This window comes from Plectropomus leopardus, chromosome 7 (assembly GCF_026936395.1).
Source record: "Plectropomus leopardus strain MGB_pleo_1.0 chromosome 7, ASM2693639v1, whole genome shotgun sequence".
Taxonomy (NCBI): Eukaryota; Metazoa; Chordata; class Actinopteri; order Perciformes; family Serranidae; genus Plectropomus; species Plectropomus leopardus.
This window is the reverse complement of record NC_142182.1, coordinates 3,897,736-3,965,000: the sequence shown is the minus strand read 5'-3', so window position 1 is coordinate 3,965,000 and position 67,265 is coordinate 3,897,736. Positions and strand designations below refer to the sequence as shown.

The following is a 67,265-nucleotide window of genomic DNA, read 5'->3' as shown; positions in this document are numbered from 1 at the left end:
TCCTAAAATCCTTGAAAAAGGGGGGAAGAATTATTAGAAAATGATCCAAAAAAATGAAAATATCCATTGATAGATTATATTAATTTTACATTGACAACTATGTTACAGAAAAAAACATATAGCTGTGTTTTTTTTATTATATGCACATTTTTAGGTAATTAAAGCATTTTTTTTAACTTATATAGCTTATTTTTAGGTAATTTTGTTACTTAAAAAAAAAAACCCAACTAATTATTTTGGCTGTGTCTTGTTAAGTTGTTTGTTGCAGTATCCCCATGTTTTTTTTTTTTAAAGAAATCAAACCAATTTGCTCGAACTTTTACACTATAATAAATTGAATCAAAAGCTTTCAATGGTGATTTTTGTATTTATACAACAGCTAGACAGATGAAGTTTATGCAGTGACACTGAACTTAATTCCTCCCACTCTGCAGTCTAGTCTGACCCACTTTATCATTTTGCACTTTAATTCTGCGCTCTGTTGCTGACAATCTCTTGTGATCTCTCGCTTCAGGAATGCATGGTGGACGAGGACTGCGGGGAGATGAAATACTGCCTCTATGAGATCGAAAACTCAAAGTGCCTCCCCTGCATTCCTACAGACATGGTGGGCATTCAGTCACTCCTGTTTCTGTGTTGTTGTTTTTTTGCACTGCAATGTTTTGGGTAACCGTAGACTTTATGATTTATAATTTACAAATGATAAATAGGATCCATATTGCTTTAGAAAAAGAAAGAGCTTTAATGTGGTATTTTCCTGAATCTCTCTGAAGCGTTTGATGCTGTCAGCCATGAAATATTACTTGCATATTTGCATTGATGCGGTTTTTTACAGTCATATCCTGAAGTGGCTTAGTAATTATGTTTAGAATAGACGGCAGCGTGTTCACATCAACGGAGTCTGAGTGAGCTGTCATACAGTGCGGGGTACCACAAGGGTCCGTTTTAGGACCTCTAGTGTTTCTCATCTAAATAAACAATCTTGCAGCACTGTCAAACACTAAAATGCTAATATTTTTTACAGATGATACTCATTTGATGATCTCATATTTGGGAGTAGTTTTAAAAGAAGTAAACAGTGACCTTCGTGAATCCTCAGAATGGTTTTAAACAAATATATTGACATTGAATATAAATACATAAAAAATAAATTTGTGTGATATTTGCTGGAAATATGAAATATGACTTGGAATTGATAAAATTATATGTTGATGGTAAAGAAAAGGTTTTGTGGATCTTAATCAATGAGAAACTCACTTGGAAAGATAATGTCCGTTTTGTTTGCAAGAAGGTTAGAAAAAAAGTGTGTTATTGTATCCATCTTGCTTTTTAAAAACATTATATTACAGTTTAGCACTCACCCCACATATCTTCATAAAATCTTTTTGCCCAAAAACGTTTTTATTAGAATAGCATCTTGCTCCAAACTATGCGCTGCATGTATTTTTACTTTCAAAGTGCTGTGTATAAAAACTGACTTACCAGAAAACTTAAATGAATTTTTTATTTACAATTCTCAGATTAGTTGTTATCCAATTAGAAAAATTGGACATTAAGAGGACAGTTCTCTTTGAAATATTGTGGACTCAAATTATGGAACATGAACTTGAACTTTTTAACAGATATTATGTCTTTGTTGATTCATGTTGATATTTTACTTTTCTTCATGTTGTATTTTCAAATCTATGTGAATTTTATTCTTTTCTTGAAGTGAAGTTCTTGGAAAAGCAACATCATCTGCAGATGCAAACTGTTTCATATCCCTGTAAAAAAGATTTAAAAAAGAGAAACGATCAAACAGTCAGAAAAAAGTAATATTTACAGACAATGAAAAACATAAAGCGAAAGAAATTATCATACACTTTATGACTTTGTTTACATATTAGGAGAGAAGTGATAAGAAATAAAATAACCAAAAAGGATCCATGAAAGAAAAGTGCAAATATAATAAGGATGGATGAAATGACAGCTCCCCAAAAATGAAGCCAAAACATCTCAGTCGCCCCCTGGTGGTTGGCTGCTTCAACATTTTGTGTCACATTCCTTGTAAATCATTTTTATTTAATCACAAACAGCATAACGGTATAAGATTTCATCTCTGTTCACCTGTATGAACATCACCCTCCTTCTGTTTAGTGACATACAGGAATTTGCTTTATTCTACAAAAAAAACAGCAGCTGATTTTGCACATAATCTGATCCACTGCTGCATCTGTATACAAGCACTGTTAACACGATGCAAAAAATAAAATAAAAACGATGCAAACTGAGGTGTGTATCCTGCACAGTAAAGCAGCAATAATAAATTAAATACCAAAAATTACCAAAGAGGACCCGTGAGAGAAATAATGATGGTACACATAGGATTCACAATGTATGCAGCTGCAGATGACGCCTTTTTGACTAGTTTGCTCCTCTGAATGTGTCTCCAGCCCTGCACTAAGGATGAGGAGTGCTGCTCAGACCAGATGTGTGTGTGGGGCCAGTGTACAGTCAACGCCACCAGAGGAACAGAGGGGACCATCTGTCAGGGTCAGAGCGACTGCAGGCCGCACCTCTGCTGCGCCTTTCTACAAGGTGAGACCCAGCGGCATCATTTGGCCGGGACGTCCCAGGCCAAATTACATTTTTACAGTTCCTCACTGTGATGTGAGGTGTGATTTTGGTGGGGTTTTTTTGGTCAGCCTGTGGGTCTGGAAAAAAAATCACCAAAACATATAAAAGATAATAATAATAATAATATTCATTAAAGAACCAAATTTGCCTCTTCAAAAATCACCAACGAATTTTAAATAAAAATCAACAAAAATGTTTAAAGAAAAAAAAATTCGCCAAAAAGTTTTACAGAAAAAAAATCCCACATATGTTTTTAAATCATCAAAAATATCTTAAGAAAAAAATGAAAATCACCCCAATCATTTTAAAATAACCAAAAAATTCTTAGATTTTAGGAAATTTCGAGACATTAGGCCGTTTCTCTGAAGGACTGACATGGAAGCAGTGAGAATGTGCACGCTCTCATATTGATTGTTATTGTTTCCATTTGTGACACTCAGACTAAATAGCATACATACAGTAGCTCTGATTTTAACTAAAATGATAATTTGTGGTGTTTCATATGAATAAATTCCTCATTTGCTGCTTTCTCAACAATTTAAGGAATCAGTCTAAACTCTTCAAATATGATCCAAGAAGACCAAAACGTAACTTAATGCAGATATCCGTCTCAAAACTACTGTTTGAGACGAGCCTGTGAAACTGATGCGGTTTTTATATGATCAGTTTTTTATGACGAGGCCACTGTGGCTGAACAGGCAAAGTGGAGACAGTTTTGGACTCTTCTGCTCCCTCCAGAGTTGTTGTTTCCGGTGTGTAGTCCCAGACCAGAGAAGGGGGAGTCCTGTCTGAGCCACCCCAACCTGCTGATGGACATGCTGGCCTGGGACCAGGAGGGTCCCCGGGACCACTGCCCCTGTGCCGACGACCTCCAGTGCCAGCCTCATGGGTGAGCGCAAACCACACAGTTACACCAAAAATCCCACAAAAAGTTTGTTAGACTGAAGTGAAATATCATTTTTGTAAATTTGTAACATACATTCTACAACTTATAATAGCAGACCTGTTATATATGAAATAAAAGTAAGCAATACTGCATTTTTTATTCCTTTATTTTTCCTCTCACACAGACGTGGATCTGTTTGCGGAGAGTGATCCAGGAGATGGAGGGAACGCGAGGATGATATTCATGACGCTGTCCAGGAGTTATACTCACACCCTGACTGAGCAGTCCCCCGAAAAACGGCCCGTCTGCTGAGCAACACTTTTTAAAGAATAGGATGTTGCTTCAGGACAGGACTTGCACTGTTTTATTTATGCCTTACTTCCAGTGTGTACTATCATCAAGCAAATAAAAGACTCATTTTTAGTTTTTACTGAGAATCAGGAAAAGATTTATTCACTGAGTCAGTATGGACACGGTGGGCTCAATTTCTTTTTTTATGTCTTTTTACTCTAATTTAGAGGTACAGTGTGTGGGATTTAGGGGGATATATTGCGGTAAGTATGTTTTCTTTCATGTATAATCACCTGAACAGTTGTTTTTTCCTTACCTTAGAACAGTGATACTCAACATACGGCCCGTGGGCCAGATGAGGGCCCTGATAGGGTGCTGGGTGGGCCCCCAACCATTTTCTAAGTCACAATAAAAAAGTGATTCACGCTGGGAATTGTTTTTGTGCTTTTAGTATACATAAGGTGCCAGAGTGCATAAAACAGCATCAAAATTTAGGTTGTTTATCAAAAATTGTGCCAGTGGAGGATCCCCCGCACCCCCGACAGAGGTCCGAGCTAAGCCTCTAATGTCCTAAAATCCTAGAAACCTCCTAAAATCCTCAAAACATCCTAAAATCCTAGAAACATCATAAAATTCAAGAAACCTCCTAAAATCCTGGAAATGTCCTAAAATCCTAGAAACTACTGAAATTTGAAAAATGTCCCATAATCCCGAGAAATCTTCTAAAATCTCAGAAATATCCTAGTCCTACAAATGTCCCAAAATTCTACAAACATTCTAAAATCCTAGAAATGTCCTAAAATCCTAGAAACATACTAAAATACAAGAAACATACTAAAATCTTAGAAATGTCCTAAAATCTGAGAAATATCTTAAAATCCTAGAAATGTCCTAAAATACTGGAAATATCCTAAAATCCTAGAGATTTCCTAAAATCTTTGAAATGTCCAAAAATCCTGCAAATGTCTTAAAATCCTAGAGATGTCCTAAAAATAAAGTACCAGAGTGCATAAAACAGCATAAATATTTAGCTTGTGTATCAAAAAACTGGCAGTGGAAGACCCCCCCCCAGAGGTCTGTGCTAAGCCCCAAATGTCCTAAAATCCAAGAAATGTCGAAAAATCCTAGAAACGTGTGGGGCCGGACCGACTGGCCCCTGGCCTCTTGACATTTTGCCAAAGAGCGAAGCAAGTTAAGTATCCCTGCTGGCATACTTCAAATACATCTACTGCCATCTTGTGGCAATTATGTTTACTACAAAATATGTAGAGAAACAAAGTGTTGAAAAGAGCATTATATTTCTGAATTTAGTTAACCGAACAGATGGAAATGTACATTGTGCTTTGTTGGCAGCGTGCACCTTATATGACGGGCAGGAGGAGTTTATCTCCCCTTGTGTTACTTCAAAAAACCTCACTGGAAACACTGCACAAACTGTCCTCAGTGACGTCCTCGACTGAACATCCAGGAATTCACACATATAACAGTATGGCCACAGATCGGCATACTGCTCATGCACCGTTCAGCCGTATAGAGCCGGTCCTGCTGATGAGATGGAGGAGAAATAACAGTAAAACACAGCAACAACCATAACAGAGCGAACTGTGTCTCTTCTGTGTCTCTGAGAGTGTGAGAATAAAAATTGATTTCACAGCAGATTGTGACACTCCTAAAATTATGAGCTCAGTCTGGTTTTCATCCAGACTGTGGAGCCGCTGACGCTCCAGTTCGTTTATGGGTGCAGTCACTTGATTTTTGTCAGTTTCTTATGTGAACTTTAATGATGTCATGTTGTGTATTTCCTGTTTTTTTTCATCATATGAGTTGTATTTTTGTATATTGACTATTGTCAATATATTGTCTTGGATGATATATTTTTATTATTATTATTATTGAGTTTTATTTATATAATTTTGAAAGGCGTTTGAAAGCAGCAGAAGAAAAGTGATGTCACCCCAGCTTTTAAAGGGTTAAGTAAGTAAGTACTAATACTTCACTGTAAAAATGTGAAGAAGGTGATGAGTTTTCTGGAAATTTTCCCTAGTTTTTTTTATATCTAATAATTCCCTGCAACACATTTTTCAGTCTTTTTTGTCACCTTCTGCTAATGTTTTGCTATTTTTTCCAGACGTCTTGCCAAGTTGCTCATGATAATTTTTCCCGTGTTCTTTAAAAGAAATCAAAGTATTATTTTCAGGTTTCAGAGGTTTAAATGCTTGTGAAAGGCAACTTAACGGAGCACAAGAAAACTCGTCTGTTTAGGTATTAAAGGTTTGAGGTTATGTCCTTGACTTGTTGCTACAAATGTGATTTAGCCTGCAAGAAACAATCATTTTCATTGGTTTGAGATTAATAATAATAATAATAATAATAATGACTTTATTAAGGACACAAAAAAGGTCCATAGCATACTACATAGAAACAGATAATAGTCAATACACAAAAATACAACAGATACAACAAACAGGATGAAAAACAAACAAACAGGAAATACACAAGACATTATTTTCTAACATTTTTTGCCAACTTTGACATTTTTTTGGTATTTTTTGGGACATTTTTTGCCAAGTTGCTCACAGTGATTTTTCCTGTGTTTCAAATAAAAAAAAAAAGTCAAGTGTTCACCACTACTTTTTTATTGCTTTTTTTTGCTTTTTTTTTGCGGGCCGTAAGTTGAGTATCAAATGATTGCAAAAAAACGTCTGCTGTGTGGTTACAATGCCTGTAAAGAATCTGGCTAAGCAGCTGGCTACCTGTGGCGTTTCACCTTGAATCTTTTTTTTGCAGACGCAGTAAAAACCCGGCGGAGTGAGACCTCCTCTCCCTCCTGTCTGTGCGTCCCTCTGACGTCACGGCGGCACGTTTATCCGCCCAGGCTGCCGCTTCCTGCTGAGTCTCCACTCTGTCGCCGCCGCTCCGCCACACTGCACACTCTCAACTTCTGCAAACCGGGGGAACATCGACATTTCGGGTACGTACACCCTTCAAATTACGTCCACGAGCCGCGTGTGTGTGTGGCCCGTGCTCAGCGGCGCGCGGCGCTGGTTGGCGGGTTTTCAGCGCGGTGTGACAGCGTGTGACACAGGAAGAGATGCAGAGAGGAGGGAGGGAAGCGGCTCCACACTCACCGGAGAGCTGCTCCAAGATCTGCGCAGATAGAGGGGCCAACTTCACCAGAGCGGCCCCCCCTCTGTCAAAAATCAGTTTCCCCCCCAGTTTGTTTAAAGCACTCAGACGAGGGACTGCTCCGACTTTTAAATCCGAGGCGACGGCGAGCTGAGCGGCCTCACTTTTTAATTTACTCCCGGGCTCTGCAGTAATCACATTAAACGCTGCCAAAGCCAAAGAGTCGGTGCGGTTTTACTGTAAGCGGTGCCTGCTGTGCAAATGGACGCAGAGTGGTGAGAGGTAATGATGTCAGACAGCTGTGTGTGTGTGTGTGTGTGTGTGTGTGTGTGTGTGTGTGTGTGTGAATCACGGGATCCAGCGTTTGCCTGTTGCAGTCCGGTGTCCGTGTGTGGCGTGACTCCTCTGAACATCTGCTTTGCTCCAGCATTGTGAAGGTGTAGCTCATTGCAGCAGTTTTGGGGGGTTCGTGGGGGGAAATGGTGCCCTCATCAGGTTTAACACTCTGACTTAACCCTTTTGAGACCCGGATCACTTTTTTCTTGTACTGCACTCAGACACCTTTCACAAGCATGTAACACCCTAAAACCTGAGGACACTGATTGGATTTGTTTTGAAAACGTGGAAAAAAAACAAAAGTGACCAGAAAAATAGGTGTGATTATTTCATGTTATCCAAAACAGCAAAAAAATGCAGCGTAAACTATGTTAATATATTGTTTTTGTTTCTTATTTTAATGTTCCTGTAACTTTGAACTCCTTTCTTGCAAATTTTTCTCAGCTTTTTTTTTTTTTTTTAGATAATTTTAACTTTTAATGTTTTGCTAATTTCTTGCATTTTTTGGGGCCACCTTTTGAAAGTGAATTCCCTGTCTTTTCTATCCCTGGTTTTTGGTTAGAAACGGACAATAAGCAACTTTCCAAGAAATGTGCCACAAACTGCACAAAAAACACTTTTTTGGCATGTTTTTTTTTCTAGACCATTTCCTTGTTTATTTACTTTCCTTTTTGTTGCTAATGTTCAGGTAATTTTCTTGTAGTGTACTTTTTGTTATTTTTATTTCTCTTTACAGCCTTTTTTGAGTAGCGTAAATTGATCAGACTTATTTTAAAAACTTGGGAAAACCGACATCGGGAAAATACTTCCACACACCAAAGTGGACTCAAAACCTGTGCAATCTCATTCTGACAATATGCATTCTTGTTATTATTTCCATGTGCAATTGGTTTAAATATTATAATTTTTTAACTGATGAATTTTGAGTCTTGTTTTTGTTTTGCTATTTATATTCTTGTTTTGCTTTTGCTTTATTTATCTTGAACTGACCTGATTCGAAGTCCGTTTGCTGCTGTAACATTGCAAATTTCCCCATTGCGGAACTAATAATAATAATAATAATGAATTTTATTTGCATAGCACCTTTCATACAAGAAATGCAGCGCAACACGCTTTACAACAAAGAAATTATGTGCACCGAGTGCTTCACATGAAAAGACAAAGAAGACAAAAAGACATTAAAAAAATTAAAAAAAAACAAATGAAAAAAATGAGATAAGATCATGCACATGCATGTTACATACATGTTACTAGGACTTCAGGATGACTTTTGGATTTTAGGACATTTTCACAGTTTCAGGCTGTTTTTAGGACTTGATGCTGTTTTATGCACTTTGGCACCTAATATATACTAATAAAACAAAAAAAGCCCAGTGTGAATCAGTTTTGATGTAGAGAAGTTTGGCGGGCCACTTGGCACCCTGTCGAGGGCCAGATTTGGCCTGCGGGCCGTAAGTTGAGTATCAAATGGACTGCAAGGATTAAAGTTGAATATCCATAAGCCAAATCAAAATCAATCAAAGTGCCTTTCCCTCATTTTGCAGCCCCCCCTTATAAATAACAAACAGTCCCTTACAAAGAATCATCCAGATGCAAATATGTATGAACCTTTAAAGCTCGGACAAATACGTGTGATTTATTTTAAAAACATGTGAACGCAACAAGCAGCAAGAAATGAGCAGAAAGGTTATAAGGAAATTACCTTAAAATAAGTGAAATAGAAAAGTAAAATTTAAAAAGTAAAACAAACAAGAAAATGACCCAAAAAAGTGCTAAAAGTTAAATATATATATTATATGTTAAATATATGTTTCGGGTGATTGGACCTGTCGTCGGATGCGAGTCAGTACAAGCCACTCGCAGAGATGGCGTTTTGTGAAGTTGTCGTTTCTGAGTGAGCGGGTTTTTTGGACGTAAACCTCGATGTTGGCGTTTCTGGAGCTCACATCCATCACCGCGGTCTGACCTTGTTGCCTTTGAGTCAACACATTTTGTTTGCAGAGCAGAAACGATGAAAACGAAGTTCTGTTTGTTTGTTGTTGAGAGATTTTCGGTGAATGTCTTTGTAACCGCCGTTAACTCTCTGAGGGACGCTCACCTGGCTCTGCTCTGGGGGCCACTTTGGCAAAATAAGGTCAGGGGCCAATCGCAGCAGCCCTGCATGTGTTTCTAGGATTTTAGGACGTTTGTAGGACTTCACACATTTCTTGGATTTTGAGACATTTCTCATATTTAGGATTTTAGGACATTTCTCAGGTTTGAGGACATTCCTCAGATTTTAGAATATTTTTAGGTTTTAAGGACATTGATAGTATTTTAGGACATTTGTAGGATTTTAGGATTTTAGGACATTTTATAGTATTTTAGGATGTTTCTCTTAATTTAGTACAATTCTCAGATTTTGGGGGACTTAATGACGTTACTAAAGTCATGGAGGTTATTTAAGGTTGTGCCATTTGACTTTAGGCGTTTTTCCCTGTAAGGAGCGTACGTCATTAACAAATGACTTCCATTTCGCTCGGCTGTTTGCAGTTTTTTCTGCGTCTCTCCGCTTGAGCCTGCTCCTCGTCATGTCTTCGTGGACCCTCTTCTCCAGCTGTTCTTGGGGAGCTTTTTTCCTTGTTCCTTGTGGGTTCCCTTTCAGGGCTTTTCAGGTGATGTTTGCGACCGGTTTTCTGAGGATGTGTTCAATCCGACTCCACTTTCTCCTCACAGTTTGTAAATCAGAGGGATCCTGGTTGGCTCTCGTCCACAGGTCCACATTGCTGTCTTTGTCTCAGTATTCCCCCGAGGCAGCTGTTCATGAACGTTTGCAGCCTGTTGGTTGTGTTTTGTTGTCGTTATGCTATTTAAGGATATGTTACAGAAACATTGATTGTGACAGTGCACCTAATGAAAAGACCATGTATTTTCTCCATTTGCTAAATACTGTAAAAAAAACTAGTAAAAATTACAATTTCTGAGACAAAATCCCAGAATGACACCCAGAAATAATGCACTGCTTGTTTTTATGCTTGGACAGCTGTGGGATCAAAAATGGCACTTTGATTTGGTTTCAGCAGCAAATTTTGTGCACTTAACAAAATGAATGTAATAATTTTGTTCAAACTGTGTATGTTAGACTTATTGTAGGAGCTGAGCTGGAAATTACAAGATTAATCAAAAATGCACAAATTTGCCATAAATGTATGCCATATGCATGAACACAGTTAAAATTATCAAAAAAATAAAGAACGAAAAGTTCATAATACACACTGAACAGTCCCTGAGGGTTAAACCTTGAAGTTTCCTCAGTGTGTAAACGGTTAACCTCGGCCTCAGGTGCCCCGTTTAAGCTTTTTAATGCATCCGATCAATTATTCAAAGTGAAGATGTGGCATCAGGGATCAACTTGCTGCCTGTCCGTCTGACTGTAAGCTACAGTAGCTCTCCGGCAGACACACGATCAAAGGCCGCAGCAGGTCTCTGCCGGGCTCAGGCCGAAGATTACAGAGCGCTCTGTTTGTCAGCAACCAGATAAGACGAGATTTTAGCTTTCGAAGACGTGCACGTGCGGGAGAGAGCCAGGCTCTCTGCCGCAGAGGGAGAGCAGCTTTTACCTGTTTGTCCCAGTTCTGCATTGTTCACACCGACATGAATGCAGTGACAGAAACAGGACACCAGCTTGGTGTCACACAGATTTCTCTCTTTTGAACTTCCTCAAGACAAAATCCAGAAGTTTCCCTCTCGTTGGTTCATGACCACATCTTGCTTGTTTTCTCACACATGAGCACACTCGATTTGTAGACGAGGCAGCCGGAGGAAACGCGAGCTCTGTCAGTAAATGTAGTGTTACCTCAGCGGCGTGCACTAATTTCTTGATGCCTGTAAAATCTGTCGTCGGCCCTCGGCTGTATTGAGGTTTTGTTTGTGCAGCCTTGTTGTCGCTCTGGACTGGTTTCTGGCATTTGAGAAGCTTCTGTTGTAGAAATCTGGTGCAGTTTCTTTTCAGAGTATGCTTGTTTGGAATGAGCTGATTTCTTGGCCTGTGGCATTGTTTGCAGCTTTTTTTGAACTGCTCAAACAAGCAACTTCACACCTGACTAAGGTGGACCCTGGCAGTCCTCGGCTGAACTGTACTATGTGTGTGCAGAACAGGGTGCAAAGAGCAAAGCGGTTGTATTTAGTCCTTTATTTAATCAAAGGTGTGTTTTGGGTGTGAGGTGAATTTAACCAGTCAGATGTCACTTCCTGTTCCCTGCACCTGCTGCACTGCTTTTTACAGTGTGAATTCAGCACATTGTTGAAGTGAGCGGTTTTCTGCTGGGAGTAAATGTGACTGCAGCAAATATTGTTGGACGTTATAGTAGCAAAAGTAAAAACTCAGCGGAGGAAAGTTAACTACAATGTTGGCTGCTGAAATAATTGTTGAAATGTGCACAGAGTCTCTCTGAGGGGAGTTTACGCAGCAGCAAGTCTTGCATGAAACATTAAACTTTGGTTGGTTTGGCCTTTAGTTTGCACAACTGCATTTTGTGAGCCTGAAAATGCAAACTTTTGAAACCGCGTTACAGAGTGTAATCTTGGGAAAATAGGTGCAATATGTTATTTTATTGCTGTGTGAGTGCGATAGGTGTCGTGTGTGCGGTGTGTACCGGGTGAAAGTGTGACTGTGCAGTTGCATATCTGGTGTTGTTTCTGCTCAGGCTGTTGTGTTTTTAATATCATGGTGTGAAAATGGTTTCTGTTGTAAGTGTGGAGACTTTATCTGTGCAGCACTGAGTCCGAGACAAATTTCCCCTGCAGGGACAATAAAGTGTATCGTATCGTAAAATGCAGCCTGTCTCTCGCCATGTAAACTGTCGATGAGCGAATCCTGTGAGAACGGTGACGTCACTTTGCGCGTGTTGTTCTTCTATGATGCGTCATTACAAAGTTACACCGCCGACTACTGGCCTGTCGTGCACCACAGCGTTTTCAGTTGTGTTTGCGGATCCGTGTACACGAGGATCATTTTCACAGTATTATCATATGAACACAGATATGTTCAAAAACACAAAGGAAAGACTCCGTTTTTAGTAGGGCCGTTCTCGTTTAAACGTGGCCTGAATGTAGAGTCGTGCAGCAGCTCTGCTCTGATCTCTGCTATGTTCATATTTTAGAAAATGCTGAGAGTGCATGTGCATTGTGAACCTGCTTAAGGAGATGAATCTTACTATCTGAAATAAAAGGGAACCCCAGAAATGAGTCCTGAAACCCAGATATCAGTTACTATTCCAGCGGCTCCGGTTACCTCGTCTCTTTTTTTTTTGCAGTGATCCAAAATCCAATGGAAACATCCCATATGTTTTTTGGTGAAGGAACCAGTGCGAAGTTAACTTTGGTGTCAGCCAACAGAATAATCTCTTCCCTGGGACGCTCCGTGTGCCCTTTAAATAGCAGGAAAGTCAAGTCAGATTTTATTATCCCACTGGGGGAAATCTGGTCGCAGACAGGCGTCCAAACATATTTATCATAAAAAAGAGAAAAATCACATAATGAAACTATTAAGACAAAAAACAAGGACAAACAGAACAAATTCAAGATCAGTTCAAATGAAGAAAAGACACAGCAGAGCGCTGAAGTGCTGAGGTGCTGAGATCATGTGGAAATTCAGGCTTCTGCATTTCAGGCTGTGCAAACAAAAGACACTTTGTGTCTTTATGTCCTCTGAGCAGGAACTCTGTATCTGCGTCCTGAAGGTTGACGCTCATACTCTTCCTGCAGAGGGTCATCAGGACGGTTCAGTGTCCTCAGGACCCGTCTGTAGTCCAGGTCAGAAAAAAAAACAAAAAAGAGGAAACACTACTAGTGTTGTGAGGAAGCATGTGAGACTATGAAAGAAACTACAGACGTTGGACGTCTCTGATTAAACCAAAGTTAAGATTCTGATTATTATGCTTTATGCCGTGTTTGGTGTAAACCAGCAGTTTGACATTAGCAGAACGAGCTTTCTCCGCCAGACAAAGCAGCTTTATTTGTATTGAACATTTCAGTTCAACAGGCAATAAAATATACAGATTTATAATAAGAGTGATGAGATAAGATTCAATTTTTTCAAATTAAAATCACTCAAAACAGCAAAAGTGCAGACAAGAGGTGCAAAGATAAAAAGATTTTTTTTGGTTTAAAAGTAAGTTTGCAGTCGATAGTGGGTCGAGTAGACAGTGTGTTTAAGAAAAACCAGTACAATTCAACATAAATCAACATGCAACACAACACATTCATATTTTTTCCTCTTTATTGTGTTACTGATAAATGCTTTGGTAATAAATAGAGAATCTGCTAAAATGCTTAAAGTGGAGTCTTTTTGAGTCATAGTTGTCCTTAATTGTAGTTCTCTTTCAATTTAATTTGTTGAAAATAGATTTTAATTTTGAGAACAATTACTTTACCCAAAATAAATATCAAAAACCTGATTTATTACCTTTTTAAATAATTTGGTTACAAAAGGCCAGGGGCCAGTCGCAACAGCTCCGTACATGTTTCTTGGATTTTAGGACATTTGTAGGACTTAAGGATGTTTCTATTTTCGGACATTTCTCTGATTTCAGAACTTTTCCAGGACTTTAGGAAGTTTCTAGGATTTTCGGACATATGGGGCTCAGCTTGGACCTCTGTCGGGGGCTGTGGGGGATCCTCCCCGGGACTTTTTTTGATAAACAAGCTCTTTTGATGCTGTTTATGCACTCTGGCACCCTATGAACACTAAAAGTGCATAAACAATTCCCAGTGATCACTAATTTCATTAGAAACTGGTTGTGGGGCCACCTGGCACCTTATCAGGGGCCAGATTTGTCCTGCGGGCCGTAAGTTGATTATCATGTTTGGGACAGTGGGATAGTGTTTTTCTGCACTCCTGCATGCAGTCCCATACTGTAGTCATATTGTCAAAAACCGTCCTTATTGGAGACTATTTAAAATGTTGACGTTGGATTTGTCTTGGGACTTTTTGTTTCTCGTACGTGAGAAGTTTGAGGCGCTCGTCGCTCGGCCGTGGTCGGGGGCGACATGCTGGAGCTGGCCACTTGGCACAGGATGTGTTGCAGCAGACTTCATGTGCAGCGTTGGCCGGAGCGTGGCTCACAGTGTCACTGCAGACTCCGTTAATGTCCTCTTTCACTCCGAATTCCTGTTTTTAGAGTTATGTAATATGTTTGTGCTGCTGTACGATGGCAGAATTCACTGGCAGTATTTTAACGTTGTATTTGTATTGAATTTGTATTCAGGCTGCTGGTAATGAGCCGTGTTTGCTTTCAACATCCTGTCTGCGCTTCTCACGCAGGCCGACACGTTGCTCAGAAATGGGAACTGAGAAATGTCTCCGCTCTTCTCGAGCTGCTTGTTCTCAGAATCACAAGAACGAAGGTTAAAATGTGAACTTAACTCAACCTCCAGTTTTTAATGAGACTCCCAGTGAACACTGCACATGCAGTACTGTGGTGCACTCCTGCGCCTGACTGTATGCAAAGCAGAACAACTGGTTTAACTGTAACTGCGCGAGCAGTGACGCTGTTAAAGCTCAAACAAGTGGAACGGATCCTGCAGGTTTCCATCAGCGCCGCCTCTCAGCCGCACTGAAGCGTTTCCAGCCGGCCGCTTTCTTACCGTTTAAGGTCAAGTCAGCGTTACTTTTTAGATCTTGTTTGTTTGATCTGTGTCTTTTTACTGGACACTGATTAAAAAAAAAATAAAGTTAGACTGTATAATTCAGTGTTTTTCCTGGATTGAATCACTGGGTGTGTTTTTTTGGAGAGGACACCTGTAGCAACCAATAATGTTAATTACCTGAAAATGCAATAAAACTTTGAGCTCACCTGCAGTAACTTAACCAATAATGCCATAAAATGTCCTGATTGATATTATAATAACATGTTTTACTGATCATGAAAAAATGTTTTTTAGGAAGTACTTTTTTCAAAACTTGGGATGTAATATAATATAGTGTTTTTTTTTAGTATTATTTTGTACTCATAATTGTAACGTGTACAGATATACAGTTTATTTTACAGGTAGTGTTTTCAGAAGGAAAACATGAAACTAATATCCGACTCTGATTTCATGTTTTGAATACGTAAATGCAAGTCTTTAAGTTGAATTTGAAATTTACGAAATATGGCAAGTGATATGTTGTTATTAGATGTAGTAAACCAAAACTGCTAGTTTTTGCAGCGGCCCGGGGTGACAAAAAAGTTGCAAACTGCTGCTTTAACGCTTTTTTTCCGGGTTACTTTGGTAAAAAAAAGTATTTTGGTAAAAATGTCATTATCAGCCAGGACATTTTATTACATTATAGAGTTTTATAACATATTTAATCAAGTTAAGTGCACATTTTATGACATTTTCAGAAGATTATTACATTATTGGATGCTCCAAGACCTCTGCGGGTGATTCAGTAGTCCAACCGTTTGGAGATGCACTTGGAATTATCCGTGCTCCGTCTATAATTTAGCTTAATCTATGAAAATGTCAAGGAAAGAAAAATAACTGCCAGTTTCATTTATGTGTTTGGCACAATTTTCCCCCAGCTGGACCATTTGTGCACTTATGGAAAAAAACATATATTATGTTGTAAGCTCTGCAGGCAACGCTGTATTGGATTATTGTCATGGTTTCAAAATCAGTCCCAAACATGGTTTTTCGTCTCTTCTGCCCTTTTTTTAAAATCCTATTTCCAGTGTAACTTAAATAGTCCCAGATGGCTAATTGTAAACTGGTGCTTTCAGATTGATTGAAATATTTGGGTTGTGCAGAGGACTTTCTGAAATCTGTTTCACAAGAACAGACTTTCTGTTGTGCAGAGAAATGAGTCGAGAGTTAGTTGTGCAGAACAAAATGATTTATGTTCCCAAAGAATAATTTCAGTCCCAAGTGTGACTGCAGCCGCAGCAGATACGGCCCTGCATTCAAGATTTATCTGCACCTGCTCACAGAGCGGAGATATTCCCGGTATATTTCAAACCTATGGAAAATGTAATTCTGCATGTTGTCGTTGAGGAGATAAAAGGACTGTGGATAGATTAGTTTGAGTTTTTGGCAGGTTTTATCACTTTAAATTACTGCAGTTTGTTCCAACAAACTACAATTATAGTGAAGATCTAAAATTATTTGGTTGACATTCAGGTTTTTTAAAAACACTATAGCAATGTTGAAAGGTTATCATTACACAAGTTAACCCTTTGAAACCCGGGTAGACATCCCTTTTATTATGCTGCTTTCAGACGCATGTTGCAAATATTTAAACCTTTGAACTCTGCAGATTTGTGCAATTCCTTCAGAAACATGAGAAGCAAAGAAATGAGGAGCTTGGTAAGAAAAGTTCCACGAATTGCAAGAAATAACTAGATTTAGAAAATCATTGTAAAAAATTGGGGGAAAATATCTCTGAAGAAGCTAATTTTCATAATTATATATTTAAAATTATGATAGAAATTTATTATACTTTTTAAAGCATTTTCCCCAGATCATTTCCATTTTTTTTTTTTTTTTTTTACTATTTTTAAACTATTTTTCACATTTTTATTTTTACTAAAAAAATATTTTAAAAATGTCTAGGGAAAAAGAAAAAAGTTAGGGAAAAACTAGATTTATAACATCATCTTTTTTTTAATCAAAAATTATGCTACAGAATTATTATAATTTTTAAGCACTTTTTCGGGTAATTTACATGTTCGTTTTTTGTTTTACTTTCTTTTTTTTGTTTTGTGAATATTGAAATATTTTTTAGGTTATTTGTTTGTGTTATCTTGTACCTCTCATTTTTTCTTTTTTTTCTTATTGCCTTCTTCTCATGTTTTCAAATTGGCTCAGGTTTGAAAGGGTTAAATCAGTATTAAATCACTGGCGGTGTCACTCTGAAGAGCCGACTGATGTAAAAAAAGCACACAGAAAATCCTCGTAGTTAATGATTCGACGCGTTATCTCCTGAATGGCCTGTTATCAGCTCTGCAGAATCATTCACTTAAAAATAAACATAATCTGACTGATAACGCCACAAACAGTAGTGCAAAGAGTTGGGGGGTTCAACATGTGGCTCATGAGTCAGAACCGGCCCGTCAAAGGGTCCAGTGCGGCCCGCTGGAGGACTTTTCCCTCTTTATTTTGACGCTCTGGTGAAGGTGACGAGGTGCAAGTTTAGCAGTGAGGAGTTTACTTCATGTGACATGCTGCTGTGCTTTTGTTTGTCACTTCATAAGTAAAAATATCACATTCGGCTTTTGAAAATGACATAGGGCATTTTCCATTGTTATGTGAAATTTTAAATTAAATGTTAAAGACTGAAATATCAAGACTTGATCAAAAAAAAAGGATTAAAACTCAGCTGATCTCCATCAGGAGAAGCTCCATTTCCATTTCAATATTTCTAAAAACTGTTCGGTGCGTGGAAGTTTGTGGCATCACTTTTCATGAAATCAGGTGAAAATACAGTAAAATCCAAAAACAGAAGAATTTAGTGATCACAGAGGGCCACATCACACTGCATAGGCTTTTCATAATCGAGCTTTAAAAAATACGATAAATTAATGTTTTATTTTATTTTCATTGAGTTCATTTTTTAACCGACATCAGTCCTATTCATAAATATCAATTAGTCATTAGTTTTCAGAGTATTAATCATTTAAATTGCCATGTTTTAGATGAAAAAAACACAAACAAACATTATTTTCAATATACTACATGCTAAGTAGATTTTTTCATGATCACAGTCTGGGATATGTCAATAATTAGCAGCAGCATTTATTGTGACAGTGCACCTGGTGGAAATAGCAGGTATTTTCTCTATATGCAATATAAGGTAAAAAATGACATCATCAGGTGGAAAACAGTAAAAATTACAACTTTCAACGTAAAAGCCCAGAATGACACCCAGAAATGATACAGTGCATGTTTTTATGTTTTAATGGCGGTGAGATCAAAAATGTCAGTTTGAATGGGCTTCAGTGGTGCAATTTTTTTGCATTTAACAGTCTGAATGTAGTTTAGTTTACACAGTGTATTTTAGATTTATTGTAGGAGCTGAACTGGAAAGTCTTAGAATAGACAAAAAAGTTTAAAAAATGAAGAATGAAAAGTGCATCAGGGGTTAAATACTGACATAAAATGTGTTTTATGGCCTTTTTAATAAAGTGACTTGACTTTGCTTTTTTGCCCCGACATAATCAACCTGATAAAAACTGCTGGAGTCTCCACAGACTCGGTCTCCCGGCCTGTTCTCTCACTGGATCTTTGTTTCAGTTTTTTTTCAGCCTCCACAGCAGAAACTCCTCATGAAACAAGCTCAGGCATGACGTCGGTCTCACCGTTAAAATCCTCCCTTTTGTCTTTTTTGTGTTTCTGTCCTGTCTGTGCAGGTGGAGTGGTGTTGAGGAGCTTATTGAACGGGACGACAGACATCATGGTGAACATCCCAGAATACTATGCGGGGAAATGTGTGCTGATAACCGGAGCAACAGGCTTCATGGGAAAGGTAACGTAGCAGCTGAACTGGCAAATAACCAGTAGGACGTGAACGAACCTAATAAAATGAGCCACAGAGCGCGAGGAGAGGAAACCAGTTGGGATGGTGGTTTCTTTTCACTCCAGAAACGACAGAGAGAGACGAGCGAATGAGTGACAAACTCTACGTTTTGTTGCTTTATTACAGCAACAAGCTGCAGGCAACTGAGCACCCTTTACTTACGTCCACTAAAAGTGTTTGTTTTTCCACTCAAAATCTCCGATTGTTATTCTAAGCGTCTGACAACATTATGGAAATGATCCTTGAAGATATAAACAGTTTTGTTAAAGAGAAAGATCTCTTTTTTGTTTAACCAGCAACGGCCCCAAAATTGCTACCATCAAACCCACCAGACTCCATTTAAATAAGCAGTAATTTTATTGTTTTAAAACCCACTTCATTCAGAGCCAACAGAAACAAAATAAAAACCACAAAAACCGTCTCGGTTCATATTTCCACTGTTCTGACAATCAACAAGTCTGGTTTTGGTTAAAATAAACCCTAAATTCGCCCGGTTAGATGTGAAAATATGCTGACTTGATACATATTCAATGAGTGTTTATTTAAATGGAGTCTGGTTTGTTTGGCGATGGTGTTTCCAGGTTTCTCTCTGTTTAAACAAAAATGATCTCACTCTTTACAGAAGTATTTCACTGCTGGAAAGATTATAACACAAGGCCGTCTGTGCAGCAGAAAGACGCAAAAAAAAAATTACTTAAACTTTTGAAATTGTACTTGATTTTATTTTTATAAAATAAATGATTGATAATTTATATTTATTTAATAGTTATTTTTACAAAATAAAAAGGTCACATTTGATATAAGATGACCTTTGGTGTTCTAAAAGGTACCTATTGAATAAAAATTATTATTATTAATTAATTGTTGCTAAATGACCAAAGAATATGGAGGAAAAAGGACTGTGATTAATGCTCAGGCAATTTTCTCGGGTGATTTTTTTTTTTTTTTTTTTACTTTCATTGTTTTTTGATGGGTTTTTTTTATTGCTAATTTTAAAGTAATTTCCTCTGCTTTTTTAAAACTTTTTTTTGTTTCTAATTTTCTTTCTCTTTTTTCATCATTTTCGTGGCTTTTTTTTTTTTTTTTACGCTTTTCTTTGTCTTTTTTTTTTTACTAATTTTGTGCTATTTCTTATTCTTATTATTTATTATTATTTCTGAAGTTTCTTTTTGCTTTCTTTCCATGTTTTTGGAAGAAATCAAGCCAATTTTCTCAGGTTTAAAAGGGTTCATGGACATAAATTGACGGTACTTGATTGTCTGCAGGGATTACATTGCCTTTCATACTGGACCAATTTCAAAAGTTGCCATTCCCATTTGTCACTTAAACACAAAATGGTAAAATAGGCTCAATGCCAGAAAATACCAAAGTTACCTTTAAGAGTTTCATCAGAGCAGTTTCAGTCCACTGCAGGAAGATTTCACACCATTGTTGCTTCACTTCCTTTCACACCACAAAGTGAAGCAGGATTAATGAAGATTGTCCACCGGTCACAACAATGTGACACTTGTGTTGTGCTGAATTGTGGCTGTGAAGACGGAGAACGTTCATAGTTAAACAGCAGATTCATAAATACGTTTCTGTTGAACAATAAATGTGGCAAAGCATTTATATGGACGTCCTTTTGCTGCCTAATTCTGCCAAAACGCTGCAGCCTTCGTTTGCTTTCATGCGTTTGAGTCTCTGTTCAGATGTTGTGGAGGAAGAAACGCTCTCAGTTTAACACGTTAGTTTATTTCTCTCAGCTTCTGCAACGGACAAAAAGAGTTTAGTTATAATTAATGTGCATCAAGTCAACGGTCCGAAGAGGAAAAGATGACTTTGTACCTCTCGCTTCCTCGCTGTTAAAGGTGCTGCTGGAGAAGCTGCTGAGGTCCTGCCCAGAGGTCAAAGGTGTCTATGTGATGGTCAGGTCAAAAGCCGGTCAGAGCCCACAGACCCGCATCGCTGACATGATCAACTCCAAGGTGAGAAGTGGGAGATGAGGTGGCACGATCTGATTGGTGCGTGGAGAGGGTAAAGGGGGAGGGAGAGGCCTGTCGCAGCGGCTCTGTGTGAACTCCAACGTCGGCCAATTTACAATTTAAAAACACAGCTTGCACCACACAGGTTTGTTGTAACACAGAGTTAAGATGCAACTTTAAATTTTCCTCCTCTACTGAGCAGATATATGTTTTTCAGTATTTTCTCCAGGAGAGCAGATGTGACTGACTACACCCTGAAACATGTACAGGGTTTGTACGGTCATGGAAAAACTAAAAAAGTCATGGAATTAAGTTTCACAAATTATGTTTTCACATTTTCTGGCCGTGATAAATGATGTAATTTTATTTTTTAATTAAATAATTAAGATTATTTTTTGGCATTTTAGCCTTTATTAGATCAGACAGATCAAAAGCGTGAAATTTGGAGAGAGAGAGAGGGGACGACATGCAGCAAACGGCCCCGAGCGGGAGTCGAACCCGAGGCTGCTGCAGCAAGGACCCTGCCTTCATTCATGGGGCACCTTTAGTTTTTTAAAGAAAAAAAAAAAGCCAAGATTTTTTTTAATTGGAAAAAAAAACAATTTCCAAATAAACTTTAAGACAAAAAATTGCAGAAATTCTTTCTTTAAAAATCACTGATTTTTTTCTTTGAAAAAAACAACCCCAAAATACAAGAAAACAAGCAAGCAAACCAAAAAAAAGAAAAGAGAGAGGCCAAAATTCTCTGAAGAAAACGCGCCCTCCGAACTCGTGGGACCCTGCGTTTACGATGACTCCGGCATACACGGCATGTAGTGTTGATTTACTCAACTATTTTTTCCTCTTTGACACACACACACACACACACACACACACACACACATACACACACATACACACACACACTCCAGCATTTCATTTATTTAACCTTTATTTAAGAAAACCCTCTTGAGATTAAAAATCAGTGTCCTGGTGAAGACAGGCAGCAACTGTTACAGACAGCATCGAACAAAAGTACAAAACACAACTCCAACACAACATAAAATATATAAAAACAATATATTAAACAATATAAAACATTAAAATAACACAAACTCACAGTGTTTACTGCTCTGTGTCACACACACATTGCTTTGGTTCTGCTGCTGCAGGAATCTGCTGCATGCTGGCAAAGCTCACACTGTCACTGCCTACAGTCTCTCCTGTAGATGAGAGGAGGGATACGCAGAGCGGAGCTGCGATCTGTCGCAGGAGTCGATGTAAAGTAGGGCATTCTGCCATCAGCCATGCACCACCAACACTACCAACAGGAAGCTGGGGAAAATATGCTGTACTTCGACTTAAATATATTCTACTGAGCACCGAATAACAGTCCAATGAATTATTCTTAATTATACAAATGTGCCTAAAGCAGTGACAGCCAGCTTACGGCTCGCAGCCCAAATCTGGACCCCCATAGGCTGCTGAGTGGCCCTCCAACCATTTTCTAATTCACAGTGAAAATAAACCGATTCACACTGGGAACTATTTTTGTACTCTTAGTGTATAAATAAGGTTCCACTGGAGGATCCTCTGCACCCCCTGACAGAGGTCCTAGCTAAGACCCTAATATCCTAAAATCCTTAAAATTTCCGTATGGCCTAAAAACATCTTAAAATCCTTGAAACGTCCTAAAATCCTAGAAATGTCCTAAAATGCAAAAAAATTGCCCAAAATCCTAGAAATGTCTTAAAATCGGAGTACTGTCCTAAATCCTAGAAATATCCTGAAGTCCTAAAAAATGCCCTAAAATTGGAGAAATGTCCTAAATCCTAGAAATTTATTAAAATCCAAAAATGTCCTAAAATTGAAAAAAAAAAATCTGAGAAATGTCCTTATTTCCTAAAAACGGCCAAAAATCCTTGAAACATCCTAAAATCCTAGAAATTTCCTAAAATTGGAGAAATGTCCTACATCCTAGAAATGTCCTAAAATCCTAAAAATCTGAGAAATGTCCTTATGTCCTAAAATGTCCAAAATCCTGGAAACATCCTAAAGTCCTACAAATATATATGGGGCTGCTGCGACTGGCCCCTGGCCCCCTGTCATTTTGCAAAAGTGGCCCCTAAGTAAAACCTTTTGAGTGTCCCTGACTTCAAGTTTACAAAACGCTGTATTTTGTGCATCATTGTGACTTCGTCTTTTCTCCACACAGTTGTTTGAAAGATTGCAGGACGAGCAGCCGGACTTTGCAGAGAAGATCATCGCGGTGAACAGCGACCTCACGCAGCCGGAGCTGGATCTCAGTAAAGAGGATCAGAGCGTCCTGGCTGAAAACATTAACATCGTTTTCCACTGCGCCGCCACCATCCGCTTCAATGAGCCTCTCAAGTGAGCCGTCTTTTCGTTTTTTATTTAGTTTCTTGGTCTTAATGTTTTGATGAGTTTTTTTGGGAATATGAACAGAACATCATTTTCCTGCCGGTCTCTCTCTGATGCACAGACCTGAGCAAGATGGCATGGAAAGATGATGACGAAGAACTGAACCAGAAATGGCCAGAAAAAGTGCAATAAATAAGTAATTAATTACAAGGAAATACGCAAGAAAAAAGTATAAAGCAAACTAAAAGAAAATGACCCCCAGAAAGTGTTAAAAAAGGAAAATGTGTATTTTTTCCTGTGAAATAATTTTAAATAAACGTAAGAGAATCCTAAAAACAGAGTACATTTTCCCCTCATTCTTTTGGTCATATATATCTACAAAAGAAAAAGACAAATTAAAAAAGAAAATGACCCAAAGAAAGTGTTAAAACAAGAAATGCATTTTTCCTTTTTCTGTTACATAATTTTAAAAATATGAAGACAATTATTACTATAGTTTTTGGGAGATTTTTTTTTGTCTTGTTTGTGATAATAAATATCATCTTTCCTGCCCAGCTAATTTTCCTTGTCACTTTTATGAATTTTTACAGTTTCCAAGTCACTCACTATGTTTTTTTTTCTGTGTTTTTGCAAGAAATCAAACCAGTTTTCTCCGGTTTTAGAGGTTTGAATTCTAGTAAAAAGGCTCCTGAATGCAGCACAAGAAAGCTGATGGCGATCCAGGTGTTAAAGGGTTAACCATGGTTATGACTTCCTTCTTGATCTTGTATGATTTGGTGTCACTTTATGGTCTGTTGTGTTTAAACAGTCAAATAATAGTTGGGCAGGAGGATGTGTAATATTATTGGTGTTTATAATACGCACTGTACACAGAGATACTTCACACCAACAAATCACTTCATCTGCGGGAAACGTGATTTATTTCGGGATGTTTGTTGGCACGTTTCTCGCCTCCTGCACTTCATTTCATCCACTGAATAATCTTTACCGTCTTCCTTTTCTTCCTCTCAGAGATGCAATGCAGCTGAATGTCCTGGCCACCCAGAAGATGCTGGCTCTGGCCCACAGGATGAAGCACCTGGAGGTCTTCATTCACGTCTCCACGGCCTACGCCAACTGTGACCGAGAGCTCATTGAAGAAATCGTGTACCCTCCCGCCATAGACTACCGCAGACTCATCGATTCTCTGGAGTAAGTTCTTTTCAGAAAGCGTCACGCTGCGCAGTCGTGGTGACGGTTAGTTTGTCGACGGCCTTTTCGTGTCATTAGTACGCAGCAGCGTGGGATTGAGGTTTTTAAAAGGATTCTTAGTTTCTTGCTGGATGCATAAAAAAACGCAGGAATTAAGATTAATGTCAGTGATACTCTGAGCGGGGCAGCTTAGCCGTGGCTGCAGAGTAAACAGCTGCTTACAGCACTAATGTTGTAGAGGCTGCCAGTCTCAGCTGCTCAGATAGATTAGTGAAGCATTAGAAGCCTGCAGAGAGAGTCCAGATTAGAGGCGTGATTCTCAGGGATTGCAGCGTCAAGCTTTTGAGGGAACTTGGATGGATGCGTGCAGAGAGACGGCGTGCTGCGTTTGACTGTGGACTTTGAACAAATTGACCTTTCGGTGGGAGAAAAGTTGCTTGATCAGATGTAAAATCAGAAAATCATGGACTGATTTGTGATTTTCTTTATGTTGTTTTTTGTGTAGAGAGTTTGTGTCGGTGTAAACATTTGCAAACCAGTTTGGTACGAAGCCAAACACCAGACAGGACCAGAACATTAGATTTCCACTAGTTCTGTTTTTCCCACTTTTGGCCACACTGATGTGTGTTTACATTCGGGGTCGACAGATTATCGGCTGATTATCTGATGCTGATATTCTACATTTTGCGGACTATTATTATTATTATTATTATTATTTTTTTGTATTTTCGTAGCACCTTTAAAAACTGTTGTTCATGGGGCGCTTGGTGGCTCAGTGGATCGAGCGCCGCCCCATATGCAGAGGTTGTATCACCGCAGCGGCCGCGGGTTCGATTCCGGCCTAGACCCTTTTGTGCATGTTGCCCCCTCTCTCTCCCTCTTTAACGCTTAAACTGTCTTGTTCATTAAAGGCAATAGAAGCCCAAAAAACAGTCTTTAAAAAAACAACAAAAAACAGTTATTTACAAAAGTGCTCTGAAAAAAGCAAAGGCAGAAACTCAGGGAAGAATAAAATAAACATCCACGAACATGCCAAACAGAGAAAGAACTAAAACAGTCGAACAAAACGTTTAAACTAAAGGCCAATTTTACTTTTAAAATCACTGATAAAATTACTTAATTAAAAAGTGTGCGTATTGCACTAACAGCAGGGGAGACAGTCTGTAATACGTGCAACTTTGACTTTGTAAAACTTCAGGGACCTATTTTAATTTCTTCTCTTTTTTGTTCACTGAACTTAATTAAAAAAAAGATGGAGCTTGCTTTATGTGATGTTAAAAGTTTCAAAAAGCTTTTAAACAAAGTCTTTTGTTGGAGTTGGTTTTAATCCAAATTCTATATTTCAACAGAGATATTTTCATTTTTATTGTAAATGGATATTTGTTCCAAATATCAGTTTTTGGTTTCATTAAGTACCAATAATCGGTATCAGTATCGGTCCTAAAAAAACAATATCGGTCAACCCCTCGTTTGCATCAATCTTCTCTGGAGCTCGTCCGAAAGCGCACCTGACCGCCTGCAAGCAGGTAGCAGCGACATCTCACAGCCGACCTGTAATTACTGAGTCAGTGAGATTTAATGCAAAACCTAGCGGATTAAAATGGTTGACCATAATCAGCAACCAAAGTGCTTTTTCCCCTGCAGAGGTCTAAATATTGTTTGTGCACAAGAAACCGATAAAGACATCAGACTGAATATTTTTTAAAAGAAAGCTAAAAACACGTCTGTTCACCCTCGCCTTTAAATACCTCCAACTATAAAACGTTTTTACGCTTCACGCTGCTGCAATTCTTTTACAGCGTTGTCTCTTACTTGATTGTGTGACTTATGGTGTCCTCTTATGATTTTAAGCACTTCATTTTTCATAAAAGTGTCCTTTTATGCTGAATTGCCTTTCTGGCCTGTTTTCATGTGAAGCACTCTGTGCTAATGATGCTCCTATTTAAAGCACTTTGTGCTGCATTTCTTGGATTGAAAGTGCTGTGTAAATAAATTATTATTATTATTATTATTATTATTATTAATCTCTGACGGATGTCTTCATGGAAAACACTGTTTTATAAGTGCACTCGTTGGATTTCTGTTATTTCTATCTTGCAGCCTGTAGCATGTTAGTGTGGCTGTAGAGCACATTTCACTGCTCTGTATCAGCTCTGTCTGTATTTAAGACTAACCTTGTTTCTTTTCTTTTTTTTGCTCCAGCTGGATGGATGACGAGCTGGTGTCTGCTCTGACTCCCAAGCTGCTCGGGGAGCGTCCCAACACTTACACCTTCACCAAAGCCCTGGCTGAGTATCTGGTGCAGCAGGAGGCCGGAGACCTCAACGTAGCCATCGTCAGACCTTCGATAGTTGGAGCCAGCTGGAAGGAGCCCTTCCCAGTGAGTGACTCACACTAGTAGTATCGAATTGCATTTTTCACATTTTTTTCCTTAGATCAGGGAGAGAATTTCTGTTGAATAGAAAACATTAACGGTACTCAGATTAATTTTGGATGCTGTTTAAAAATGCACCAAGAAAAAGAGCAAAGCGTACCAAGAATCACAGCTGCTCCGTGGGTTTGTTCTGTTTTTTGATATGTGAGCCTGCTGAATGCTGCAGAAGGATTTTTATGGATTCAAAAATGTTCAAAACAGAGCTATCAGTTGAAATCAGTCTCTGAAAGTACTCGGCTTCTTTTGCCGCCAACACAGAGACGCTGGGAGCAGTTCAGCAGTGAATATGCAGGAATGTGAGGAATGTGGAGTGAAGAAGCTCTGCACACCTTTGCTCCTGGCCGATCACTGCGGAAAGCAGGGGGGCTGCTGCATGTCTGGTTTAGGAAAATTTAAGAGAGACCATGGCGGACACAGACAGCTCCTGTCTGGACTCCTAAAAGGGGCGTTTCACTGTTTCAGACAGAATCGCTCTTGCAAAGTTGCACCTATATCTTATAGGTGCAACTTTGCAAGAGCGATTCTGTACTTTGTACTGGTAACAATCGTATGCTGAACCATGAAAAGGCTATTTTTTTAATAAAAAACACCAACATATTAACCCTTTGAAAGATGAGCCAGTTGGATCTATTTCCTTCTAAAACATGGGAAAAAGGTGATAAGCAACTTCAGAAAAAATGACCCCAAAAAACAGCAAGAAAATAGTTAAAAGTACAAGTAAATTACCTAAAAAAAACCCCCCAAAAAACAAGGACATGACCTAGAAATGGTGCTTAAAAAACAATGAACAAAAAATGCTGTGATAATTATACATATACTTTTTCCAAGACATCTTCCCTTGCTTTTTAAAAATAATTTTTAAAAAAGTATTTATTTTTTGCCATTTGCTGTAACATTTTTTATCAAGTTGCCTTTTTTTGAAATGTTTTCGAATAAAATCAAACCAATTTTCTCAGGGTTAAAGAATTAAATACTTGTAAAAGGAGTCCGAAAGCAGCACAGGAAAAGTGATGGTCACTCCAGGTATCAAAGGGTTAAATCTGTCATCATGTGAACTGTAGAGAAGCAAGCAGATCCAGCAGCATTTCAGTAACTCTAACAAGGTGCTTGAAGTGCTCGAATCTCGTACTCAGAAAAAGTACTTGTGTGTTATTGAGAGAAGAAACGAAGGATAAATTATTTTATGAAGTGTATTGCATAAATGTTTTAAACGAGAGTCAAAGACGGCAGTGCTTTCAATTTTTTTCTAATGTTGCATAAAGCAGTATGAGTTCAGCGCGTCAGAAGGTTTATAAACTGCAGAAGATAATTGACTTTGAAACACTCAGCAGTGTTTCAAAGTCGCGAGGTTGAGTTTTATCAATCACATGGCTGAATATTCATAACCAGCTCATTGATAATTCGTCAGTTTTAGGCCGTGGTAGCATATTTGCTCCACCAGCAAATTTGCAAAATTCTTTTGCAACAGATGGTTATGTGGAGAAAACAATTTCATCCTTGTAAATAGTGCTAAAAAAAATACTTTAGAGTGACTTAATTTGACTTCTCCCGTCTGTATGAGCCCCTGCTATAACCAGCACAGTGTTTGAACAACTCTGAACAGCTGGTCAATAATTAAAAAGTTGTTTATCAAGAAAAAGGACAACTGTATTTTCTGTCAAATAGTCAGCTCGTTCCAGCACTAATTTGTACTTCTTTCCTCTCTCTGCTCTTTCAGGGTTGGATTGATAACTTCAACGGGCCCAGTGGAATATTCATCGCAGTAAGTAACGAGAGAAAACACGTTTTAGTTTGTCTATATACAGTATTAAAAAAATGGAAAGTTCTGGTCCTTGATTATGATCTGCTGAGCTGCGTTCAGAGCTGCTGTAAAATACTCAATAATCACTCATCTGTGACTGCATGACCACAGTATAACTGCGCCAATTTACTGTTGATTCAAAAAGTCATTTTTTATCATGAATTTTGATTTACTGGGTGGGCTGATTGTGGATAAATGGTTGAAAAAGAAAGACGTCGGGGTGCCTGGTGGCTCAGTGGGTAGAGCGGGCGCCCCATGTACAGAGGCTGTGTCCTCGCTGCAGCGGCCACAGGTTCGATTCCAGCCTCGGCCCTTTGCTGCATGTCACCCCACCTCTCTCCCCCCTTCACACTTTTGCTGTCCTATCAATTAAAGGCAAAAACGCCCAAAATAAAAGAAAAAGAAAGATGTGATAGAGGAGATGAAAAAAAAAGGAGATGTGCTGAAATGACTGAGACAAACTGAAGAGCTGAAAAAGAGAAAGAAAGAAAAGAAGGCTCTACATCAATGATACACCTGTCAGCCTATCCTGATGTTTGCTGAAAGATCCCGAATTCATCCTTCAAAAAAGCCAAACAAACACTCTCAGGCACTGACCCAAACACAGCTGATGGTCTTGTAAGCAAAGTCCAGTTCAGTGTGAAGCTGCATCGGACGGAGAGGTAAAGAAGACGACCCGAATTTTTTATCATCCACTTGGACGAGAAGAGTCAGAAATTCGGTACGACGTCATTCAATGGATGAATTTAAAAAGAAAACACAAAGATGCAAGCAATTTTTTTTCGATGGAAAAATTCTTATCGTTGTTGCCGCCAAATCATTCGGCTAACCAACCATCCATGGTAAGTTGATGTTAATGTTAATTTAGCTAGCTTGACTGTTTTTATTTGTGGTCTGTTAGGCTTCTTATGCAGCCTTCGTGTCCTCTAAGGCTTTGCTCCACAGCTTTTTCAGCTTCCTCCTCTGTTGTACCAGGCGCTCTCTGTTGTTTGTGCTTTCTGCCTTTTTGTTGTTATTCCACAATTTGCCCCGTAGTTGTAAATAATTTACCCCATTGTCTGAAGCTCCTTCTTCACTGTGCCCCTCAACCTTTCGAGGATGCTGGTCTGCATTAATGGCCTCCCATTTTGATTTTTCTGAGGCTCCAGGCCAGGTCCCTTTGGGCTTGATTTGCAAAGGCTCTTTCTCCTTTGCTGATTTTCTTGGCTCGACTGGCTCTGAAAGCCCCTCAGAGTCTTCCTCTGTGCTTGAGTTCACTGTCCACCATTCGCTGGACTTCACTCGACTGACTTAAATAACTTCTTAAAAAGTACTGATCAATCCGAGGTCACCGCTTGACCACCATCAAGCACCTTTTCTTTCCTGGGTGTGTTTTCAGGCCCTTTGCAGATGTTATTTTCATCCAGCCACAGGAACACACCTGGAGCTCCTTGTCAGATTATTTTTCTGTATTGGCTTCTCATACGATGCTTGCCTTCTTCTTATCCATTCCTGGGTCAGTAGCCGTGTGGTCAGTGAGTCGTCGTCCGCCCCCACTCTCGCCGACTTTGGGGGGTAATTTGCCTTTGGTTCTGTTCGTAGCTACAGGTGAGAGTCTAAAAATACTGCTTCGTATTTGATCCTGCAGACATGGGTAGCTAACCCATGTCAACCCCAAGTGGGGTCTATTCCCTCCGGTCATCTGTCTCTCCTCGCCGTCACAAGGTCTTTCCCTTGCATGCAGCTACAAACATTTCAAAGCATAGGTTGAGATGGTTTTTATCCCTTAAGCCTTGGAAGGCCTTCTGCACTCGATTGATGTTTTCCAACCTCCAACTGATGTTAGGGTCACATCATCAGTTGTGTACCTCAGCGTCATTGGGTGTTTTGGCCTTTAAACACAACACACCCTCTGCTGAGGCAGGCCCACCACGGGCTGATCAGACCTGGATGTGTGTCCCTGTCTTCTTGGGGCCCAACTGGGGTCTTTCCTCCTCGTCAATAAGCACTGGCTGCAGCGTTCTGCAGTCTCTGATGTTTCCCTGACTGTCTGGCGTAGGACTAGGCCATGGATTCCCAGCTCTTTAAGCAGCCTGACGGTCGATGTTGCAATAAAGCCCCGGCAGCCCACCTCCACTGGGCGGACTGTTGCTCTCCACCCTTTTTGCAGCATACCTCACCCTCTTCGTCTTATTTGCCTCATCAACAGCATCCTCCCACGGTACTGTCAGCTCTACAAAGTAGACAGTTTGCAGAGTGCTGGATTGAAAGCCGCTGGCCAACATCAACCGGCATTTCCCAGGCCTTCCAGGTGTCCAGTCCTGGTGTTTGGATGAGGCTTTTTTTGTGGCTGCTCCCCTTCTCGGACAAATGGTATTTTTGGAACTGTGCCTGATGGTCTGCAGGGAAGGGCATTGGCTGCTGTTCTCTTGGTTTCAGCTGCTGCTGCCAGGCATTTCAGCACTTGGTTTTGCCTCCACATGTATCTGCCTGGATGTGTCTGAGGGTGGCTGGAGTTGAACACGGGGGACATGAAGGATCATCACCCAGCCACTGGTTGAGATTTTTGGGCGAAGGCAGGATGTCATACGTTGCCTTAACTAAGAAGCTGATTCTGCTTGACTCCATTTCCCATAAGTCTTTCCAGCTGATCTTCCTTTTTTCGATGCTCTCACAATTTATCCAATGTCCCTCCCGGGCCTGTGAGACCACCTTGGTGCATCTTACTGCCTCCTCCTGGCTCCGAACTTCCATGACCACCACCTTTTGGCGCTCTGGTGGTGTTGCCTTGGTCCACAAGGGTCTGCCGTGACATAGTCCCAGCCCTCCTCTACCTAGTTGGATATAGCCCACGATCTCAGCATGCTGGAGTGCTGATTTTGCCTATTGTATAGCTTCCTTTGGTGACCATTTCCATCCTGTTGTTAAGGGATCTCGGGACTCTGAGAGGGTTAACTCCAGTCTTGCGTTGGAGCATTTAAACTCCTCTTCAAGAGAGGCAGCTCAGGCATGCCGTGATCGACCATACAGGCTGATGTTACTCAGATATCTTGGGACTCGCAGCCACTTCCTCACATAGGAGCTGTTATTTCCTCTCCATCGTCTCTGCTGCTGTGATAGAAATATTATTACTGTCAGTGGCCACGTTAGTCGTGGTAACAGGCCAAACTGTAGGCACCAGAGCTTTAGGTTGCCAGGGAGCAAGGATTGGTCAATGTTTTCAAGGCTTCAGCTGTTTGATCTGTTCACCATCACTGAGGCTTGCATCATAGCATCTCCCCAGGTTTTTAATGGGTGTCTCAGCCTTCCTTTGGTGATGGAAATGCTTTTTGATTCGGATAGATTTAGAACACCATATTTCCTAAAACAGTACAACATTTCAGAAAACAAACTTCCCCACACAAATCATTTTCCAAAATACTACATCTCACAAGATACTGCAATCTTTCCCAAAACACTGTGCAATTTCCAAAACACTACAGCATTTCACAAAATACTATATTTTACAAAACAAAACATTTGGTGAGACTTAAACTGCGAAAGGTCGGTACCACTGGTCAACAACTCCTTCTCACTGACCGGATGCACTGTCAGTCTGTAACAAATGGAAGTGGCCCACTTCTTCTTCTGTTGGCTTTCCGGTGGACGGGATGCCTTGTTGCTGCCACTCACAGGTTTGGAGAATAAGATAAAATAACACTTTAAAAATGAGCAATTGTTGCAGATGTTGTTGTTGATACATATGTGATTATAAAGTAAAAGCAACATAAGAACTTTTTCTTTCTTTCTTTTAACGTCAGGTATACTTGAGCCCATGTGGTTGAAGTTCTTTGTCTCCATGTTGCCATGGATTTGTAAAGCAGCTGGCACTTTCCACTGCATCTGTGTGTTGCTTGGCAACCACTCTGCTAAATGTCACTGAAGAAATATATGGCCTGGCACAAGAATGGTTATTGTCCTCAATAAACTGTTGCTGTTTTTGTCGCTCTGTGTTTGTTGTATGAAACATTGCTTTGCACCCTGTTGTCATCCATGTATGACACAAAGCTGCATCAGGAAAGGTTATGTACAAATGCAGCTGCAGTCCTGAGATGCATTGACTACTGCAGCTTGAACTTCTTAAAATGACAAATTTATGACTTGCAGTTGCTCCATTGGCAGATCAATAATTAAACTCTGTAGTTAACAGATTTGACGGGTCAGACACACCCACGATTTAATGAGGAATCTTCTCCTTGTTTGTGGGAGTGTTTTTTTATTAGCCTGTTTTATGTTTCCATGTAGCATTACACAGCGTGCTGGCTCATATAGTTCATCTTGTACTCTAAGCCTCTGTTCAAAATCCACCAAGAGAAATGTACTCGCAGTGAAGCAGGAAGTGGTGTGGGTATGGTTGTAAACAAAAACTCTAGAGCTCGCGGCCTAATAATGGCAGTCCACAAACTGTAGATTATACAGAGTTTTGTCAAACACTTCACTGTCATAAACATCTATCACTGCCGTTACACTCACTGAAGCCAAACTGCCTTTAAAAAAAAAAAAATCTGCGGCTCACATAACTTCACAGTGCAGTTATAAAACAAAAGTTTTATAGTTTGTGCGAAGCAAAGGAGGCAGATCAATTTGCAACCAGAAGCAAACGTGTCTCATTTTACATAGAAACAACTCGAACAAATTCTTCTAAATGTATCATTACTCTGGCACTTGAAGTTAGGATCTGTGTGACCGGCTTTTTCTTTACTGACTATAATATACTAGTATTGCTCATTTTGTCATTTTTTAACCTGGACCCTGTTTTCCCATGTACAGTATTTGTGTCTCTTGGGAACAACAACAACAAGCTCTGCAGCCAGCGATGGCGATACAGGATGCAACGTAATCCCCACAGGCTATTAGGCACCATCAGCTTGTGTCAAGTGCTTGTTTTTGCCACTCAGATTCTTATTTTACGAACCCTAAAAGAGAAGAAATGTTTTTTTTCCGTACCTTTGATTTGTTGTTGTATGTTTCATGTCCCCATCTGAAGGACAAGTCTCATTCTGAAATTACTCAGACTTTTCACATTGTGAAAATGGGCTAAATATTCAGCAATGACTGAACATCTTTTAGGAGAGTAAGGTTTGCTTTCTGAACTCCAACACAACAAACTGTTCCTGGCACTCTTCTCTGCAACTCTCAAGTTAACTCAGTTTTCTTCCTGAAACTAGTCACCTTTTGTGAGATTGCAGAGCGTGACTTTTTGTGAGCAAGACTTGGACGTTAAAAAAGACTTGGTCTGGCAAAAAAACCAATCTGAGCCTGTTAATGGAAAAACAACTATCTTAGCAAGTAAGTGTCAAAATAACGATGTGAGCCTGTCGGGGTCAAAATAACGATGTGAGCCTGTCGGGGTCAAAATAACTATCGAAGCCTGCCGATGGCATAACTATATAAACCTCGTTGATGGCAAAATAACTGTAAGCCTGTCGCTGGCAAAAGGACAATGTGAGCCTGTCGGTGTCAAAAACAAGAATTTTGAGTGCTTCTCTAAATTGTTGTTCCCACGGGACACTTAGGGAGTACAGCGTTCAGGTTGCGTCTCTTTAATCTGAATGCTCGGGAACTTTCTGTAACGTTCTTTCACTTCCTTTAGGCTGGAAAAGGGATTCTGCGTACAATGAGAGCGTCTAACGATGCTGTGGCTGACCTGGTGCCTGTCGACGTGGTCATCAACGCCACGCTGGCTGCAGCCTGGTACACTGGATCACAGGCACTCAACAGGTCTGAGAAACACCTGAACACTCGTGTTCTCACGCACATCTTCAAGTCTAGTTGTATTGAAATGTTGATGCTACTTTAAAAGTAGAACTCAGTGGATTTACTTTGAAGTTTTCACTCTTTTTACAGGTCTAAAAGCATCCTGGTTTACAACTGCACGACCGGTGGGATCAACCCGTTTCACTGGGGGGAAGTTGGTATGATGCCTCTTTTGTCTCGCTTAAACACAGCCTCTGTAAAGGCCCCTTGCAACCAAAGCTTCAGCTTGTATGTTTAAACGTGGCGTCTAATGTCGTGCTCTGACTGTAATCTGATCCACTGCCTGCCACGCCCAAACTCAGAGATTTTGGTCACCTGTTCCTTGTGGATCCTGGTTTGTAGAAGGATCAGTATGGAGTTTTCCCAGAGTAAATCCCACCCTTAAACAAAGGTAACAGGTTGTTGCTCACATGGCAGGTGATTATGGACATTAGATAGACATAAAAAGGTAGTTATAGGTTATTTCTTGTGAGGTAATTATATAGTATTGTTTTTTATACACTTGAACAATCAAAGAAATATACTAACATTTGGGTTAGCTGCAATAAATCAAGGTAAAATTCATCCGATGAAGTTTTTGCCAGTAGGCTTTTAGTCAGGGAATAAATAACTGTACTGAACTGCTGATTGATGACTTGTGTTGAACAACCTTCTGTCTCTTAGAGTACCATGTAATATCCACATTCAAGAGGAACCCCCTTGAGCAGGCCTTCCGTCGGCCCAATGTTAATCTCACATCCAATCACCTAATCAATCAGTACTGGATCGCCGTGAGCCACAAGGCTCCGGCCTTCCTCTATGATCTGTACCTCAGGCTGATTGGACGAGAGCCCAGGTAACCTCATCATCGCCGACTCGGACGTGCCGCACCTCTGCTGTTTTAACGCCAAAACCCCTCTCACGTGCACAAACACCTCTGCTGCTTTAGTCCTGTCACTTTTCTTTCAGTTCAGTAGCCTAACGTCGTAGCTGCGATGCTAATGTGTCACATGATGCTTGTGTGCAGTCTTGTTGGGAGCTGAAGAGAGTATAACCCAGCTGGTCTCCTGCACTCGGAGGCGATTACCGATGGGTTCTGCACTCTTTACATTTTGCTACTTGCAATGTTTGTATTCTCAGTTGGGTTCCCAAAAAAGTCGGCACTGAGGTCGTCTCAGTCCAGCTGATAAATGGACTAAGGTGGACTTCAGTCTGAAGATGGTTTGGGAACCCAACCCAGGTGTTGGCCCTTTGAAAAACCTCTGCTAGCTGCTGAACTATATGTGATGTGAACCGGATCTGTTGCCTTTATAATCAATTTTCACTCATTATCTTTGTATTTTAGTAGTTAACATTAGTTTAAGGGACATTTAAAAATATATTTAGATATATATATCATGTATCGTAATATCACCTTAAAATGTTGCAATATTATTACAAAGCCATTTTGCCCAGCTCTAACTCGATGTCATCTCATACTTGAGTTTTAGCACGCTGTTTTTTGGATTTGGGAGAGCTGTTAATGTTTACTAATATTTTTGGACTGTCTGAGACTGTAGGAATATCTATTAGTTTAAAAAAAAAAGGCTAGCAGTGGTCAAACCATCCCACAGGGCCTGCATCTAGTATCAGCAGGAGGAAACGCACATTCTTCTTCATCTCGTCCTCTCTGTGTCCTCCTTGTCCTGTCGTGTATCTCTCTTCTACAGAGTACTGTATAAACATGACCTTCAAGACCAATCCCTTAGAGCAGGCCTTCAGAAGGCCCAATGTCAATCTGCGCTCCAACCCCTTTACTAATCAGTACTGGACCACGGTCAGCCACACGCTGCCGGCCCTGCTCTATGACGGCTATCTCTGGCTGACGGGCCGCAAGCCCCGGTAAGGTTGCAACTGCCCCCCCTTCGCACTCTACCCCTGCCAGTCAGCCCTCACCTTTCCCACAAACCCACCCTCCCTCCTGTGTGGTTTTGTTTTTTCACTGACGGTTCTGTGGGACGGTGGGCACAGGGAACGGTCCCGGGGGCAGAAGAAACAAAATGTTTGCCGTGTCTTTATTTGACCTCATGGCACCAGCTGCACTGAGTGTCATGACAACAAGATCTGGCGTCTATCTGAGCAGCTTTGCTCGTTTTTGTGGGATTTTTTTTATTTTTGAGTCCTTTTTGTGAACAAGCCATGCTGTGAACATGACATCCATTACTGCCACCCCCCACTTCTCACCCAATCAAGGAAATGCAGAGGCACCATGGGACTTCCTGGTCTTTTTAAAGTGCACACTAATCCATTAATATCCACATTTATGTGCTCTGTTTTCGCTACAAGCCAGATGTATTTCAGACATTAGACATGATGCAGCGCCACTCAACATCCTTTTCAGCTGAATTTCACGTGACGTTTGGCTGTCTGAAATTAATTTGGCTTCGTAGCTAAGTCACATTCTTCGGTTGTGATTTGATTTGATGGGGTGTGTCTCCAGCTGTAATGTAAGTAATGATTATCTCCGTGTGCTGATCGACCATATGCATGTTTGTCACATCCTCTGAACCACTCACACAGGAGGAATCTGAGTCATCTCAATCTGCCGTCATTAGTGGAAACGTATCGAGTGACAGAATTTATCCACATGGAACGGACCATCCAATCATTGGATTGACGTCTTTCTAAACAGAACAAATTGAAATAGCTGCAACCAAGTCGAGTACTGCTTCATGTTTACTCAGACGCTTTAAAATTCACTGAAAACAGTGCAGATTGAAGACTCAGAGACCCTCCTTAAATCCTCACTATAATCACATTCCCACCACCGATTCTCACCCCAATTACCACAACACTGGTTACTGGTTTTGAATGATTGTCACTTAAATTATAATCCCCTAAATCTGAACTAATGCAGAAATATACGTTTATTAACTGGATTCACTCGTGTGAACAGGAGGACAATATTGTACACGCAGAAAAGATTTATCAATGTATTTATCTTAAGTCAGTGCCACTTTGGCGACAAAGCAGATGTTAATTTTGTCTCACATTTTAATTATTTTTGGGAAGATATTGACCTAAATATAGATACATTTTAGTCCATTGGTCCATTTGACAGCGTATTGTCTGTCCTCCTGCACACAGGCCAAATCCAGTTAGTGCTCAGCTGATTTGAATCACTCGTTGTCCTCAGGGGAAGAATCACACACCTGACTAATTACAGTGCTGTGACGATTTTTGGAAAACCCTTTTGATCATTTGGGAAATTTGTTAAGTGAATTAATGTAGGATTTAAAAATTTCTTAACCAGCTCTGTGAATCATCCTTTTATTCAATAATACAAACTGATGTACCAAAGTATGAACAACCCCAAATGTTAAAGGGAAACCAATATTTTTCAACTTGTACCCTATTTTTACGTTTTTAAGTGACTGATAAGAACAAAGTCCTTTTTAAACAAACAACAAGATCCAGTACTTAGAGAGACCACTTCAACTGGCAGCTGCAAAACAGGCTTCAGTGCAGTCCCTGCAGGAAATTCAGCATCGGCACTTTGGGTTCACTCAAAGTGTTTTTGTCGCTGACAGGCTCAGATATTTGTATGATGAGATATATATGTTTGAAATTATTACGGAAAGAACCCTACAGAGAAAAAAAACATTTTTTTCCTTTACCTTTTGTTTGTTGTAGTACGTTTAGTGTCCAAGTCTCACTGAAAAAAGTCTTTCTGAGTTTTGCAGACTTTTTTACATTGACAAAACTGGCCACATATTCAGCCATGACAGTAAAAAAAAAAAAAAAAAATAGATGAGAGTTAGATTTGCTTTCTGTACTCCCAAGACAAAAAACTCCTCTTTCCAGCTTTCATGTTCCCACCATTGTTGCTGTTTTTTTCTGATACAAGTAATCTTTTGTGAAGTTTAAAAACGAGACTTTTTCATTAGCAGAACTGGGAACGTGCAAAAGGTTCAGATAAATATCTCATTTCTCTGCAGGGTCCTTTCTGTGATGTTGTAAGACTCCAAAAACAACCTGAGCCTCTCAGTGGTAAAAATAAAAAAATGAAAAAATTGAAGTTTACACTTGCTCGACTGGATTTCCAAAACTTTTGCTCTCATTATCAGTTTGGACACAAGAACGTGAAGAAAATAGGGTCCAGGTTAGAAAATATGTAAGTTACTGTTTTAAGCTGCTTTTTAAAAATGTCATGGCACTAAACAATTTCATATTGTTGCTGTCCAATGAAAAACGCTTATTTCCAAATTTGTTAATTTGAATTTGAAGAATAGTCTGTCATTTTTGGATCTGCTGTCTTGCATTTGGATAACTAAGAAAATTGGTAAAAGTGATTTAAGTTTTAGGCCCAAGTTTAGATCATTCAAGGTGAAGGGTGAACAATCACAGAGCAGTTCAAATTATTCCCCGCTTATATCACAATAATTACAATCCAAAATCTGTTTAACGGGATCTTTTGTAAATCCGTGAAGTCATGCCCAGAGCATATAATGTGAATCATGAAGTGATTATTTTGGAACCAGTGACATAAACTGTTTGTGCACATCGATACCTGAGTCAAAAGATCACTTTTGAGATTAAATTACACTATAAGGAACGTGCATTGTAAAAAAGCTTTTTTCTACAAAGGGACCTCTGAGTTACTGGTGTTTATCTTTGCACTGAAAGTTTTTATTAACCCTTTGAAACCTGAGCAAAACACATGGCCCAAAAGTGAGCAGAAATTTAGTAAAAGAAAAGTTCAAAGACAATTACCTGAATATGAGCAAATAAATTATATATATATAAGTAATAACATTCTTTTCCTTAATATCATTTCAATATAAAATCAATGTATCAATGTTATTAATATAATATAGTCTTATAACGTCCCCTCTATTTTAAAACTATTTATTTATCTATTTTTTGTCACGTTACTAATTTCTTGCAATTTGTGGAATATTTCTTTCCAAGTTGCTCGTTGCCGTGTTTTCAAAAGAAATCAAAGTCATTTGCTCAGATTTCAAAGAGTCAGGTAGCTTGTGATCGGTGTCTGAACGCAGCACAAGAAAATAACGTTGATCCAGGTTTAAAAGGTTAACTTTGCGTCTGCTGTCCCCTCCTCCAACACCATGAACCCTGTCCTGCTCTTCGTCCATTACTCCACCTCTCTGTCGTCGTCCGTGACTCTTTCGCACGCTCGATTCCTCCCATTTCCCCCGCCCTCCCTTCCCTCTCTGTCCGTTTCTCTTCCTTCCTCTTCCATCTCGCCTTCGCCGCTTATTCGTCACAGGATGATGAAGACAATCACACGCCTCCACAAAGCCATGATGGTCCTGGAGTATTTCACCAGTCACTCCTGGGTGTGGAACAACGACAACGTGGCCATGCTGATGGCCCAGATGAGCGCGGAGGATAAGAAGGTAAGAGAGCACAATAATGATGTAATATGGATAACAGTGGTCCCCCTCACATCCCTCACACTTTGTCCCTCTGTTGACCTCATAAACAACACAGACCGACACACTCGGAGGAGAAGGCAGACGGATTAGCCGCTCAGTGCGTTAATGTCTGATAGTAGGCCGGCCACAACAGAGCGAGTCATTCATTCAGTGGTGACGTCAGTTTGTAGTGAACAGAGACGTTTTTCAGGATAACTGTCTGGAGGAATCTGCAGTTTTTATTGACTCATCGCACATTAGAGTTATTGTTCCCACACCGTGACACACTGACCTTCGTTCTCTCGGTCGAGATCAGAAAGGAAAATAATCGAAGTGTATTATTAGACTAGAAAAGTGCTTAAAAGTTCTCATTTTAAATATTTCTTTTGTAATAAGTTTTACAGGATTCCCACAGTCATGAAATTCCTGGAGAGGTTGTGAAATTAGGAAAAACTGTTTTCCAGGCCTGGAAATGGATAGAAATGAACCCTTTGAAACCTGGATCGACATCAGCTTTCTTGTGCCGCATTCAGACTCCTTTCACAATCATTTAAACCTCAGAAAAGTGACCAAACAGGCAATCAGGACTTTGATGATGTCCCTTAAAGTGCAACTTATTTTAGCTTTACTGAAACTATACTTCTAATTACTATAATTATATATTAAAAATTATGTTGGAAAAAAAAGAATCTATATTTTATTGCATTTTTTCCCCACTTTTTTCCACCCCAAGTTATTTTCTTGTTTTCATTTTGTACTTCTTTTTTTTTGTTTGTTTTGTTGCTATATTTCAGGTAATTTTATTTGTAAGTTTTGACTAATTTTCTGCTAATTGTTTTTTTCTGTATAACGTGCAGGCAAAGGTAGTTAGCACTATCAGTTTCTTATCCACAAATGCCCAGGAAGTGCATGTTTAATTATTTATAGCTTTGAATGACAAATATAATCTATAGCTAAAAAGAGGTAGACCGTAACCATACTTTTTGGTGCAGAGCGGAAAAGGGTCCAAGTTTAGTTGCAGGGAAACAAAATGTGCTTATCTTTCCACATTTTGAAATGTGCCTTATTTCATATTGCCTGGTGTCGGAGCAGTGTCCAGACAGGCTGTTTTAAAAGACTTAAAAGTCATTAATGGGGTAAAAGTTATGGACACTTTTTGAGAATTTGTTGGTTAAAATGTGTGTAAACCCTGGTTTTTAAATCTGTGGCGTCTTTCTCCAAACAAAACAACCTACACGCTGCCTGGAGACTTCTTAATTCCCTGAGTGCTGACTGAAAGGCAGTCTCTGCCTCCAGGGCTGCAGCAGAAACTCCACCTCACTGTTCACTGATCCAACCACGAACCGTCTCCCTCTGCCTTCCTCGTCTCTCAGCCAGTGATCTGATCTTATTGTCCCCTCATGCTGAAAGGCACCACTGGGGGTTAAATCAGACTGAAGCCAGCTGGAGCTCAGTACTCGCTCCCTGCTGTGATAACATATACTCTCTTATGAGGTAGAAACACACACCTCACACTCTCAGTTTGCCCATTTCCTACCCCGAATTTTTCAACTCAAAAGTTAACATTTGACATGTCGCAGCAGGAAAATCACCTGTGTAAATGATAAAATCGGTGATGGCTGAATTCCTTTTAGCTGCCGACACATTGTTGGTGTTATTAACACCTGTGCGTTTCCTACTTTGACAAGTCAAAATGTCTGCTGTGCAAAAGGCCTGTGGCGCCTGCATAACAATCATAGTTACAATCTCTTGGATTTTAAATAACTGCAGAGCAGATGTACTGGGAGGCCAGTATTGTCTAACACAGTTACATCAGTGTACATGTTAGCAGACACACAACAGTGCACAGATGTCTCTTGGAAATCATCCCCCAATGTATGATACGTTTGCTGATATTTTTAACACGTTGTTAGTTTTTGTCTTTATTATTTATGCCCCAGCGCCGGCGATAGCCACGGCCAGCGTTATCATGTTTTTGGGTTGTCCGTTCATACATACATACGTACGTATCATTCTTCACGTGACATCGTCTGTCTCATTCTTGTGAACACGATATCGCAAGAAGTCTGTGAGGAAATGGCTTCAAATTTGGCACAAACATTCACTTGGACTCAGTAATGAGCTGATTAAAATTTGGTTTTCAAAGGTCTAGGTCACTGTGAATGTGCATCTGTCTCAATATGTGAAGATGGCTTCGAGAGAAGTCCCTCAAATTTGGCACAAACGTCCTCTTGGTCTCAAGATTGAACCGATTTGGATCCGGTGGTTAAAGGTAAAAGGTCAAACTCACGGTGACCTCATACAGCATGGTTTTGGCCATAAGAACCTTCAAGAGCCACCTTTAACGTAAACTTAGTGTAACTCGACTGGTGCACGGAGGTATACAACCCTGTGGCAGTATATCGAGTTATTTTTTACACATATATTGGTAGAAACCACAAAAACAAGAAAAAAAAACAAAAATCACTAAAATCAAAATCAAGAAAATGTAAGCATCGTTTACATCTCAGGTAATAAATGTCACTGCTGAAGACTGCACATCTTGTTAGTCATTGAAAGTTGGCGTTTAAAAGTTAAAAAAGAGTGTTTTTTGTGTTCTTGTTTCTGTAGGTGTTTAATTTTGACGTGCGACAGCTGCACTGGGCAGAGTACATGGAAAGTTACTGCATGGGCACCAAAAAATATGTCCTCAATGAAGAGCTGTCGGGCCTGCCTGCTGCACGCAAACACCTCAACAAGTAAGCGTGAAATCTTATCTGCAAGTCTGTCAACACTTAGACACACCGGGACTTACTGTGAGTGATGAGACCCGATACATAGCTGCCATTCTCCGTACAGGAGTCATCTGGGTCACCATACTTTAAATAACTCTACTTTACTTAAGTTCATCCTTCCATGAACCATATATTCCTACATTTGTTAGGTATATGAGGGTTTTTAGCCAAATTGTTCTTCAGATTATCATCATACAGTCAGAGTGGTAGTAATCCTCTCAGCTTTAACAAAGGAGAGGCTGTGAATAAAATACGGCACATCTAACATCTGCGTAAAGAAAACTGGACTGGGATTCGATGTGTGCGTTTAGAATAGGGATGTCAGTTTAGGTTAATTCTGTTTTTGATTGTGCGACACCATTGAACTGGCAACTCGCAGGTTAATTTTTAGTTTTGAAACAATATGTTGATTGAAAATGTTATTTATATACACATGTATACTTACACTGGCATAAGAGTACGGAGAGCAGCTCCTCAGACACTTTGTGCTTCAATCTTAAATGCATATTATAATTAAGGGCATTTTGTACTTTTGTAATTATTCATCCTCATCATCATCCTGAGAACTCAGGTCACTTTTTAAGAAAAAAAAAGACATGAAATAGAAACGGCCTTTGGTTTTAGTCTGGTGTTCATTTGACTCAGTGAGCTTTAGTGGGAAATTTAAAAGTGCTTTCTCTTCAGAGTTGGTGAAATTTGAATGTTTGTGATGTAAATGTCCTTTTATTTTATTTTCTATTTGCTAACAGACAGCTGTCTAGCTTTATCATGCAGAAACATCGTGTTCACTCCCCACGCTTTAGTCTCCACTGGCGAGTTCGTGTTTGCCTTGGCCGCTGCGCATTACCGCACTACAGGTCGGGTGGGAGCCGGCTAACAGCGCGGTGAACCTGGTAAAACCATCCTGGTGGCAGGGTGGCGTTGCTGCAGAAACATGATAGCTACCCTGATGAGTAAAGCCGGCACACGCTGCACAATTTTAGAAATGTTGTGAATTCCAACTCGTACTGTACGGGTGAGCACAGAAGTTTGTTCACCTCCGCATCGGTAGGTGGCGCCGCCCCCTCTCAGCTAGTTGCTATTGGACCGTCTTCCAGTTGACCAATTACATCACATACCAAACAATTTAGGCTGGTTGCATGTCGAAAGGTGAAAACATGGAGAACTTCTCGGTGCTGTACATTTCGTTCGTACTCTGTACTTTACTTGGTACCTTTACTTGGTTTTGTTTTGTTCTCTTCTTTGTTGTTGTTTTTTTTCGGCTTTCTTTTGCGGATTTAAGCTGTTTGACTGGATAAAAACCCGATGCAGAGACTAAGTGACATACGTAGAATGCCTTGGCCAGTTCAGGTCCAGCTGAGTGCTGCTCGTAGACCTCCATAGAAAAGCATCATTTTGATTTTCTTTGGGGTTTATTTAAATTTCTGCACTAATAACTTAAAAAATGGTCAATCGATGTGCACGGAGTAAATGCAACACAGATACGAGGTATCCTGAGAGGTTAGAGATGGATGAGCAGGATGATGGATGGAGTGTATTTCATCCTGCTCCCGAAACCTCCCATAAACGGAGCAAAGTGCCTCCTTTGGATTAAGCAGTGTGGCAGACCGCACAGTTAGCTCAACGTAAAGAAGATAAACAAGGATGTCTACATTTGTCCTGAGGTAAGGCAACATAGCGATAGCAAACTTTACTGTAAAGTCACAAGTATATATAACCTCACACAGTATGTCGTCAACATCTTGTGTAACGTCAACAAAGTTAGCTGTTACCTGCTAACGCAATGGCCAACTCCAGCGTTGTGATGTAAGATCATCGACAGTTGGACATCAGCATTAACTCGAGCTCCATGGCATGGCGAAGACCCTTTCATGGTTTCTGTGTGAATTAAGGAGCTTCTGTCCCCAAAAGTTGTGGATAGCATCTTTGGATCTGTCAGCGGCCATTGTTCGTTTAGGCAGCGATCGTTTGTCCGAGTGAGCAAGGGGGGGCGGGGTTTAGCCATAGGTCAGTCAGCGATTAACCATTAAATTATTGATTTACCATTAACAGCCCTTGTTCAGAATAAACTGTCTCACTCTTCACATCTTCACCTTTGCAGATCTAAAAGTGGACTGCTCCTCTTGAAGTTGAAGATTTCCCTAAATTATGTGTCTGTTTCAGGCTGAGGAACATCCGCTACACCTTCAACACCATCCTGGTGGTGCTCATCTGGCGCGTCTTCATCGCCCGATCCCAGATGGCCCGAAACATCTGGTACTTCGTGGTGAGCCTCTGCTTCAAGTTCCTCTCCTACTTCAGAGCTTCCTCCACCATGAGATAATAAGCCTGGGCACAGGGTGGCGGGTGGCGAGGCAGAGGGGGCGAAGAATTGAAGAAAACGTTGGCTGTGGGTGATGGGAGGTTCCTGAGCTGTCTGTCTCTTGCCCCGTGTTTGCCCTGACACTCAAGGATTAAATGGAACCGATAAAACCCGTGAACAAAGACAGAGCCAACGGAGGATCCTGGAGTCCACAGCGGTCTAAATGTTGCATATCTCGGATGGCTCTTACCTGATCTCAAGCATTTCATAAAACACAGAGGGCGTGGATTTATCTCAAAATGTACAATGCTCAGACTAACAGCACTCGGACTCGTTAAAGAAGGAGGACCCCACGTCCTTATTCTGCTCATTTCCGGTCAGTCTGGTCTCCTCTGGCACCAGCTTTACTCCTACAGTCTCTAAGCTCCGGGGCAAACTTGCTCCACCACCTGTCTGTTCGCCTGGCTGCCTGCAAAATAAAGCTATGCATTGGATGATGCTCGCCGCAAAGATCCTCAGCTGATTTTGGGTCAGTCCAGGCTTCCTCTTCTGTATATGTAATCTGTCATTGAAGAGGAGCCGCTCCAACTGCTGCGTGAGTTATATTTCACTTCTATCACCTAAAAACAAAACTCCAAATTTTTCTTTTTTTTGTTCTCCCTTGAAGTTTGTTTGTGGTTCTTGTCAGTTTTCTGTTAGTAAGGCCTATTGGAATGTTTTAAAAAGCTAGTTACAAAAATGTATGATAAGCGGGGGTTTTTCAGATGACAGGAGCTTTTGATCGGCAAAGCATGAGTTAATCTCGGCTTCTGGGGCATCGAAGTCGGTTTTGCACATTTGCTTGAAGGATGATTCTGTTCTGACTCAGTGAAGACTCATTCAGGGACAGGCTGGCCCTTTGAAACCTGGAGGGACATCGCCTTCCTTGTGATGCTTTTAGGCGCCTTTCACAATATTTAAACATTTGAACTCCGAGAATATTGGTGCAGTTTTTTCAAAAACATGAGGAAAATGAGCAATTTACGAAGAAATGTCCAACAGATTGCAACAAATCTGTGGATTTAGAAAATGATTTAGAAGAAAAGAGAAAAAAGCTAGGGAACACTATATTTATTATCATCATAATCTCTAACTATGTTACAGAATTATTATAATTTTTTAAAGCACTTTTTCCAAGTCTTGTTTGCCTTGTTTGTTTGTCGTAATTTCGTTTTCTTTTTTTGCTCTTTTGCTGTAATTTCCAGGTCATTTTCTTGTACTACTTATTTAGCCAAATTTTCGGGTCATTTCTTCTTTTGTTGCTCGTTACCTTATACCCATGTTTTTGAAAGAAATCTAGCTAATTTTCCTCAGGTTTCAAAGGGTTAGCCTAGGAATCATTTTTTAAACTCTGTCTTGCCCCGTGCTCCCCATCCCCAAGACCAAAGCCATTTCAACCCATGTTTGACAGTTACACTGACAGCTTGGTGTGAAGAGAAAGTTTACATAGCAAGGGCTTATGGGGGCTCGCTGACCCATGCCCCACCAAGAGTTGTTAATGGCTGTCTTAGTACTTGTATTTAGTATACTCTTCTGCTTGGCAGCATTGCACATTGAACTGCAGTAACTAGTTCCCTAATTATGACCAAGCACAATGTAGATTGTAATATAACGGCTTTATCCAGTGCCTACAAACTGATTGTTCTTGCATCAGCAGATCTTGCAAATCAAGCTTCTTCTTTTACTACAGGTTTTTTTTTTGTCATGTCTAAAAGTCATTTGTGACGGTCTTAAAGCTATTTTTGCCAAAAATACCTCTTAGCTAACAGACTCGTAGCTCAGTAGAGGATGAGACTGGTGGAGTTAAGATGAGAAATATGGTCACTTTTGGCTTCTTTTTCGCTATTATGCTCGAGAATTCAAACTCTTTCGGTCCTGGTTGATATATTGAGTCATCCATATTAACTCTGGGTGATGACTCTAATTCATTGGTCGTTGTTAGCACACTACTTTTCAGGTAGCTCCAACTGTAGCTCATTATCTTTGTGAAAAGTTTTGTTGTTTTTCCTTTGTGTGTTTTAAGGTTAACTTGGGTAGGTTGGGTTTTTTTTGTCTTTTTTTAACTTGGACCAGCGGCAAAATAGGCCACAGAAATCTTTGCAAGCAATTGAGCACCGTCGATTTATATCTACTTAAAGTGTTTGTGTTTGCCACTGACAGCTCCAGATTGTTATAAGTGTCTGAGAAAATGATTCAGTCCCTCCAGGATTCCGCAATTTGTCCAATCACCAAAAATTGGACTATTTAAAACAAGTAAAATCTCTTTTTTTTGTAATTACGAGCAGCGTATTGATCCGCTCAGCCTCTCTCTCTCTCTGTCTCTCTCTCTCTCTCTCTGTTTATCATGAAACTAACGATGCACCTGTGACAGAGTAACAAACTGACAGGAATGACTCTAAGCATCACAGCTAACATTACCCGGCGTTTATCCGGGGGTGTGATGACACTGTCGAAGCGTGTCACTCTCAGTGTGAGACAGACGGGGCCATTAGACGGCACAGTGCCCAGTGATCTCTGCTGCTGCTGTGTTGGAGGAGAGCGGCTCACAGAGACCTTACTTAAGCGCTATAAGCAACAGCTGATGGCCAACGATCATCTGCTGCTATCCTGTCACATCTATCCCCCTTAAAATCGTACAGATTATAACTCTGTAAGAAACACTACATGATCAATATAATGAGTTACAAATCTGAGACAACTACTTTTTCACTTGCCCTATCAATTATTTAATAAAACGCCTAAAAATATTGCAACATTCAATGCAATTTTTTAGAGAAGCTGCTGCAAATCAGGTATTTAAAGCTGCAACAATCACAAAAACAGCCCCCAAAAACCCCAGAGGAACTGATCATGGAAGGCTCCTGCAGAAAAAATAATTTTTTAACTTTGCTTGTTATGGTCTGTTTGTTGTGTGTGTAACCAAGTCTTGCTAAAGCAGAAAACTCCCCCTGAAATCAATAATATCAGCACATCATCAGTATTGGCTTTAAAGTGCAATATTGGAATCACCAAAAACATAGATTCCTGCTGGTTTGAAAAAAACGATTAGTTGTTGTTGTTGTTGTTGTTGTTGTTGTTGTTATTAATATTGTAGTATGTAAGAAGAATATAAATTACAAAAATTAAATAGGTAAACAGATGATGAAATGAAATGAAAGTGAAAGTAAATAAATGAAAATGTGTAAAAATATCAGTAAACAATGGCACAGGCATATAAATAAAGAGGTAAATTTGGTCAGAAGATTCGGGGAAAAGGCTGCATCATTTTCCATAATGAGACTTTGTCACAATAACATACAGACCAGTGACAAGGTGAGGAAAAATGTTTAATTTCTCCGGAGTGTCCTTACAGTGCTGTTGTCAGACATTTCTAGTAGCAATCTGAGCGTGTTAGTGGGAAAATCCAGCACTGTTAATGGCAAAAACCAAAAATTGGCGAGCAGTTACCTGCAGGGATTATATTGCAGCCTGTTTCATGCTGCTGCCTGCAGCGCTCTCTCTCAGTACTGGACCAAGTTCAAAAATTGTTGTTCACATTAGTCACTTAAACACAATAACGTGGAAAAATAGGGTCCAGGCTGAAAAATATTGAAGTTTATAAGTACATTTTATGGGTCATTTTCTCATGTTAATTGTTCATTTAGTTAGTTGCTTGCGTTGTGAGAAGTTTGCAGGGTTTGTCATGTACTCGTGTTGTTTATAACCTGCTGTTTAACTCTCGGACCATTCTGTTGCCTTCATGGTTGTGTTGTGTTATATAGGAAATTTTCGGACAAGTAATGTTGGCTTGTTACAGAATTGGCAGTGTGAGCCGAGACAGCGTTGCGTTGAATTGAATTTCTCTGGGTTGTTATAGGAATTAACCCTCATTGCCATATTAAGTCTTCTATCAACACACCTGAGGTTTACCGGTGCACATTTGTCTCGCCTTTAACTGATTTCTCAAGCACACTACAATGTTTCAAACATCAGGGTGTGACCATGTGCTTGTCTTTGCTTGTGCTTGCATGTGTCTTCTCAAAGTGTCTTAGCAGCTTCAGACACCTCCATGTACGTTCTGTGAATGTCCCGGACTCATTAACGAATGTGATTTTTCACTCACACAGCATGAGCCATTTTACAGAGGATCATGTGACTTGGTGGAAAGATGCACTCTTTTGGAAAGACGTGTGCAAGTGTGAAATGTGCCTGAACTTTTTTCAATATTCTAACAATGTGAAAGAGAGCAATCAGATCTATGTTTTCTAATTATTTTGTGTACAGCTCTATTTAGGTAGACTTGAAAATACAGATGTATTTTTATGCTAATTACATTGCGTGGCTATTTTACTGACAAGAAGCTTACTGAAACAACTCCAGCTGCTGTAAATAATACTTAAAAAAAACTAAATATGTAAACAGATGTGCAGTATGTCCAGAGCTCAATTTAAATGTTATAAGTTGCTTGTGATGTTCTTTTTTTCTCTCTGAATGTAATAGCATAACACAGCCTGAATCTTCCTCCTGAAACAAGATAATAACAACACTGTAACTGGCTGTCATTTCAATATTAAGCAAGTGTTTGTTTATTGGAGTGCTGTGTGAAACATTTTTACTGTTGTAATTCCATTTCCTTGTGACGGTGTGAGTGAGTAGGTCGGTTTTGTGATGGTGTATGACTTTCACGCTCTTGTTTAGTGTTGTGGTGGGAAAAAAACAGCAGCGTGTCTAATTCAGGGTTTTCGTATAGCTCGTGGTTTAAGAAGTGAGAACAACTAATGGGTCCTTTTTTACGTTTCCACGTCAGAAACTACTGAAACGACAGTGGGTTCATCAAACAGGGCATTTTACACATCAGCATTAACTCCACTTGGAACATATCCAGAATAGAGTCACATTGATCCATTTTTTAAATTGTTGGAAGCCACTAAAAACATGGTGTTAGATATTCCTGTATGACATGAAAAAAAAGCTTATAGAGAGGTCTTCCTGCTGCACTGTGTTAGTCGGGTTGGCTCAGATTTAATCAACATTGGCATGATGTCATCACATTTTTTTTTGCTAAATCTGGAAATAACAAGTAGCATCGCCCTTTCCTATCTTGCTTCCGCCCATCTCCAGTCAGTAGGGACACAAACTAAAAACAGACACAGAAATCTTACATGAAAGAACTAAAATTGTTCTAACTGGCAAAAAACAATTGTGGTCATTTTGGACCTTAAGACTCAAAGTACAAAAGCTGATTGAGAAAATACTTTAGGAAACGAGTCAGTTTGATTAATGGATCACCATTTGTAGAACTCTTAAGTTGTACTATTGCTTAAACTGGTTTATATCTATATTTATTTATTTTCCCATTGGGCTTTTGTAGGACTGATGCTCATTAATTAATGATTTTAAAAATTAACATTGTTTTTTCCTGCTAAAACGTTTTCAGGTATAAATGTTACCACACTTTTTTTTCTCCTGCATGTTTCAAAAGTGCGAGTGATTTTTATTTTTTTTCAGCTTTTTGTTTCCATGGCTTTAAGAATACATTTGCTCCTTTCAACATATCATAGGTCCATATCGGCTGTACTAGAGTGCTGATAAGCTTTTCTTCTGAGGTTGTGATGCATTCAGACTGGTTACAGTGTCAACATTCATTTCTAAATATGTTCATGTGGTTCTGGAGGCGACTTGTTTAACGGCTTTGAGCAGCATGTCGAGCACAGATCACTGTGTTCACATTCAGAAAAGAGGCTAGGAAGTTCTTGCCACAGTCATTGTCAATGTGAAACTCCAAAAACAAATCAATGGGTGCCTTTTTGTTTGTAAACCAAAAGAAGGAATAAACTTTGTTTAATCCTCCTCCTGATTAAGATGTCTTTTTCTGTGGATTCTGTAGTTTTGGTAGAAGAGTCATCACTATCTGCGATATGACAGCATGACTGACAGTAGGCGGCTTTTCATGACAAATGCGCGCAAAACTTAAGCAGTATTTTCGAAATATCGATATAACACAATTGCAAGATGACTGCGTTTCCATTGAATGAAGTTATGCGACGTCGTCTCTGGCATTTCAAGAAGCATTGTGATTGATGTTCGGAACATTAGCAGCTTTATATCATGACGACAACAACGCATGTTGATGCAACAGCCTGTAGCTCCTCAAATCCTTGCAACTTTTTTGCTCTTTTTTACTACATTTTTCTATTTTTTTTCCACACCATGGCCCTTACTGCTGAAGCACAACATTTCCACCATCGAGAAGTACTTATCAACATTTGGAAAAGTTGTTTGGGGCTTGGACTGAAGGCAGCAAGCTGTGAGAGGATCCCCACGAGCATAATATGCTGAGTGGCAGGTCAGACCAGAGGGGAAAGCGGCAGACAAAGAGAGGGAAGAGAGCCAGCATCAGGGCGAGGCTGACCCAACTTGGACCAAGAGCTGTTCCTCCACCAAGCCTTCTGGCTAATGTCCGGTCGCAGGAAAATAAACTGGATGAGATGTGATTGAGGTTCAATCAGCAACGGGAGATTAGGGACTGCTCTGCTCACATCTTCACAGAGACATGGCTAACCTCAAAAATCCTTTATCAAGCTGTTGTACTGGATAGACTGACCTTGTTGGGAGCCATAAGGACTCAAGACTCTAATGCAAATTTAAAAAATGCTCTGCAGGAACTGAATGATGCCACCAGCAGCAACATACCAAACAACCAGATGGAATCTTCATAGTAGCTGCTGATTTTAATCAACTCATCTCTCAGCTCCAAAGATGTAGCAGGATCAAGGACAAATGTAATAAATCTACCTTCTACCTTTATTTCTGTTGCAGCCACCGCACTAAGCGTCAGTGTTTACAGTAGAAAGCAACGTAGGTGTGTTATGAGTGATAAAAAAAAAGTCAAGCAGAGGTGGTAGTCTACGATTTCAGAGGAATCGTGGATTCAAAACTTACAGATGATCCGCTCAACTTTTGAAGAGTTATGTGATGCAGTAACACCTTGTTATTGCTATAGCATCATGTGACTTATAAAAGCCAAAAAGTGTTTCTATTGCAGTTTTGCAAAATCTCTGATCTCTCTAAAATACAAAGTGCAAAGATAATTTTTTTTTTCGATTTAAAAAAAAAAACTGATGCGCAACTTACAGCCTTGTACTGTAGTATACTTAGGTGCGGGGGTGCATTATACACCAAAATAAAGCTTGTATCAAAAAAAGAACCCCCTGCACCCCCTGATAGAGGTCCTAACTAAGCCCCTAATGTCCTGAAATCCTTGAAATGGCCTAAAATCCTGGAAATGTTCTGAAATACAAGAAACATCATGAAATGTCTGAATATCCTAAAAACATGTACAGTATATGGCTGTTGCCACTGGCCCCTGGCCTGCAGAAGTGGCCCCTAAGCAAAGCAAACTGAGTATCCCTGCATTGGTCTCAATCTGTCCAGCTGACCTAACTACTGTGGTGTGTAAGAGACACGTCCTCCACTTCACACACTGTATGTGGAAGCCTGACTAAAGTGGGAGCTATTGAACCACTCCATTAAGATTTAATGGTGTCATTCAGGATTATACTTGACTCCATGAATGAAAGGATTGGCCTTTCCTAGTTTCCGATGGCTCAGTTTTCATTTTCTAGAAACCTGTTATCAGCACTCTGTGATGGTTACTGGTGTCAGGTTTAAAGCTTTAATTTGTGAGTGCAGATAGGTGTAGTTTGTGTCTTGCGTGTGTCACATAAATGCTATGAAAGATCATTTGATGTGTGTGACTGTGTATGCCCGAGACAGGGACATGTAATGGATAACTGGTTCACTTAAATGTGTCTTCACATGACTTGTGTATATATGCCAAGATTGCTGCCAAGAACCTGACTCATATATCAGTTGAGTATTTGACAAACATCACTGCCAATACTGAGTTAAAGGGAACGTCGAAAGTGTGTAAAATGCCTGGAGGTTTAGCTCAGTGGGTATGGCTGATGCTTAGTATGCCTGAGGTTGTTGGTTCAAGTCTAATCTGGGACAGGTGACATTTGACTTTTGTGGCATAAATAAAACAAAATATCGGCTGATCTCTCTGCTCTGCTGATATAAATTGTCTTCTTGTCTCCTGAATTTTCATATACCGAATACAGAATTTTCCCTGCCAAGAACTTAGTTGATTATCGGCCTGACTCATATCAGTTTTCGACAGATGTCACTTTCAATACTGAGTTAAGGAAACGTTGAAACCATGCAACATGTCAGGAGGTTTAGCTCAGAGGGTAAATCAGGTGGTTAGTGTTCCTGAGGTTGGTGGTTCAAGTCTTATCTCGAGCAGGTGAATTTTGAGGACTGATTTAAACCCAAAGCAAGCACAGAGCTAAAGAGAACGCTGAATACGTGAAGTTGGGCTGAGAGACAGGAAGGACAGTCAAGAGAAAGGAAGTTGGGGGGGAAGACAAGAAGTTTGGTTAAGAGACAGGAAAGTCGGTCAAGTCACATGCAGTTGGGTTGTGTAACAGGAAGGACAGTCAAGCAACAGGAAGTTGGGATGAGAGACAGGAAAGTTAGTCAAGTCACAACAGGTTAAATCGAGAGACAGGAAGTTGGGTTGAGAGACAGGAAGTTGAGTAAGGTAGAAAATGGAGGTAGAGGACGAGAGTGTAAAAGGTGAAATAGTTATAAGAAAGGGTCAGAAAGTAGAAAGTAAGGGACTGGAGTAGGAAAGTCAGTTGAGAGTATTAAGGTTGGAAAGTCAGGAACATAGCACGATGCAGCCTAGCATGAGTCTGGAAAGATGACGGGAGGGGATTATACATCCCTTAGACTCCCTTGACAGTTATGTGTGTGTGTGTGTGTGCCATTTTTTCGACATGCTAAATTAAGATGTTTTGGCCGTTTTTAGGCCTTTATTTCGCCTTTGTTTATTATGACGTGTCTATACAAACTATTATATGTCATTTTCAGGCACTTTTATGACGTGTCAAAATTTCACATTTTTCAAACACTATACTATTGCCTTATTGGTGCCATTTTTCCAACATGCTAAATTATGTTGTTTTAGGTCTTCTGTCTCTTCAAGCTATTATATGTCCTTTTCAGGCATTTTGTATGACATGTCAAAATTTGATGTTCTCCATACTATAGCATTGGTGTTTTGAGTGTTTTTTCGACAAATTTGGGGGTTTTTTTGGCAATTCTTGCAATTCTCTTTGCTATGACATGTCTCAGCATGCTATTTTAAGCGGTTTTCAAGTGTTTTTTGGACATGTGAAATTTGAATGTTTTTCACCATACTATAGCATTGGTGTTTTGGGTGTTTGGGTTTTTCAACATGATATATTTTGTTGTGTTTTTGCCAGTTTTGCCAAAAAACACCATCATACACTTTGTGAAGGTAGAGTTTATGGCTCAGTTGTTGCACTGAATTGCATCAGATTGTACAGGTGTACCTAAAAGTGGCCACTGAGTGTAGATTTCCTGTCTGACAGTTTGTAACATGAATATTTGTCATTTTCTGTTGTTGTGATTGATGATACCAGAGGAGGAGCTGGACCATGCTGTCCACACTCTGCTGCTGCTGATGTTGCTCTGGTTGTTGTTGCTCTACTTGCAGTTGTTGGTATTGCTCTGGTTGCTCTTGTTGCTTTTTTTTGGTCCCCTTCCTGAGCTACCACCTTATCGTTATGATCCCAGGAGCTCAGTTGTCGGGGGCTTTATGCCCCTGGTAGGGTCACCCATGGCAAAAGGGTCCTAGGGGAAGGACCAGACAAAGCGTAGCTCACCAGACCCCTTATGATGAAACACATAAATGGTCCAAAGTTTCCCTCGCCTAGAGACCGGTCACTTGGGCCCCCACTGGAGCTAGGCATGGGGGTGGGGCTCGATGGCGAGCGCCTGGTGGTTCGGCCTTTACCCATGGGGCTCAGCTGGGCACAGCCTGAAGAGGCAACGTGAGACCTCCTTTCCGTGGGCTCACAACCCATAGGAGGGGCCAAAAGGGTCGGGTGCAATGGGAGTTGGGCCGCAGTCGAACCGAATCTCCCTCCCCACCTGACCTCTCTGGTGGAGAAAACGTCAAAAAATGACATATCCCAAAAACAGCTTAGAACACCTTTAAACTACATTAAATAGCGTGCCAAGACATGCCATAGCATAGAAAGTTGCGACCAAACCAACGACCAAAAAAGCCAAAATGTGGCATGTCGAAAAAATGACACAAACAGCAAAAACATCAAAAAATGACATGTCCCAAAAACAGCTAAAAAAAGTTGAAAACAACATTCAATAGCATGCTGAGACAGACCATAGCATAGACAGTTGCAAAAACGGCCAAAAAAGCCAAAATATGGCATGTCGAAACAATAAGCTAAAAAGCAAGGCTATAGTATGGCAAAAACGTCAAAAAATGACATATCCCAAAAACAGGTTGGAACACCTTCAAACTGCATTCAATAGCGTGCCAAGACATGCCATAGCATAAAAAGTTGCAAAAAATGAGCTAAAAAGCAAGGCTATAGTATGGTAAAAATGTCTAAAAATGACATGTCCCAAAAACAGCTAAAAATAGTTGAAAACAACATTCAATAGCATGTTGAGATACGCTATAGCATAGACCGTTGCAAAAATGGCCAAAAAAGCCAAAATGTGGCATGTTGAAAAAATAGCACAAACAGTAAGGCTAGTATGGCAATAACGTCAAAAAATGACATGTCCCAAAAACTGGTAAAAATAGTTGAAAACAGCATGAAATAGCATGCTGAGACATGTCATAGCATAGAAAGTTGCAAAAACGGCCAAAAAAGCCAAAATATGGCATGTCCAAAAAATGACACAAACAGCAAGGCTATAGTATGGCAAAAACGTCAAAAAATGACATGTCCCAAAAACTGCTAAAAATAGTTGAAAACAGCATTAAACAGCGTGCTGAGACACGCAATAGCATAGAAAGTTGCAAAAACAGACAAAAAAGCCAAAATATGGCATGTCCAAAAAATGACACAAACAGCAAGGCTATAGTATGGCAAAAACGGCAAAAAATGACATGTCCCAAAAACATCTAAAGATAGTTGAAAACAGCATTAGATAGTGTGCCGAGACATGCCATAGCATGGAAAGTTGCAAAAACGTCCAAAAAAGCCAAAATATGGCATGTCCAAAAAATGACACAAACAGCAAGGCTATAGTATGGCAAAAACGTCAAAAACTGACATGTCCAAAAAACAGTTTAAAACACCTTCAAAATGCATTAAATAGCATGCCAAGACATGTCATAGCATAGAAATTTCAATAAAACGGCCAAAAAACACAATAATATGGTATGTCCAAAAAATGACACAAACAGCAAGGCTATAGTATGGCAAAAACGTCAAAAAATGACATGTCCCAAAAACATCTAAAAATAGTTGAAAACAGCATTAGATAGCGTGCCTAGACACGCCATAGCATTGAAAGTTGCAAAACGCCAAAAAAGCCAAAATATGGCATGTCCAAAAAATGACACAAACAGCAAGGCTATAGTATGGCAAAAACGTCAAAAAATGACATGTCCCAAAAACAGTTTAAAACACCTTCAAAATGCATTAAATAGCGTGCCAAGACATGTCATAGCATAGAAATTTCAAAAGACGGCCAAAAAACACCATAATATGGTATGTCCAAAAAATGAAACAAAAAGCAAGGCTATAGTATGGCAAAAACGTCAAAAAATGACATGTCCCAAAAACTGCTAAAAATAGTTGAAAACAGCATTAGATAGCGTGCCGAGACACGCCATAGCATAGAAAGTTGCAAAAACAGACAAAAAAGCCAAAATATGGTATGCTGAAAAAATGACACAAACAGCAAGGCTATAGTATGGCAAAACGATCAAAAATGACATGTCCCAAAAACAGTTTAAAATAGTTGAAAATGCATTAAATAGCGTGCGAGACACGCCATAGCATAGAACAGTTGCAAAACGGCCCAAAAAAGCCAAAATATGGCATGTCCAAAAAATGACACAAACAGCAAGGCTATAGTATGGCAAAAGCGATCAAAAAATGACCTGTCCCAAAAACAGTTTAAAACACCTTCAAAATGCATTAAATAGCGTGCCAAGACATGTCATAGCATAGAAATTTCAAAAGACGGCCAAAAAACACCATAAAATGGTATGTCAACAAAATGAAACAAAAAGCAAGGCTATAGTATGGCAAAAACGTCAAAAAATGACATGTCCCAAAAACTGCTAAAAATAGTTGAAAACAGCATTAGATAGCGTGCCGAGACACGCCATACTATAGAAAGTTGCAAAAACAGACAAAAAAGCCAAATAATGGCATGTCGAAGAAAATGACACAAACAGCAAGGCTATAGTATGGCAAAAACGTCAAAAAATGACCTGTCCCAAAAACAGTTTAAAACACCTTCAAAATGCATTAAATAGCGTGCCAAGACATGTCATAGCATAGAAATTTCAAAGGCCAAAAAACACCATAATATGGTATGTCAAAAAAATGAAACAAAAACAGCAAGGCTATAGTATGGCAAAAACGTGAAAAAATGACATGTCCCAAAAACTGCTAAAAATAGTTGAAAACAGCATTAGATAGCGTGCCGAGACACGCCATAGCATAGAAAGTTGCAAAAACAGACAAAAAAGCCAAAATATGGCATGTCGAAGAAAATGACACAAACAGCAAGGCTATAGTATGGCAAAAACGTCAAAAAAATGACCTGTCCCAAAAACAGTTTAAAACACTTTAAAAATGCATTAAATAGCGTGAAGACATGTCATAGCATAGAAATTTGCAAAGACGGCCAAAAACACCATAATATGGTATGTCCAAAAATGAAACAAAAAGCAAGGCTATAGTATGGCAAAAACGTCAAAAAATGACATGTCCCAAAAACTGCTAAAAATAGTTGAAAACAGCATTAGATAGCGTGCCGAGACACGCCATAGCATAGAAAGTTGCAAAAACAGACAAAAAAGCCAAAATATGGCATGTCGAAGAAAATGACACAAACAGCAAGGCTATAGTATGGCAAAAACGTCAAAAAATGACATGTCCCAAAAACATCTAATAATAGTTGAAAACAGCATTAGATAGCGTGCCGAGACACGCCATAGCATAGAAAGTTGCAAAAACGGCCAAAAAAGCCAAAATATGGCATGTCCAAAAAATGACACAAACAGCAAGGCTATAGTATGGCAAAAACGTCAAAAAATGACCTGTCCCAAAAACAGTTTAAAACACCTTCAAAATGCATTAAATAGCGTGCCAAGACATGTCATAGCATAGAAATTTCCAAAGACGGCCAAAAAACACCATAATATGGTATGTCCAAAAAATGAAACAAAAAGCAAGGCTATAGTATGGCAAAAACGTCAAAAATGACATGTCCCAAAAACTGCTAAAAATAGTTGAAAACAGCATAAGATAGCATGCCGAGACACGCCATACTATAGAAAGTTGCAAAAACAGACAAAAAAGCCAAATAATGGCATGTCAAAGAAAATGACACAAACAGCAAGGCTATAGTATGGCAAAAACGTCAAAAAATGACATGTCCCAAAAACATCTAAAAATAGTTGAAAACAGCATTAGATAGCGTGCCGAGACACGCCATAGCATAGAAAGTTGCAAAACAGACAAAAAGCCAAAATATGGCATGTCCAAAAATGACACAAACAGCAAGGCTATAGTATGGCAAAAACGTCAAAAAATGACCTGTCCCAAAAACAGTTTAAAACACCTTCAAAATGGATTAAATAGCGTGCCAAGACATGTCATAGCATAGAAAGTTGCAAAGACGGCCAAAAAACACCATAATATGGTATGTCCAAAAAATGAAACAAAAAGCAAGGCTATAGTATGGCAAAAACGTCAAAAAATGACATGTCCCAAAAACTGCTAAAAATAGTTGAAAACAGCATTAGATAGCGTGCCGAGACACGCCATACTATAGAAAGTTGCAAAAACAGACAAAAAAGCCAAAATATGGCATGTCGAAGAAAATGACACAAACAGCAAGGCTATAGTATGGCAAAAACGTCAAAAAATGACATGTCCCAAAAACATCTAATAATAGTTGAAAACAGCATTAGATAGCGTGCCGAGACACGCCATAGCATAGAAAGTTGCAAAAACGGCCAAAAAAAAGCCAAAATATGGCATGTCCAAAAAATGACACAAACAGCAAGGCTATAGTATGGCAAAATGTCAAAAATGACCTGTCCCAAAAACAGTTTAAAACACCTTCAAAATGCATTAAATAGCGTGCCAAGACATGCCATAGCATAGACAGTTGCAAAAACGGCCAAAAAAGCCAAAATATGGCATGTCCAAAAAATGACACGAATAGCAAGGCTATAGTATGGCAAAAACGTCAAAAAATGACATGTCCCAAAAACTGCTAAAAATAGTTGAAAACAGCATTAGATAGCGTGCCGAGACACGCCATACTATAGAAAGTTGCAAAAACAGACAAAAAAGCCAAAATATGGCATGTCGAAGAAAATGACACAAACAGCAAGGCTATAGTATGGCAAAAACGGCAAAAAATGACATGTCCCAAAAACATCTAATAATAGTTGAAAACAGCATTAGATAGCGTGCCGAGACACGCCATAGCATAGAAAGTTGCAAAAACGGCCAAAAAAGCCAAAATATGGCATGTCCAAAAAATGACACAAACAGCAAGGCTATAGTATGGCAAAAACGTCAAAAAATGACCTGTCCCAAAAACAGTTTAAAACACCTTCAAAATGCATTAAATAGCGTGCCAAGACATGTCATAGCATAGAAATTTCAAAAGACGGCCAAAAAACACCATAATATGGTATGTCCAAAAAATGAAACAAAAAGCAAGGCTATAGTATGGCAAAAACGTCAAAAATGACATGTCCCAAAAACTGCTAAAATAGTTGAAAACAGCATAAGATAGCATGCCGAGACACGCCATACTATAGAAAGTTGCAAAAACAGACAAAAAAGCCAAATAATGGCATGTCGAAGAAAATGACACAAACAGCAAGGCTATAGTATGGCAAAAACGTCAAAAAATGACCTGTCCCAAAAACAGTTTAAAACACCTTCAAAATGCATTAAATAGCGTGCCAAGACATGTCATAGCATAGAAATTTCAAAGACGGCCAAAAACACCATAATATGGTATGTCCAAAAATGAAACAAAAAGCAAGGCTATAGTATGGCAAAAACGTCAAAAAATGACATGTCCCAAAAACTGCTAAAAATAGTTGAAAACAGCATTAGATAGCGTGCCGAGACACGCCATAGCATAGAAAGTTGCAAAAACAGACAAAAAAGCCAAAATATGGCATGTCGAAGAAAATGACACAAACAGCAAGGCTATAGTATGGCAAAAACGTCAAAAATGACATGTCCCAAAAACAGTCTAATAATAGTTGAAAACAGCATTAGATAGCGTGCCAAGACACGCCATAGCATAGAAAGTTGCAAAACGGCCAAAAAGCCAAAATATGGCATGTCCAAAAAATGACACAAAAAGCAAGGCTATAGTATGGCAAAAACGTCAAAAAATGACATGTCCCAAAAAAAGTTTAAAACACTTTCAAAATGCATTAAATAGCGTGCCAAGACATGTCATAGCATAGAAATTTGAAAAAAAACGGCCAAAAAACACCATAATATGGTATGTCCAAAAAACGACCCAAAAAGCAAGGCTATAGTATGGCAAAAACGTCAAAAATGACATGTCCCAAAAACTGCTAAAAATAGTTGAAAACAGCATTAGATAGCGTGCCCAGACATGCCATACTATAGAAAGCTGCAAAAACAGACAAAAAAGCCAAAATATGGCATGTCGAAGAAAATGACACAAACAGCAAGGCTATAGTATGGCAAAAACGTCAAAAAATGACATGTCCCAAAAACATCTAATAATAGTTGAAAACAGCATTAGATAGCGTGCCGAGACACGCCATAGCATAGAAAGTTGCAAAAACGGCCAAAAAAAAGCCAAAATATGGCATGTCAAAGAAAATGACACAAACAGCAAGGCTATAGTATGGCAAAACGTCAAAAATGACATGTCCCAAAAACTGCTAAAATAGTTGAAAACAGCATTAGATAGCGTGAGACACGCCATACTATAGAAAGTTGCAAAAACAGACAAAAAAGCCAAAATATGGCATGTCGAAGAAAATGACACAAACAGCAAGGCTATAGTATGGCAAAAACGTCAAAAAATGACATGTCCCAAAAAACAGTTTAAAATAGTTGAAAATGCATTAGATAGCGTGCAAGACATGTCATAGCATAGAAAGTTGCAAAACGGCCAAAAAACACCATAATATGGTATGTCCAAAAATGAAACAAAAAGCAAGGCTATAGTATGGCAAAAACGTCAAAAAATGACATGTCCCAAAAACTGCTAAAAATAGTTGAAAACAGCATAAGATAGCATGCCGAGACACGCCATACTATAGAAAGCTGCAAAAACAGACAAAAAAGCCAAAATATGGCATGTCAAAGAAAATGACACAAACAGCAAGGCTATAGTATGGCAAAAACGTCAAAAAATGACCTGTCCCAAAAACAGTTTAAAACACCTTCAAAATGCATTAAATAGCGTGCCAAGACATGTCATAGCATAGAAAGTTGCAAAGACGGCCAAAAAACACCATAATATGGTATGTCCAAAAATGAAACAAAAAGCAAGGCTATAGTATGGCAAAAACGTCAAAAAATGACATGTCCCAAAAACTGCTAAAATAGTTGAAAACAGCATTAGATAGCGTGCCGAGACACGCCATATACTATAGAAAGTTGCAAAAACAGACAAAAAAGCCAAATAATGGCATGTCGAAGAAAATGACACAAACAGCAAGGCTATAGTATGGCAAAAACGTCAAAAAATGACCTGTCCCAAAAACAGTTTAAAACACCTTCAAAATGCATTAAATAGCGTGCCAAGACATGTCATAGCATAGAAATTTCCAAAGACGGCCAAAAACACCATAATATGGTATGTCCAAAAAATGAAACAAAAAGCAAGGCTATAGTATGGCAAAAACGTCAAAAAATGACATGTCCCAAAAACTGCTAAAAATAGTTGAAAACAGCATTAGATAGCGTGCCGAGACACGCCATACTATAGAAAGTTGCAAAAACAGACAAAAAAGCCAAAATATGGCATGTCGAAGAAAATGACACAAACAGCAAGGCTATAGTATGGCAAAAACGTCAAAAAATGACATGTCCCAAAAACATCTAAAAATAGTTGAAAACAGCATTAGATAGCGTGCCGAGACACGCCATAGCATAGAAAGTTGCAAAACAGACAAAAAGCCAAAATATGGCATGTCAAGAAAATGACACAAACAGCAAGGCTATAGTATGGCAAAAACGTCAAAAATGACATGTCCCAAAAACTGCTAAAATAGTTGAAAACAGCATAAGATAGCATGCCGAGACACGCCATACTATAGAAAGTTGCAAAAACAGACAAAAAAGCCAAATAATGGCATGTCGAAGAAAATGACACAAACAGCAAGGCTATAGTATGGCAAAAACGTCAAAAAATGACCTGTCCCAAAAACAGTTTAAAACACCTTCAAAATGCATTAAATAGCGTGCCAAGACATGTCATAGCATAGAAATTTCCAAAGACGGCCAAAAAACACCATAATATGGTATGTCCAAAAAATGAAACAAAAAGCAAGGCTATAGTATGGCAAAAACGTCAAAAAATGACATGTCCCAAAAACTGCTAAAAATAGTTGAAAACAGCATTAGATAGCGTGCCGAGACACGCCATACTATAGAAAGTTGCAAAAACAGACAAAAAAGCCAAAATATGGCATGTCGAAGAAAATGACACAAACAGCAAGGCTATAGTATGGCAAAAACGTCAAAAAATGACATGTCCCAAAAACATCTAATAATAGTTGAAAACAGCATTAGATAGCGTGCCGAGACACGCCATAGCATAGAAAGTTGCAAAACGGCCAAAAAAGCCAAAATATGGCATGTCCAAAAATGACACAAACAGCAAGGCTATAGTATGGCAAAAACGTCAAAAAATGACCTGTCCCAAAAACAGTTTAAAACACCTTCAAAATGCATTAAATAGCGTGCCAAGACATGTCATAGCATAGAAATTTCAAAAGACGGCCAAAAAATACCATAATATGGTATGTCCAAAAAATGAAACAAAAAGCAAGGCTATAGTATGGCAAAAACGTCAAAAAATGACATGTCCCAAAAACTGCTAAAAATAGTTGAAAACAGCATTAGATAGCGTGCCGAGACACGCCATAGCATAGAAAGTTGCAAAAACAGACAAAAAAGCCAAAATATGGCATGTCGAAGAAAATGACACAAACAGCAAGGCTATAGTATGGCAAAAATGTCAAAAAATGACCTGTCCCAAAAACAGTTTAAAACACCTTCAAAATGCATTAAATAGCGTGCCAAGACATGTCATAGCATAGAAATTTCCAAAGACGGCCAAAAAACACCATAATATGGTATGTCCAAAAAATGAAACAAAAAGCAAGGCTATAGTATGGCAAAAACGTCAAAAATGACATGTCCCAAAAACTGCTAAAATAGTTGAAAACAGCATTAGATAGCGTGCCGAGACACGCCATACTATAGAAAGCTGCAAAAACAGACAAAAAAGCCAAAATATGGCATGTCAAAGAAAATGACACAAACAGCAAGGCTATAGTATGGCAAAAACGTCAAAAAATGACCTGTCCCAAAAACAGTTTAAAACACCTTCAAAATGCATTAAATAGCGTGCCAAGACATGTCATAGCATAGAAATTTCAAAAGACGGCCAAAAAACACCATAATATGGTATGTCCAAAAAATGAAACAAAAAGCAAGGCTATAGTATGGCAAAAACGTCAAAAAATGACATGTCCCAAAAACTGCTAAAAATAGTTGAAAACAGCATAAGATAGCATGCCGAGACACGCCATACTATAGAAAGTTGCAAAAACAGACAAAAAAGCCAAAATATGGCATGTCGAAGAAAATGACACAAACAGCAAGGCTATAGTATGGCAAAAACGTCAAAAAATGACATGTCCCAAAAACATCTAAAAATAGTTGAAAACAGCATTAGATAGCGTGCCGAGACACGCCATAGCATAGAAAGTTGCAAAAACAGACAAAAAAGCCAAAATATGGCATGTCGAAGAAAATGACACAAACAGCAAGGCTATAGTATGGCAAAAACGTCAAAAAATGACATGTCCCAAAAACTGCTAAAAATAGTTGAAAACAGCATAAGATAGCATGCCGAGACACGCCATACTATAGAAAGTTGCAAAAACAGACAAAAAAGCCAAATAATGGCATGTCGAAGAAAATGACACAAACAGCAAGGCTATAGTATGGCAAAAACGTCAAAAAATGACCTGTCCCAAAAACAGTTTAAAACACCTTCAAAATGCATTAAATAGCGTGCCAAGACATGTCATAGCATAGAAATTTCCAAAGACGGCCAAAAAACACCATAATATGGTATGTCCAAAAAATGAAACAAAAAGCAAGGCTATAGTATGGCAAAAACGTCAAAAAATGACATGTCCCAAAAACTGCTAAAAATAGTTGAAAACAGCATTAGATAGCGTGCCGAGACACGCCATAGCATAGAAAGTTGCAAAAACAGACAAAAAAGCCAAAATATGGCATGTCGAATAAAATGACACAAACAGCAAGGCTATAGTATGGCAAAAATGTCAATAAATGACCTGTCCCAAAAACAGTTTAAAACACCTTCAAAATGCATTAAATAGCGTGCCAAGACATGTCATAGCATAGAAATTTCCAAAGACGGCCAAAAAACACCATAATATGGTATGTCCAAAAAATGAAACAAAAAGCAAGGCTATAGTATGGCAAAAACGTCAAAAAATGACATGTCCCAAAAACTGCTAAAAATAGTTGAAAACAGCATTAGATAGCGTGCCGAGACACGCCATACTATAGAAAGCTGCAAAAACAGACAAAAAAACCAAAATATGGCATGTCAAAGAAAATGACACAAACAGCAAGGCTATAGTATGGCAAAAACGTCAAAAAATGACCTGTCCCAAAAACAGTTTAAAACACCTTCAAAATGCATTAAATAGCGTGCCAAGACATGTCATAGCATAGAAATTTCCAAAGACGGCCAAAAAACACCATAATATGGTATGTCCAAAAAATGAAACAAAAAGCAAGGCTATAGTATGGCAAAAACGTCAAAAAATGACATGTCCCAAAAACTGCTAAAAATAGTTGAAAACAGCATAAGATAGCATGCCGAGACACACCATACTATAGAAAGTTGCAAAAACAGACAAAAAAGCCAAATCATGGCATGTCGAAGAAAATGACACAAACAGCAAGGCTATAGTATGGCAAAAACGTCAAAAAATGACCTGTCCCAAAAACAGTCTAATAACAGTTGAAAATGCATTAAATAGCGTGCCAAGACATGTCATAGCATAGAAATTTGAAAAGACGGCCAAAAAATACCATAATATGGTATGTCCAAAAAATGACACAAACAGCAAGGCTAAAGTATGGCAAAAACGTCAAAAAATGACCTGTCCCAAAAACAGTTTAAAACACCTTCAAAATGCATTAAATAGCGTGCCAAGACATGTCATAGCATAGAAATGTCCAAAGATGGCCAAAAAACACCATAATATGGTATGTCCAAAAAATGAAACAAAAAGCAAGGCTATAGTATGGCAAAAACGTCAAAAAATGACATGTCCCAAAAACTGCTAAAAATAGTTGAAAACAGCATTAGATAGCGTGCGAGACACGCCATAGCATAGAAAGTTGCAAAAACGTCAAAAAAAAAAAAATATGGCATGTCCAAAAAATGACACAAACAGCAAGGCTATAGTATGGCAAAAACGTCAAAAAATGACATGTCCCAAAAACAGTTTAAAACACCTTGAAAAATGCATTAAATAGCGTACCAAGACATGTCATAGCATAGAAATTTGAAAAAAACGGCCAAAAAACACCATAATATGGTATGTCCAAAAATGAAACAAAAGCAAGGCTATAGTATGGCAAAACGTCAAAAATGACATGTCCAAAAAACAGCTAAAAATAGTTTAAAACAGCATTAAACAGCGTGCCGAGACACACCATAGCATAGAAAGTTGCAAAAACGGCCAAAAAAAACGTTATATGACATGTCCAAAAAATGAACCAAAAAGCAAGGCTATAGTATGGCAAAAACGTCAAAAAATGACCTGTCCCAAAAACAGTTTAAAACACCTTCAAAATGCATTAAATAGCGTGCCAAGACATGTCATAGCATAGAAATTTCCAAAGACGGCCAAAAAACACCATAATATGGTATGTCCAAAAAATGAAACAAAAAGCAAGGCTATAGTATGGCAAAAACGTCAAAAATGACATGTCCCAAAAACTGCTAAAAATAGTTGAAAACAGCATTAGATAGCGTGCCGAGACACGCCATACTATAGAAAGTTGCAAAAACAGACAAAAAAGCCAAAATATGGCATGTCAAAGAAAATGACACAAACAGCAAGGCTATAGTATGGCAAAAACGTCAAAAAATGACCTGTCCCAAAAACAGTTTAAAACACCTTCAAAATGCATTAAATAGCGTGCCAAGACATGTCATAGCATAGAAATTTCCAAAGACGGCCAAAAAACACCATAATATGGTATGTCCAAAAATGAAACAAAAAGCAAGGCTATAGTATGGCAAAACGTCAAAAAATGACATGTCCCAAAAACTGCTAAAAATAGTTGAAAACAGCATTAGATAGCGTGCCGAGACACGCCATAGCATAGAAAGTTGCAAAAACGTCAAAAAAAAAAAACGTTATATGGCATGTCCAAAAAATGACACAAACAGCAAGGCTATAGTATGGCAAAAACGTCAAAAAATGACATGTCCCAAAAACAGTTTAAAACACCTTGAAAAATGCATTAAATAGCGTACCAAGACATGTCATAGCATAGAAATTTGAAAAAAACGGCCAAAAAACACCATAATATGGTATGTCCAAAAAATGAAACAAAAAGCAAGTCTATATTATCTCAAAAACGTCAAAAAATGACATGTCCCAAAAACTGCTAAAAATAGTTGAAAACAGCATTAGATAGCGTGCCGAGACACGCCATAGCATAGAAAGTTGCAAAAACGGCCAAAAAAGCCAAAATATGGCATGTCCAAAAAATGACACAAACAGCAAGGCTATAGTATGGCAAAAACGTCAAAAAATGACCTGTCCCAAAAACAGTTTAAAACACCTTCAAAATGCATTAAATAGCGTACAAGACATGTCATAGCATAGAAATTTCCAAAGACGGCCAAAAAACACCATAATATGGTATGTCCAAAAAATGAAACAAAAAGCAAGGCTATAGTATGGCAAAAACGTCAAAAAATGACATGTCCCAAAAACTGCTAAAAATAGTTGAAAACAGCATTAGATAGCGTGCCCAGACATGCCATACTATAGAA

The 67,265-nt window shown here is 39.2% G+C and overlaps 2 protein-coding genes across 4 annotated transcripts in view; both read left to right on the top strand.

Moving 5' to 3' along the window:
* Nucleotides 1-4,226, top strand: part of dkk3b (dickkopf WNT signaling pathway inhibitor 3b) — a 12,666-nt gene extending 8,440 nt beyond the window's left edge. For both annotated transcript variants that reach the window (XM_088079689.1, XM_042495420.2), the window contains 4 exons: nt 515-607; nt 2,433-2,577; nt 3,355-3,505; nt 3,687-4,226. In XM_088079689.1, coding sequence (XP_087935815.1) covers nt 515-607; nt 2,433-2,577; nt 3,355-3,505; nt 3,687-3,711 — 414 coding nt within the window. In that variant the 3' untranslated portion in view covers nt 3,712-4,226. The remainder of the gene's footprint in view (nt 1-514; nt 608-2,432; nt 2,578-3,354; nt 3,506-3,686) is intronic.
* A 2,304-nt stretch (nt 4,227-6,530) lies between these two features.
* Nucleotides 6,531-50,657, top strand: far1 (fatty acyl CoA reductase 1). Of its 2 annotated transcripts, none has more exons than XM_042495964.2 (13): nt 6,531-6,764; nt 18,625-18,740; nt 20,642-20,758; nt 22,950-23,125; nt 24,128-24,307; nt 26,510-26,687; nt 28,459-28,503; nt 34,154-34,281; nt 34,408-34,475; nt 36,006-36,177; nt 39,566-39,695; nt 42,324-42,451; nt 44,651-50,657. In XM_042495964.2, exons 2-13 carry the CDS (start codon nt 18,669-18,671, stop codon nt 44,808-44,810), a joined length of 1,554 nt encoding a protein of 517 aa, XP_042351898.2. In that variant the 5' UTR covers nt 6,531-6,764; nt 18,625-18,668; the 3' UTR covers nt 44,811-50,657. The 2 variants fall into 2 exon arrangements, with proteins under 2 accessions (XP_042351898.2, XP_087935814.1); XM_088079688.1 differs by lacking the exon at nt 36,006-36,177 and adding an exon at nt 34,981-35,152.
* The last annotated feature ends 16,608 nt before the right edge of the window (nt 50,658-67,265 follow it).

What these genes read in the sequence shown, in the direction of transcription:
- far1 (XM_042495964.2), top strand. Translation starts at nt 18,669, where the DNA reads ATGGTGAACATCCCAGAATACTATGCGGGGAAATGTGTGCTGATAACC. An exon ending in CTGACGGGCCGCAAGCCCCG is followed by an intron (nt 36,178 to 39,565) that starts GTAAGGTTGCAA and finishes TATTCGTCACAG; the next exon opens with GATGATGAAGACAATCACAC. An exon ending in TGAGCGCGGAGGATAAGAAG is followed by an intron (nt 39,696 to 42,323) that starts GTAAGAGAGCAC and finishes TTGTTTCTGTAG; the next exon opens with GTGTTTAATTTTGACGTGCG.